Source organism: Vicugna pacos, unplaced genomic scaffold (genome assembly GCF_048564905.1).
Source record: "Vicugna pacos unplaced genomic scaffold, VicPac4 scaffold_20, whole genome shotgun sequence".
Taxonomy (NCBI): domain Eukaryota; kingdom Metazoa; phylum Chordata; class Mammalia; order Artiodactyla; family Camelidae; genus Vicugna; species Vicugna pacos.
The window spans coordinates 11,911,333-11,983,421 of NW_027328741.1; the positions used below are offsets into that span (position 1 = coordinate 11,911,333).

The window sequence follows — 72,089 nt, forward strand, 5'->3', positions numbered from 1 at the left end:
ATGTTATTATAAAGTATACTTTAATAATTGTGATAAAGGAGAATTACATGGTGTTAAGGAATTATGTTAATGTAATGGGCTTTATGAATTCACAAATTAGCTGAGCAATGAGAGTGATTGGAATTAGATAGGCAAATCCCTTGAGGGGAGTAGGGGATTGATCTGTAAATGATTATTTCTAAGAGTGAGAATAGCATGTGTATGACCCTGTAGCATGAGGGAACATAGTTAAGTACGAGGATTGTCAGAAGTATATCTATGGTAATGATCCTGAAGGTGAACAAGGAGTGATTTGAGGCTACTAACAAGGGTAAGGCCAAATATGTAACAGTCAACATATTATAGCAGGCTGTCCGGCGAGCCGGCCCTCCGCCCGCGCCGCGGGGTGAGCAAGCGCCCCGCAGGGGTCTCGGGCTCCCAGCCCACTGCCCGGCCTCCCTGCCACATGCTATGCGTCATCCGGGGACGCCCCTCGCCGAGAGAGACCCTCAATCACAAGTCACCCGCCCTCCCCACCCTCCTCGCCGTGCCTTGCAACCCCGCCCCCGAACCGCCCTCCCGATCCCCGTGTAGTACCCCCGTCCCTCGCCGGGAAGAACGGCAGTAACTCCAGCAGCCGTGGCGGCTCTTTGAGCCCAAGGGGCGAGCGAGGCAGCCATTGGCGGAGGCCGCTGCCTCCCGCTGTCAATCCCGCGGCCCGGCCCCGCCCCACCGGCCGAGCGTGGCAGGACGCAGGGCCGCGGGGACTGTCGGGACGGCTCCAAGATGGCCGCGCGCTTGGGGTCCGCACCGGCTGGTGGCCCCGAGCTTCGTTCACTGCCACCGCTGCTGACCGGAGCCGCTGGTCGGGCCGGCGACTCCGGGGGCTGTACACGCGGGGCGGGAGGCCGCCATGGCGACCCTGGAAAACCAGGCGAAAGCCTTCGAGTCCCACAAGTCTTTCCAGCAGCCGCTGCCGCCGCCTCGGCCCCCTCAGCCGGAACAGCCGCCTCAGCCGGCACCGCAGCCGCCGCCGCTTCAGCCGGTACCGGCGCCGATGCCGCCTCACCCCTTCAGCCGGCACCGCAGCCTCTACCGCCACCGCCGCCCGCCCAGCCCCCTCAGCCGGCACCGCAGCCGCCGCCGCCTCGGCCCCCTCAGCCGGTACCTCCACTGCTGCCTCCTCAGCCCCTTCAGCCGGCACCGCCACCTCAACCGCCACCGCCGCCCGCCCAGCTGTGGGTCAGGAGCCGCTGCACAGACGGTGAGTCCCTGCGGGCCCCTCCCCAGCCCTGCGCGTGTCTCCGTCCCTCCCTCGGCCTCCCACGAAGGCCCCGAAGCGGTCCGGGCCCCACGCCTCTGCTTTCCCGGCTGCGAAACTTGGGAAGGAAAGGGGCTGTGTTGTGATCTGAGGCCGCGCGTCCTGTTCGGCTTCCTCTGAGCCACTCCCCACCCCTCTCCTCCTCTGGGCCAGGTGTAACATTTTGTCTTCCCTTTTCAACTGACGGTTTAAAACAGTGTTTCAGATAACTGTCAAAACACTGTACATGCAAAATATTAGGTTAACTTAAGGGAAGGAGTAGGAGAGAAGGGGGAAAGGAGCGAAGTTCACTGGTCACTTCTGTGGGGGAGGGTTAAGTATTCACAGTGGTGAACGCGTAACTGCTACATGGCCCCGTGCGCTTACCATCATAGTCGTTACTGTTACTAACCCCAGACAGTTCTGGTATTAAGGAGGCATGACCACAGATCATGTGCTCATTGAGCTTAATTTTACACAAACAGTAAGTTTTCCACGGAATCAAGACAGGCAGTAAACGCCAGCTGCAGAGGACAGCTTGTGCAGGGCTGGGAAAGAGCATGGCATGATCAGAACTTTAGTTTGACTGGCTTGAAATGTAGAGGGAAAGGGAAACTTCACACTGATGAATCAGAGAGGAGATAGCTGTTTTTTATTAAACTAAAATGGTTGAATGAGCCTTGTTGATTAATGATTTGCCTTAGCAATTTGAATTTGGATTCTGCAAGTATTTTATAAGTTCTGTAAGAAGCTTGTTTTAAAATTTCAGAACTCTTAAGGTATTAGAAGTTCAGTTTTATTTTATAAGAATTTTTAAAAAGTGTTTATTTAACTCAATTAGAACAGAGTTCCTTTAACATAGGAGACTTTATTATCTCATGTATTAATACCCTCTAGAGGTACACAATGAAAAATGTGATTTATAAACAGATACATACAGACACAAGGAAAACAGAGCATGTAGCTTCAGTAACAGTTTAAGAGAAAAGTCAGAAACAGAAATCTTCCCTGGTCAAAATATCAAAAAAAAAGCAACTGGGGCTTATATCCCTTAATTGATTTGAGCTCTAAATGGACAAATACACATTTTTTTTTTAAAAAATTGGTAAGAACAAGATTCTTTTTCATGTTGAGTAATAATTTTGGAGTTTAAATAAATACCAACAATAGAGCTATGAGGGAGAAAAAATACAAAATACTGATTTTTTTATTTGATTTCACCGTAAGGTGCATTCTTAAATACATAGGAGACAACTGTCATGATTTGCACAACTCGCTTGCAAATAGTTCAACAGTATTAACAATGATTGAATTTAGGTGGTGGGCATATGGGAATTTATCATCCTATTAAACAGTTTTCTGTACTTCTGAGACTTATAATAAAACATTGGAAGGAACCTGTTAGACATAATGCTCTATGTGAAGTAATTTGTTCCCTTTGTGAAATTCTAGGAAGGTTAAAATGCATGTTCATAACTTCAAGAAAGTCACAAGCATTTATGATGTAATCAGAACTACCTGAGGATCTGTGAAACTTGGTGAGTTGGTGAATTTTTTAAAATGTCTTAAAACATTTTGTTTTTACAAAGATTACAGGAGTAAGAGAAGGTAAATCTTAATCAACTCTTAATATTTTTTTCCTGGTTGATGTGATATAATTAAATGTGGGGAAAAAAGGTAAATTCTAAAAGGAGACACTACCTTGATGGTTTTCTATGGAGGAAACTCAAGCAGGAGGAAGTTTAATTTAAAAACATAAATTACTGCTCTTTATAATACATTCTAAGTTGTCATTCTTTTGAATGCCTTCCTTTCCAGACAGATGTGTTATTCTGGGAGATCATCAGGACTTCTGGGTATTTGGAGGTATTGACCTAACCAGTGGAACTGCTGATTTATAAGAAGTTGTCCAGAATTTTGGAAAACTGATTAGTAGAGGTAAATAATGTTTCCATGGCAAGTGATGACAGAAAGTGACTTCAGTGAATTTTCCTTTGTTTATAGGCAGATGTACCTAACCATGTATGTTAACAATGATTACAAGCTGAAGACTGAGAAGAACTGCCATTTTTGCCAGCTGGGATGCAGAAAAATTTGGACTTCTGGGTTCCACAAATGGGCTGAGGTAACTAAGACAGTAAACATATCTTCTTGGTCAACATGTATCTCAGGGTAATCACAGATGTGTTCCATTACCTGATACTGTTTTAATTTGGATAAAAACAAGAAAATTTAAGAAATAGAGTTTGTTTTTGCTTTTACATCAGTTTGGCAAAACAGAACAACCTCTTAATTACTAAGCACAAACCAAATTTTTCATTATTTTTAAAATATTTTAGTTTCTATTTATATTGGTTTTGTGATAAGTAAGTAAAATCTGTAAGCTCAGAAAATAGTCAAACCTAGGAAGCTGCTTCTGACAAGTGAATTAGCCTATTGAAAATCTGATTTAGATCCTTGGCATTAATTTTCAAGTTTTTACAGTTTCCTTGGATTTCTTCTATCCAGGAAAACAACATGCTCTTTTTAGATGACTATACTCTGATTATAGTCTCTCCTTTATGGATTCAACACTAAATTGTAACCATAGGTATATTTTACCTTTTACAAAAGTGCCTGGTTGGGAAGTGTAATACAATGATTTTGTAAATTGAATTACTCTAAAATTTCAAGGATTTATTTTTAATTCAATTATGATTAATTTTCATTTGTCACTGGCTCTTAATGCTTTATTTTAAAGTGTCTCTCATAGACCCCCTTCTTTCATCTTCTTCCCTTAGTCTCTCTTTCCAGTAACTCTAAGTTCTTACATGTTCAAGGTAGGCTTGTGTATTTTTTTAAAGGCAGGCGCACCAAAAAGCACTTTCCTGTGACTATCCTCTGTTTTGTTCATCATTTATGAGTCCAAATTTTATAGAATTGATTTAAAGAATGTCATATCTTTCTTATTATTGTGAATGGTTTTTAAAATGCTTTCCTTCTGACTCATTTCTGCATACTTTAAAATAATAATATGAATCAAATAAGTATGGGAATAAAATCACAGTTACTTGTATCACATTTGATTCCATTTATATGGCAAAGTCTTATTATTATGTTGTTATGAACATGCATTTCATAATACACTTATTTAGATGAATCAGAGCTTATAAATTAAGGTCATTTACTTTTAGAAATATGTAATTTCTTGTGAACACATGTATATAGAAATACATGTGTCTTTTTATAATTTAAGCAGCTTAAAATACAGATAAAATAAATCCAAGATACAAGATAATATGCCTTGCATTAATTTAAATTCATGTGAGTTAAAAGACAATTTGAATATTGTTTCCCATTTTCTACTAGCTTCTTGATCATATTCAGCAGCACATTTACCTTTACATATAATTAAGGAATCTTTTTTATTTCTACTGTAGCTCTGTCATAATGGAAACTCTGCCGCAGAATCAGCTGTCATCTATCCCATGTGGTCAAGTGCAGAGGTGAAAATTCTCATTTGTGGGATGACCACTCACAGCTTTAAATGTTTTTACTGTAACTGCTTTTATAAGGTAGCAAGCTAGAGAGAGAGAGAGAAACAGAGAGAAGAAAAGAGTTCTCTCTGCATATTCCCATGTTGTGTGATGGCATTAGTTTTCTTCTGCTGTATTTTTCTAGAATGTGTGTGCGTGTGTGCATGTATGTGTGAGAAATGTCTTGTCTTTGTCCTAATAGCCACTCTTCTCTCCCTAGAGTTTTTTTCTCTATCCTCCCCTCCTATATTTTTCTTTTTCATCAATATCTTCTCTTTCAAAAAATTCTTGATAAATCAAATTTCCAACTTCCTCACTTTTAATATGGTAAAGTTACTTGGATCCCCAACATCAAGGGATCTCATACTTTAATGTCTGTAAGGATTTCCAGAGACACCTTTTAAAAATACAGTTTTCCAGGCCTTACTTTGAGCAGTCCTCTTCCAGTAGATCCAGGGTGAGGCTGAGCATCTCCGAGCCTTCCCCCTTCATATTATGGTGCAGGGGATCAGGGGCAGTTTTCCTCTGGGTCTCCCTGCTGTTGCTATGAACAGCGGCTACAGCATCACTAATATTTTTCTTTCTTGTTTTAATTGCATTAGTATTATCAACCAGTTAATAGCATTTTCTTAAAATTATGGTCAAAAGCATAGGTGTTTGATTTATAATGGTATCTGCAAACCACTCTTTTACTGAATTAATTTGTTTTGCTTGTATTTCCAAAATTGTAAATGCTGTGAGTTAAGTGACTGCTTTGCTTCAACTACAGGAGAATGTGAAAACACTCCAGGAGAGAGAGGTTGCATATATCAATGCAGACTCATACACAGAAGGTAAATTTTATTTCAGATTGTCATTAAATAGTATACCAGTATTTAAGTCTATCAACTCCAACTCATAAACTAGGATTATCCTCTTTCTATGAGATGCCTCAATAATACCTCCATTTCTCCATTTTACCAGAGAGAACATTATTATGATTCAAATGAATCAATATGATTCATAACTAAGCTATTGATCCTAATTTCTTTAGTATATTTACCATTTGCCTATCTTGGATTACTACTTAAAACTTTAGTACTTTTGACATTCTTCCTGTGGAGCTATTTTTAAAAGTTGGGCTAAAATATTTCATACAGAAATAGTTCCTGTATGTATTGGAACAACTCTGAAATAAGCACCCACTACAAACTTCCTTTTGACCCTGACATGTGGCATGTGCATCTGTAGGCTTTCATCGTATTATGGTTATTTCTAGGTAAGTGTCACAGGACACATGTTAGTTACTGACATGCTCTAGTCTAAAGTCTTCATATTGAATTGAATAAATGAATAAAAACATGAACATTATGGCCTTACCACTTCCTTTGCCAAAGACCCCTAGGTACTGCTGCCGTAATGAGCAATGACCCTTACTTTTACTGCAGGAGCTGCAGCCTTAGCAGCAGAGTCCACCTCTGCAGTCTCCTATCCTGAGTGTGTGCTGCAGCCTCTCTGGCTCCTGAAGAGTTATTTCCACCTTGTGTTTTAGTTTTAGCCAGACTGTCTGCCTGTCTATTTATCTCCCTACCTATCTGTCTATTCTAAAATTTTATTTATTTCTTTTTACTGAAGTACATTTGATTTGTAATATTAGTTTCACGTGTACAGCAAAGTTACTCAGTTATATACATATACATATACATACATATACATATACATATACATTGTTTTTAGATTCTTTTCCATTATAGGTTATTATAAGATACTGAATATAATTCCCTGTACTATACAGTAGGTCCTTGTTGGTTATCTGTTTCATATATAATAGTGTATATCTGTTAATCCTGAACTCCTAACATATCTCTTCCCTTCCCCCTTTCCCCTTGGGTAACCATAGTTTCATTTCTATGTCATGAGTCTATTTCTGGTTTGTAAATAAGTTCATTTGTATCTTTTTTTGTTTGTTTACATTCCACATATAAGTGATAGAATGTGATATTTACCTTTCTCTGTCTGACATACTTCACTGAATATAATAATCTGTAAGGTCCACCCTATTTTTAATTCTCCAGGAATGATGCCTTGAATTTGAAATCTGTTATATATTGTTTATAATTAGAAAATAAAGTTAGAATTAAATACAGGTTTGTAGTCCATTTGGAGGTATTAAAATTCTCTCTTATTTATTTTGCAGGCAATTATACTCTCAGAGTTGACTGTACACCCCTTCTTTTCCAGTTGGTATATAAACTGACAAAAGAGGTATGTAAATAGATCTGTTGTAATGATTTCTGATGAGTAGATAAATCAATAACTTTTGTTTTCTAAATTACTAATATTTAAACTGGTGACAGACATAGCTGATTTGTGTAAACAAGAAATCAGAACTAGCTTTAATACACTACTTATGTGACATAACTATGAGAACAGTAGTGCTAGTCTCTGTTCTAATAATAGTTGCTAATAATTGTATACATTTGTTAAAATGTGCAGGGTCTATTGTTTCATGGGGCAGAGTCTCTTTGATATAACAGAAAGAATACTGAGCTGGGTTGGGGAAGCCTTGGCTGTGAAGATTGCCTTGGCTATTCATTCATTCATTCATTTATTCATTCAGGAAGTATTTATTGTGTGGTTACTATGTATCAGGTCCTATGAAAGGAACTCTAGCAGCAAAAGTGATAAAAGGACAAGGTTACTGAATCCAAATACTTTGTAATCTAGAGAGGCCACAGACCTGTAAATGAGGACTCATACTTCACTTGAATATTGGATACTATATACAGTGGAGGACAGTTGCAGAAGAGAGAAGTTAGAATCCTAGGGTAGCTGGTGAGGTTGGAAAGCATTAGAAGGTGTTTAGAGAAGGATTAGTGGTTAGGCTGTAAAATGGAAGGATGTGAAAGCGGGGAGAATGTTTCTCCTCAGAGGACACAGGAACTAATAAAGATGTGGATGTGTGAAAGAACATTTCCTGACCTCTGGGTAATGCAATATAACCTAAATGTAAGGTGTTGGTGAAAAAGCTGGTAAGAAATGGGGCCTGACACATAGGCCTAAATGTTCATAAATCTGGTGATGGTGAAATTAAAGAATCTTTAACAAGGTTGTACATTATCATTTTTATTCATTAGAAAAATTACTCTGTATCAGTGCAGTGAATACGTTAAGCTGTAGTAAGTCTAAAAGCAAAATGGAAATAATTCCACATACTTGTTTAGCACACAGGAATTTATAAATACTAGTTATTGATGTAAAAACTACTCTGAAAATGCTACTGCACTCTGAATCTCTAAAAATTATGTGATCTACTCATTGAGTATATTTGTGCTTCATTTAAATAACCCCCCATTATAGAATTTAACTGTAGAAATGTTTCTTTCAAGTAGGTATCACTTAGATGACAGTGGGAAGTAGATGTCACATCTCTGTGGTCCTGTTTCCCAATCGCCCTTCATCTTGTCCTGTCCTTTTCACTGTTAGTGTCTTTAACATCTCATCCTCCCAAGTGAGCATCCTCCCATGCCCATCACAACTCCCACCATACTGGGAAGCTTAGGTCCTTGATTCTTTTATTGAAATGTCCCATAAAAACATCTAAAAGCATGCTGTAAAGACAGCCCTTGTTGGGGAATCCTTCTCAGGAGATACATTTACACTCTGTCCTACAGAGGAGGCTCCTGCCTTTATAGGAGGGGTAGTAAGAATTTTAGGGCCAAGGAGGAGAAGCTTAGGTCTATCCCCTTTGTACATTTATTTAATAAGTATTAAATGTGTAAGTGGTTACAATAGTGACAGGATAAATCAAACACAGTTTCTGCTATTAGTGTGTTACCTGTGTAGCCAGGAGAGACTATGATCAAGAATTTTCAAATCCAAGATACAGATTAAAATCACCAAAGGGTATACAGATAAAAGTGTGGGAAGCAAAAAATAAGTATCTTAGTTTATTATTTTACATGTTGGAATTAAACAGCCTGCTTAATGGGAAATTGCAAACTTTTTTCCCATTTTAAAGCCTCTTTTATGTTAATTTGAATTGAATTTTCATGCCACTTTAGATACAATATATTTGTCTTTCAGAGTTTTTGTTTTAGGTAGTTTTTTAACAGTTTAACTGGGAAATTAAAATGTATATTTAGAAGTTACATTATCAGGATGAACTACTTAATTGTCCAGAAGAGAAGAGTGAGATTTTATAATCTTGTTTGATTTGATTGTCAGTGGAAGAATCAGACATCATTCATCTGGAGAAATGCTATTGGTTGCTGAGGGCTCAATCCCGAACTGGATGATTTGATTTAGAAACATTTGGCCCATTGCCTTCACCACCAATTCGTCCATCTCTGAGTGAAGGTGGGAATCCTTCTATTTTCTACAAATGTTCTTTCTAAACACGTGAGCCTTGTTCCACCTTTGGAGCCTTGTGTAAGTCGGTTTACCTTTCTGCACCTGAATATTCTCATATATAAAATCAGTTTGAACAAGACAATCTTTATGAAACTGTGCTCCAGTGCGGTGCCTCAGCGTCTGGTGCAGGGTCAGGGTGGTGGACACTGAATAGGCAAAGCTCTAGCTTCCACACTTGACCCCACCTCTTCCTCAGCTGAGGAATGTCTGTTGTATTTCTTTTATATAGAAGAAGGTTCCACTGCTGTATCCTTCCCCCACCCTTAAAAAATTAAAAACCACTGGACTAGACCATCTCTAAGGTCCCCACTTAGCTCTAAACTTTTCACTACTATATATATTAAATGAGGTTTACAAGGAGCAGTTGTGGGTGATAATCACAAAAACTGTATTTGAAATCTGAAAGCTTGGTTTCTTCTTCTGATTCAGAACTTTTTAAAAAAATTTCTTACTTTTAGCAAGTCATTTAACTACTTCTTAGCTTCAATTTTCTGCTCTTTGAGGACACAGAATTAGATTCTTGAAATAGACAGTCTGTATTCTTCAGGTTTCTAATGTGTTTTAGAAATATTTGTTAGGGGAACTAGAACAGACAGGGCTTCTACTTCAGCAGTGCAGTTATGTTTTTACCTTTTTATAATTAGAGATTGAGAAATCATTTCATTTGAAAATAAAATGATTCCATTTATTTTTTAGGAAAAGTTTAAAAACCACAGGATTAGATTATAAATTGCCCTTTATTTCTGAAATTTAATATATTTAGTTATACAGATTAAGTGGTACAATGAAGACTGCAGTACAGAATTTCTGTCTCTTATAATATAGTGTGTTAGTTTTCTTTGCTTCATGAAGGAGCTGTATGTAGCTCATTAATAACAACACAGTATATCTTTGATAGAGTTCAACTTTTCTTCTTCTTTTTTCCTTTTTCTTCTTAGTCTTTCCAAATTAGGATAATTGTGGTCTCTGACTTTTTTCCAGTTAAATTTTTAAAATACATTTTTGTTTTTTACATTCTACAATCACTTTTGACTTTTGGAATTAATATAAGATAGAGACAGGTATGCAGACAAAACCAAACACTAAATGATAGTATTTTCTTCTAGGAAGTTAAATTTTGGTTATAATTATGCCGGGGGGGAAAAAAAAACAAACTTCCTAAGACAGTGGAAACTACTGATAACTTTTAAAAACTAAATCAGTTTATGTGAGTCATGCCTCCTTTCATAAGCATGTCAATATTAACAGGAAGTTTGTTGGCTGTGATTTATTCTGTGTTCCTATTTTACAGGTTTATTTAATGCTTTTGATGAAAATCATGACAGCCACATAGATTTTAAGGAGATATCCTGTGGGCTATCAGCTTGTTGCAGAGGACCTCCGGCTGAAAGACAGAAATGTAAGTGTGTTAAACATCACAAAATTTGGAAGCTATACAGAGAAAAAATTAGCATCCATTCATGTGAAAAATCATCTGATTAAGGCTTGAATTTTCATCCCTTTTGCAAATAGCAATCTCTTGCTGAGGTTTTACTGAGGTCAGTGTAAAAGTTCAATCATCTATTCTTTTTTACTGTGGAGTAATTTAAGATCTTTGTTATTAATAATGGTTGATTTTCCAGATAAATGTGCAATTCATGATAAATGAACTACATCAGTCATGATGTGTTTGAAAATGTTAAGCATATAGAAAATATTTTCTGGTAGTCTATATAGAAAATTTGTCTTGCTTAACTTGAATTGCAACTTATTTTCTATCACTGTGTATATTGATATTTTATTAGCAAAATTAAATTTATGATAAAACAATTTTATTAAATACTAAATTTATCTTTTAAGCCTAGCTAAAATATTATGGCATAATTTATAAGCATATTACATTCATAAACCTTAACCATATTTGTTTAGAAAAATGCAGCAGTTTACATTTAATTGGAACCTAATTCTTACATATTCACTAGGGTCATTATCTCTGCATCTTTCTAAAATACAGCTTCACAAATACTGCATATTTTGGGTATGATACTTAATAGTTCAATATTCTTTAGTAATGTTGTACTGTGATGCACTCAGTTAACTTAATAGCATAATTATTACATGGGTGTGTGAAGTAGATAATTATTTAATCTTAAAAATTTAGATTTCTTTTATCTTCCCTGATAGTATACCATTACTCTAACCTGGCTTTGTGATACATTATTTGTTCACATTAAAGTTCTGGTATTAAAGAGGCTGAAGTCTTTGTTTCTCAATTGAGGTTAATTGTTGTCTTAAATTTTTTTTAAATTTATTTTTTTGCCAGTGGACTAGTGGAAGTTAACCAACTAGACTAACTAGCAATTTTGCTGATATTGTTGTTAATTAGCAAAGTGCTGATTCTTTGGGTTTTTAGCTTGTTGTATATAAACTTCATTGAAGATTTGAAATTGTTCTTAGGCAAAAATATTGGGCGCACATTAATTACATTGGAGAGGCAAAATCTTTATACAGTCATGTCTCATTATCTGCTGAGGATTGGTTCTGAGACCCCCTCAGATACCAAATCCATGGATGCTCATGTCCTTATGTAAAATGGCATAGTATTTGCATATAAACTATGCACATCCTCCTGTATACTTTAAATCATCTCTAGGTTACTTGTAATACCTAATAAAATGTAATTATTTGTAAATACAATTTAAACGATATGTGAATAGTTGTCAGTGCATAGCAAATTCAAGTTTTGCTTTTGAGAACTTTCTGGGAAAATTTATATATATATATATTTTGATCTATTGTTTATACCTGTGAATGCAGAAACAATGGATACAGGGGGCTGACTGTAGCAGCTTTTTGTTGATTCTTAATGTAGATGGAATATTTTCTGCATTGTAAGAATCAACTCTGAAGTGATCAGTTATAAATATTAGAAATTAATTTAAAAGCTTGAATTACCTTCTCAAAATCTGAGATATTGTATAGTAACTTGGCCCTTCTTTTTCAGTTTGCAAGAAATTTAACTTTAGATTTAGGTGAAGGATAGAGTTCTCTAAGTTGGCTAATTATATAAGGAGAGAGACTTGTGAAGTGTACAGGAATTCCTACAAGTTCAAAGGACTTTAATGACACAATCTCCTCCAAATATGAACTTAATCCAGAATGTAGTTGTTTGAGGAAATAAGTAATTTCATTAGGGCAGCTTGTAATAAAATGTATTATACTTCAGAATATAAAAGTAATTTTCCTCCATAAGAGTTTCTTTTCTTTAGTTTGCTTCAAGGTATTTGATGTTGACGGTGATGGAGTTCTCTGTAGGGTTGAACTGAGAGACACGTGGTTGCACAGAGGTCTGGAAGGACAACTGCACCGATGATACCCTGGTAAAGTCTGATTGTATACATCTTGCATGTAAACTTCCAACAGGAACATAGAGTGAAGAATTTTTTAAAAGAGGTTGAGAAAAAGATTTCTTACTACTTCTAGGTTCTATATTATGCTACTCAAAATATTCATAGCCAAAGATGCAAAATTGGGAAGAGAATTTGCCTTAGAAAATTTAGTAAACTGTATGTATTATGTAAAATTAAAAAATGAAACCACTGGAAAATTGTCATAAATTTTTAAGGCAAACAAGCAATCTATTTCTGGAATTAAAAAAAAAAAAAACTTGACCGAAAATATTTTATACTTCAGCTACTGTCTAATAAAAATGATACCTTCTCTTTCCTAACTACTGATTTGGGTTTCTGGTTTTAAAGGAATTACTTGTGGATCTATCCAACATTGTAGAAGACACATAGAATGCACATGACACCACAAAGGTGAGTCTAGAAGAGACTAATTTATTCTCTTCTAAAAATACATTATATTCTGAATTGGTATACATACCTTACATATACATACTTGAATCTCTTCTACATCATCCCTGCTAAATGCTTATTTGGACCTGTGGTTACAATAACTCCAAGTTGTCCCTAAGGAAAGCCCATTTGACCTTTAAAAAACTCCATTAAGTGTTATTTACATAAAAACATATTTTATAAACTAGGCACTTTGTAAAAATTAAGTAGAGACAGCCCTTGCCATCTGTAGTTTATAATCTTTACTTCTCCCAGTTTAAAACATTATGGTAAGACAAAACTTATATTGAGCAAAAGAAGCCACAGAATAAAAGAACACATTGTACAATTTAATTTATATGAAGTTCTAGAAGAGAGACAGAACTAATTTTAATAAGTGTTACAATAGTGATTTTGGAGATGGGTGATTTAACTGGGAAGGACAATAGGATATCTGGGATGTTGGAAATTATTTTTTATCTCAATCTGTGTGGTGTATATAGTTTTTAAATTTTTTTTCAATAATATTGGTGATGGTCTGTCCTAAGTTCTTTAATAGCAGCCAGAATAAGTGTATAATAGTAGAAACAAGCATGTACTTTACAAAGAATAAATCCTTGAATTTTTTTAGTTTCACAACATTTATTAAAGATATTATAATAGGTTTGCCTTAATGTCTATGTATCCCTGTGAAACTGAAGATAATCCATATATGTGAGACACATATGAGTTAATTTGACCCTTTCTATTCAAATGTTGATGTGTACCAAGTTGCAGATGGTAGGATGTAGACCATAGTGGTCTTCCACAGGCTTAGAAAAATAAGTAACATTTTTTTCAATCACAAATCCAGAAGAAATCATCATAGTCTTATTAACTGACACTCAATAGAAATAAATAATAGAAATGAATTTTTCAGCGCTTGATCTTTGTTTGGCAATTCAGATAACCGTCTTCATTTACTTTTCTGCCCAAATCTAAGGTAGCCATTTCTATTTGATATATATGAAAACAGAAAAACAGGAAAGTTTCTATTAGGAAATACCTTATGTAGAGATACAATTTCCATCACCTTTCTTCTGGGTGTTTGATAAGTATGGAGGTTATCATTCTTGTCTATTTTTATATAACACCGAGTTTCTTCTTATGGCTGTACTTTTGAACATTAAAAAAAAAGATCATTTAGCTTCTCCATCTCCGTGTAACCATAATAATGAAATGGTAAAAATTTAGAATAGAATTTGGACCTTTCAACCAAACCTATTACCCATATTCACTGGTGACTAGATGGTGACAATATTACCCATTATTTTGTATCATTACATTGGTGTTAATATACTTCAATGGAAGTTGCATCATGAAAGCCAATAATTACCATCACAGTGCTTTAAAATCTTTTCTTGTAATAAATGGTAATATATATTGAATGAATACATGAATGTCATTAATAGTATATATTATTAAATATCTTTAAATAATAAATCATTAGATAATAAAAATATAATTAAGTTATAAACGCAAAGAACATTATTATTCATCTAGGATTGTTAAGGTGATTGTTCAAAACATGAAGTAAAAAGCATTTGGTTATATTTTTGCCTGCCAAGAAATATTGTCTACTGTATATAAATGTAATTTTTGGTACACTTTGACACCAAAAATAAAAGATACTGCTTTACTCAACTTGTGAAAGTAATGTTAAATTTTATTTTGAGGAAATGTTAATATAGATACTCATTTATTATATATATTTAATTCTTTTAAATCTCTTAAGAAGTCTAATAATATTGCCAGATGTTTTAAAGATCTTAGAAAATTGTTAGGGTCAAAGGGCATAATCCAAAGAGTTTGGAAAAATGCTTTCAAAGTTAGTAAATAGTCCTTTTTCTCTACCCAGAGCCTTTTGTGGGTTCTGTTAGTAAACTTCACCTTGAACCGGAAGATACTGTGAGTTATTTCCCAGGTCTTACTGGAGGAAGATTTTTGGTGATAAATTGCCCATGTTATGACTGACTACTTCAGAGTTTGGTTACTTTTGAACTTACTCTTGCTGGCCTACTTTCAGATGAATACACAGCATCTACATTAAATCATTAGTTTTCTTTCAGACAAATGACCATTGCAAGTTTAATAAAACAAATTTAATTCAAATAATATAAGAAAATGAAGATTTAAGGTATTCTTAAATATTGCTTCTCTTTCAGAATGGCCATCTTAACTCTAGAAGAATATCAGATCTGGAGTGTGAAAAATGTTCTTGCCAATGAGTTTTTGAATCTACTTTTCCAGGTATGTTTAAGGTAAATGACAGAGACTGAGGGCAGTGGTACCAGTAGTTCTACATCTTTTCCATTGTGTAGTAGTTAGACAACTAGACTACAAACCGTATATTGTCAAGAGAACTGCATTAACCTGTACACCACCTGCAGATGGTAAGTTAGAACGTGCGTGCTTCTCAGAGTCACAATGTGCATGATAGGAAAGTAGAGTATAGCTGATAATGTTTATCTTAATAACTCATGATAGAGCAGATTGTAGACACATAGAAAAGAATTTAAAATGTAAAAGCCATTATAATTTGCTATTTTTCTTTACTTTTTTTTAAGACCCTTCCTAACAAGTAAGGCAGTGTGGACAGAGACATAGATCATAAGTTGGCAGCTGTAAATTTTTCACAATGTATACCATCTTTCCAGTTAGGAGGTTATTTTAGATGCAGAACTGTTTCTTAATTTTCTTTCTTTCTTTTTTTCTTTTTTGTAATTTAATTCTTTAGAAGGTCCTATAAAGATTGAAGGAGAAAGGAGGAAAGAAAAGCTCTCAGGGGTGAACATGAAATCATAAAACTTGCCAGATTTTAAGTATTTTCCCAGTTAAAGTAGTTCTCTTTGCTCCAATTTAAAGAAACAACTTATAGTTTCCCATTTTTCATAGTTCTTCAAAAATATATGTTGATTTAGTAGTATTTTACAGGGGGGAGGGTTGTGAGTAGGGACAGACTGGAAGTTCAAGATTTGTAAATACTGACAAGTATATATAGAATAGATAAACAAGCTTATACTGTACAGCACAGGGAGATATATTCAAGATTTTGTAGTAGCTCATGGTGAAAAAATATGAAAATAAATATACGTATATTCATAAAGGACTGAAAAATTGTGCTGTACACCAGAAACTGACACATTGTAAATGGACTATAACTCATTAAAAAAATAAAAGATAAAACTGTTAGAACACTATAAAAAAAGTAGTATTTTAGATTTTCCTTATTTTATTCTCCTTTTCTTATAAAAGCACCCCTATGAAGATCAATAAGGCTTGATATCTTTATATCTATCGTGATCCTCCATTGTAAATAGAGTAACATGCCTGTGACACAGCTATGTTAGAATAAATGAAAATTGAACTCTTCCTGACAGCTAATAACTAATGTATATTTAAAGCATATGAAATCTGATAAGCCTATGATGCCCATTTAAATCAATCAGTTGCTCCACTGTCAGTTATCAGCCAGGATCTAATTTGATGTCTTTATAAAATATAAATACATATAAAAATAATATAAACCTACTATAAACAGAAATGACTTGGTTAGTAATATGAAAATTGAGCAGCTATTTTTATCTCATTTAAAATGATGCCCTCAATTACTTTAAATTATCATTAATTATATAGACATTTTGACCACTTAAGTTTGTGTCTGAGTCATCTTGCAGCTCTTACATAGCAAAGCATTTTGAACTTTATATTGCCTTTCCTATTTTCTCATGCTTATCAGGGACTTGCATAGGCACTATTTTTTCTATGACTCTATAAACAGATGTATGCCTGAAATTTTCTTTTGTGTCTCAGTGTTTCTAGCATTATATTACTGACAGATTTTTTGTTGGTTAGCAATCTAATTTTTTTCTTGGTATATATAGTCCTTTCAGTCCTTTCAAATATATATATATATATATGTAGTCAGTTTACAATGTTGTGTCAATTTCTGGTGTGCAGTACAATGCTTCAGTCATACATGAACATACATATATTCATTTTCATACTCTTTTTCACCATAAGTTACTACAAAACAGTATTGGATATAGTTTCCTGTGCTATACAGTATGAACTTGTTTATGACTTGGGAGTTTGAGATTTGCAGGTACTAAATATTAACATTACATTTTATGATGCTCACTTTATCCCATATTCAGACATGCTTTTAAAACTTTATGTTCACTTAATATATAATTAAGCAGACTTACTCTAAATTGTTTTATTTTCTGTCTGTTTCTAAAATAGAATTAGCTAATAAATTCAGTGATAAAAGCTTGAATTATACTTTTATTTTATTTGCCAAGATCCCACTCCTGGCTGACCATTTTGGGTATTTAAGTATAAAGTAAGTAAATGTCAGTAGAATTAGGAAACCATTCCTGTGGTAATATTATTTTCAGTCCTTTCAAATAAACTCAGTGCCCAATATTTTGCAGAGGAAGCATTCTAAACATGATCAGGATCTTCTGTCTTGTACGTTTGTCAGAAAGCGTGAAATGTTAAACAGTTTGATAAACAGAATAGTGCACCACACTGGCCCCTACCTATATCCATGTTCTAATCCTGAAATCTGTGAATATGTTATTTTACATGGCAAAGGGGATTTTGCAGATGTATCAGGTTAAGGACTCTGAGACAGGGAGATTAGCCTGGATTATCTACATGGGCCTAGTCTAACAACAGGAGTCCTTAAAAATTGAAAATCTTTCCCAGATGTGGTCAGAAAGATATGACTTTGGAAGAAGGATTAGAAAGCTGTAAAGCTGTTAGCTTTGAAGATAGAGGAAGGGCCATGGGTAAAGAAATGTGGGTGAACTCTAGAAGCCAGAGAAGAGAAAGAAATATATTCTTCCTTTGACTTACAGAAGGGCATACAGCCCTGCTGACATCTTGATTTTTAGCCAAGTGATACCTGTTCCTGACTTGACCTACAGAACCATAAAATAATGTTTGTGTTGCTTTAAGCTGCAAAATTTGTGATAATTTGTTACAGCAGTGATAAAAACAAGTATAGGGGAAGTAATCCAAATTTATGGATTGGAGGGCTCAACATTTTAAAGATGTCAGTTCCCCTTCAACTGATTCAAAGATTTATATGTGCACATCAAAATCCCCAAAACTTAATTGTTGTTACTGTTTTTTTGTAGAACTTGACAAGCTGATTCTAAATACATAGAGAAGCTTGAAGAGCCAACAATAGCCAAGCTGATATTAAAGAACAATGTTAAAGAACTTATTATAAAACAATATTAAGTCTATGTGATAACTACCTAAAGTTAGACATATAGACCAATGGAACAGTATTGAATTAAACCCTGTACCATACATGAACAGTAATTTTAGATAGATTATAAATCTAATAAATTTGAAACATAAAGCACAGCATCTGGGGGAGGGTAAAGCTCAGGTGGAATGTGTGCTTAGCATGCATAAGGTCTTGGGTTCAACTCCCAGTACCTCCATTAAAATAAATAACCTAATCCTCCACCAAAATAAAGCATCTAGAAAATAGTGTAGGAGATATTTTAATGTCTTTGAAATGGCAAAGAGTTCTTAAATAGGACACAGCACTAAACATAAAAGAAGAATTTTAAGTTGGACTTCAGTAAAATTCAGAATTATTTTTATCAACAGATACCATTAAGAAAGTGAAAAGCCACACGGTGGGAAAATATATTTTCTATACCTATATCCAACAAAAGACTTATATCTAGGGCAAATAGAGAACAAAAACCAGTGGGGCAAAAGGCAAAACCTCAATATTAAAATGTGCAAAAAAATTGAACAGGTGCTTCATAAAAAAAAAAAAAAATCCAAATAAGCTATGAAAAGGGGCTGACCTCTTTAGTAATAATAAAAATACATACTAAAACCACACTTGGAACACCATTAGACATCCACTAGAATAGTTAGTTGTTAAGTGATATGAAGCATTGGTGAGGGCAACATGCAATGGGGACTCTTACACATGGCCAGTGGGAATATAAATTCTTACAAATACTTTGAAAATAGGCTTTTTGAAAGTTATATATATATATATATATATATATATATATATATATATATATATGTATATATGTACACAAACACATATATACATACATACACACACACACACTCCCTGTGTACCCTTCAGAAGCTTCTACATCTGAGCACAAAAGGACATCCAGAAAATTCTCATAATCACTATTTGTTATAGCCCCAAATAGAAAATGACCCAAACACCTGTCAACAATAAATACATAACCATAAGTGGTGGCACATGCATACAAGTTGTATACTTTAAAGCAATAAAAATAAATATACTAGTTTACAGAAAACACTAGTGGATGAATCTTACATAATGTTAAGTGGAATGTACGGGACTAAAAATTTCAAAAGCAAAAAAACCAATCCATGGTGGCTGAATTTAGGATGGTGTATCCATCAAAGGGGTGCCATAGTATCTGGGAAGAAACCCAAAGTGGAACAGCAATATTCTGTTTCTTGACTGGATGAAGGTTACATAGATTTGTTTACTTTGTGAAAAATCACTGAGCTGTATACTTAAGATATGTGCACATTTAAGCATGTATATTATATTTGCATTTTTAAAAAAAAATGTTTGCTTGCAAAAAAAGATATCCAAAGCCTAAGTATTTATCAGTAGGAGAATGGATAAAACAAATGATAGTATATTCAAACAATGGAATACAATTCAACAATAAAAAAGAATCAACTACTGATACAAGGATGAACCTCAAAAGCCTAATTTATACATTTCATTGTCAGGTAAATTTTAACTCAGAAGGTAAACAAAACTATAAGCAGGCATGTGCCCTGGGGGGAGGGGTGCTGAAGCCTTTGTCTCCTCAGACCTGTGCCATTACTGGCACATCTCGCAAGAAGAGAGGCAGGGCTCAGCCACAGCTACCATCTCCTCCTGTGCATAGTGCCCGGGCGGGGGCAGGGCTGAGACCTGAATCTGCACGTGGGGGCCCCACAACCTTTTAGGCAGGACTGAGACTTGTTTATAGCCTGAGGCAGAGAGGATTTTTCTACCCTGACACCTCAGAGAACTTGTGCTGCCAAGGGAAACAAGGAGCTCAGATTTGGCACAGAGCGTAGGCGGGGCTGTTCCGTGGTCTTCCCTGAGCCCACCTACAGACCGCCTACCCGAGGCAGAGCAGGCTGCTGCACAGAGCAGCAGAGCGACCAGCACCAGGAGAGGGCAGGTGGGCAGCCACCCACCTTCCTGGCAGGAACACAGCACCTGACCACGGTGCTGGGGCAGGGTGTGATCTGCCCACCTGCTTCCCCCCAAGCACAGCATCTGACTGTGGCATCAGGAGGGGGAGTGACCTGCCCACCCACTGGATAAGAGCTCAGCTCCTGACCTAGTGTTAGGAGGGGGCACAATCTGCTGGCCAACAGCCACTGAGAGCAGCACAGATGAGGGTGCCAACAGAAGGCCTATGAAACAGCAAGCTGAGTTCATGAAGCAGGGCAAAGACACAAAGACCTCTCGATAAAATCATTAAGGGCACACCATCTCCAGGATAAGTAGGTAACTTCTACTCCTTAAGCCACGGTGCCAGAGAGATATGAGCAATGTGAAGAAGCAGAGAAACCACTCCCAATGAAAAGATCAAGAGAAATCCCCTGAAAGCATGAACAAAGAAATAGACATTGATGGTCTATTAGATCAAGATTTCAAGAAAGAGTGATCAAAGTACTGAAGGAACTAAAAGAAATAGTGTTTAGGTATATAAAATGTATCAAAAATTAAATAGAAACTATAAAGAAGAACTAGGTAGGGTTAGTAAACTCATTGGCTGAGATGAGAGCTGACCTAAAGGCTGTACAAAGCAGACAAGAAAATACAGAAGAATAAATAAGTGACCTAGAAGACAGGACAACAGAAAGCACCCAATCAGAACAGCTGAGAGAAAAACAAATGAAAAACAAAACAATATACGGGACCTATGGGTAATATAAACTGTGCCAATGTATGCATAATAGGAGTTCCAGAAGGGGAAAAAGAACAAAGCGGATTGAAAAGGTATGGGAAGGACTCATGACTGAAAATTTCCCAAACCTAAAGAAGGAATCATATCCAAGCACAGGAGGCTCAGAGGGTCCCAAGCAGGAAGAACTGAAACAGACCCACACCAAGGCATATCCTAATCAAGATAGCCAGATTCAAGGATAAAGAACTGATCCTAAAGGTAGCAAGAGAAAAACAAAGAGTGAGTTACAAGGGAACCCCCATAAGGTTTTCAGCTGATTTTTCTACACTATTTACAACAGCTAAGACATGGAAACAGCCTAAAATGTCCATCAAAAGATGACTGGATAAAGATGTGGGATATTTATATGATGGGATACTATTCAGCCACAAAAACTGACTACATAACGCCATTTGCAGAGATATGGATGCTCCTGAAGAATGTTATTCAAGGTGGAGTAGTTCAGAAAGAGAAAGAGGAATACCATGTGAGATCACTCATGTGTGGAATCTTAAATATATGCAAGATCTTGTGGTAACTCACAGCAAAAAAAAAAAAGTGACAATGAATATATGTAAGTTCATGTATAACTGAAAAATTGTGCTCTACACTGGAATTTGTCATAACATTGTAAAATGACTATTACTCAATAAAAAATGTTTAAAAATAAGTAAAATAAAATATAACCTTTAAAATACTGTATAATGAGAGGTGTGCTGTTCTAGTATCTGTTCTAAGTAGTACGTTAGAGACACATAAGAATAGCCAATGGTCAGAAAGATCACATATTATCAGCTACCACGCCATGCAAATTAATGGCATTTAGCAGATATTCATATATGTGTGTAAATATATAAAATAGGTATTAGTCTATATGTAAATCAAATCAAATATTATATTATAATCTAATGTAAAATTATATCAGCAAAAGCACTGTGCTGACATAAGTGTCTTGGTGTAAACAGATTACAATTTTTTATTGAGTTGTCATAATGGGATAATATTGTGAACCAAGTGGAAATTGTAAAAAAAAGTTATGCAAAAAAAAAAAAAATCCTGACTACATGACAAGATGCAGTTACTATAAGGCCTTTCCCATTATTTACTATCAGTGTCAGAAAGTCTTGGAATAAGTTAGGAGAATTAAAAACTCTAACAAGACACAAGAATGCACTCTCTGTTAAAGAAAATAAACGAAAAGAGAAAAACAAATGAATAGACAATTAAGGTCCTACAGATAAAAATACCAATTTTTATGGGAAATAGCCTTAAAATAAAAAATAAGGAGATTATATTCTAATTTCACCTTTTGAATTAAGATATACAAAATTTAGCTGAATACCTTCGTATTTTGCACTTATGAAGAAAAAAATGTATTTGCAATGAAAAAGCAGCCATTACCCTGCCTTTTGAGTATTCTAAAGTTTTAGGTTTGAATATATTTCATCTTAAATGATCTTAAGCACTATGCACTGGTTGGTGTTTTAAAAATACCACTGTGTGTGGAACTTCTAAAAGTGCTTCAAAAATTTTATATTTTTGTAATAATTTAGCAATGGCCTGGATATTATTTTTAACAAGACAACTCACCATGGAATACTGCAAGATTATTTCAATGAGTTTATATTCACACATGTTTAAGATTGTCACTGTATTATGAGAAAATGTCAACCGTGGCAGTATTTTGACTTGAAAATGAGATAAGCTGAGAAGCATATTTTAAGTATAAACTAAATGATTGCATTCCTTTAAAGACAAGAAAGTAAAAGCATGATATACTCTGACTTTGACACACTTAAAATATAAAAATTAACATAATGTAATTTTACACACTTCTCTTTAACTCTCAGTACTTTCTCAGCCCCTTTCCCATTACACCCGCGTCCCCGCACCTGACCCTTGGTGTACACACCTCCGTTCACACGGGGGAAGGGGGGACCCGGGCGGTGAGGACCAGGGGCGCAGACACCCCAGCGGCCCCGATGGACACAGACACTCACCCGCTCCCGGCGAGCGAGGAGAACAGTCGAAGCGGGACCGCCAGCGCACCCGTCTCCTCCTGCCCTGTTTGCCGGGGCCCCAGCTCGGTCAGGTCCACACACACCCCGGCAGGAAGCGGGCTCAGGCCGTGGGAAACCGGCATAACTTCAGAGAGCGGGGAGCATCCTCTGGCAGACACGCAGGCAGCGGTGTCCCGGAGCCTCCTTGGCGCCGCCCTCTCAGCCCTGAGGAAAGCAAGCTCCGCCCCCAGGGAAGACGCTAGATGCTGACGCGGACTGCGCATGCGCACCGCCACCTAAGGCACGCTGGCTTCGTGCGCCCCCTGCAGGTCCTCGAGGGCGGTGCAGAATACTCGGAACTCACTGTAGAACACATGACCCCTCCCAGCCGTGATGCTAAATCACTGGAAATCTCAGTGCACTGGCCTCTTTTTTAATGGCACTGGTGATGCTCTCATCCAGCCATGCCTGCTCTCTTGCCTGGCACATGCCTCAGTCCTTGGAATCCCGCCTGAATCAGATTCTGTTCTGGAGGAAGGACAGGTGCAGAAGAATCTCAAAATTCCAGACTTAGAAGATGACCAGGAACCCAAACTCAACTCTGTCAACTCCCTGGGGTCCCCTGAGGAGTGTGGTTTTCTCAGAACCATCTTCCCTGTGTCAGGAGCAGACCAAGCCTCAGGTAGCTTAGAGAGGCTATCATGCAGCACATGCTTTGGATGGTTCTCAGTTCAGACCTGCATGATCTTGAGACCCTTTTGTAACTCCTAACACTCTGTTTTCTCATACCTATAGTGATGGTTATTGATGACTGAGTTAAACCTCTTACAATGCTGAGGTGCTATTGTTCCTTGGATAACAGAATATTTTGAAGGGATCAACTGTTTATCACTTCCCCCTAATGAAGTATGTTTTTAAAACTAGAAATGTTTCAGGGGGCACTCAGGTCCTCCTCTTGCACCAGTTCCTGAGGTGTTGGCAGTTTCTGCTCTGAGCTCCAGATCCTGATCCTGCCGGTGGTCTATGGTGATGCCAGTGTGTACATGCTCTTCCTTTTGCACCGGTGTGGAAAGGAGACAGCCCTTCCCCTACATGAGGCTGCAACATGCTGACACTCAAAGCAGGCACAATGAAGAACCAGCTAGAGTCCCCGGTACCAGCTGTCCCAGGTAGAAACGTCACCTTCACCACAGTGTTCCTGTGCTCCTATCAGGCCTTCACTACTCCCAGCAGGCCATGCATGAGCAGTGTGACAGTGTGACACCTGCACAGCATGGTGGTGATGATCCCACCTTATCTGTTTCTTTTTGGAATGTCCCCACACCTCTCTGAGCTTCACTTTGCTCTTCTCACAGGCAGAGTTGTACAGGCATGAACCTCACAGGGTTATGGTAGGTAGTCACGGTAGCTGCTCACCCAGTGGCAGGCTCTGCCGAGAGGGCTGCTGGGAGTGCTGTGTGTCTTCACACTTGTCCTTCACTCTCCCCAGTGAAAACACTCTTGGCCTTATCCTTCCCTGGCCTGCGGCCTTTCTGTGCTTGCAAAAGAGCATGGAAACAATCTGCAAAGAAGTTTTGAGGTTCTGTCCATCTGGTCCAGGAAACGCTGACTCTCCGTGATGTGCTGTTGGGTGGGCTCTCATGGGAGGGGCTTGGGCAGGACTTCCCTTTGCAATAAGCTGCCCCACCCAGCCCTTTCCATGATCCAGACTCCTGGGACCAGGGTGCAAATCCCCAGCTCCCCACTTGTCAACCATGTGACCTGGGCAACTTTCTCAAACCCAAGCTTTGTCCACCCAAGGTCAGCAGAGATGGGGGATAACAGGATGTCCCGCAAGAGTGTCTGTGCAGATTAAGTGAGGTAGAACAGACAGAACAGTGGTGGGGCCTGGCCCATTGGTTGGCAGAAGGGAGCTTAACATGTGCAGCAAGTTCCACGGGTCACCCAGCAATCTGCCCAGAGGCTTAGCCACTCCATCGCTATCATGCATCTGAAGTCCACTTAACCACATGGGAGAGAAACAAACACATTTTCTGAGTGTAGCTACCACAGGGAAAATTGCATCTGAGCGGGGAGTAATACCAGAGGGTGATCAGAATGTCGGAAGATGCCCCCTGGGTTTGAGCAGACTGGAGCTGCCCTCCAGAGCCTGGGGTTAGTGAGGATGGGCTTGTAGAAATGCCCCTCTCCTTTACCCATCAATGCTGGGTGCTGCGGGTACTGAGTCCCACAATCGGTGTGCTGCTAGGTCCCTCAGCACAGAGAAAAACCCAGGGGTTCCCACAAGGCTTCGGCCACATCCTCTGCTTCCTGAACTCCCACTCTGGTGACCCCACCTGGGATGCAGAGATGAGGTGAGGCAGGGACCTGTGCTGTCAACATCACTGCTCTACCCTGGGAATCTGGCACACAGTAGGTGCTTGGTAAGACATTGTTGAATGAACAGCAATACTGGGCCAAGTTTCTGTGGGTGTCTGTGCCCCAAGATCAGGGACCCCTCAGGGCCCACCTCACAAGTGACATGAAAATAATGATCCCACCAGGAGCAATAACAGTTCCTCAGAATAAATGGGCTTTTCCAAGCACTCTCCACCTGTTGCAAAGGCCTCCCAGCAGGGAAGTGGGCTGTCAGGGGCAGCACTGCACTCTCCACTGTAACAAGGAGAAAGCCAAGGGCCACAGAGAGGAGTGCCTTTCCAGTGTCACTGCTCACTTTCCCACCTTTTGGGAGACCAGGAGGCTTTTCTACTACATTCTGGCTCTGAAGCCCCAATACTGTGTGGACATGCGTCCCTCCCTGGAGCAAGGAACCACTAAGTGACCTGTCACTTGTCACCAAGCAGACAGGCTCATTCCAGCTCATTGTGCCACCAGCAGGTTGTGCTAGAAGCAGAATCCTCTGGGAGACATCACACTCTCCCAAGCTGGAAACAGGTGAACAGCTCACAGGTTTCCTGAAGAGGATGGTCACATGGCCTTGATCTGGCCGATCAGCATTTTCCATCCTCCCTGGCCACTGTGATTGGCTCAAGGCTGGGCACCAGCCCAATCAGGCTCCACGGAGGTCAGGCCTAGTTGCTGGAATCCTGGGAGCAGAGAAGTTCTATTTCAGTTGGGAGTTGAGGGGTGGTGATGTCAGCCTGTGGCAGTTGGTGACTATCTTGCTTTCATAAAGGCAGAGCCATGTGAAGATGACACCAGTGGCAGAGCCCAGAGGTGGGGAAGGATGACTTTTGTTGATGTCACTGAGCACCAGGTACAGACCTGCCTGAAGCTATCTCCCTGTGGACGTCTCAGTTAGGTAAGTCATTCTCTCCTGCCCTGTTTGCTTCTTAAAGCCACTTTGGTTTTCTGACACTGGTTTTAAGAAAAAGTTTGACTATTCTTTCAAGCTGGCTAAATGGAGACCCTGGAACTGCAACAGTGAGGTGACAGGCAACAATGTGGCAAATAGACTCCAGAGCCCTCTGTTCAAACAGGGGATTATAAATGACAAGGGAGAGTACACATGGCCTCAGTGAACAGATTTGCTACTGGTAGCTCCCAGTTCCTGGATATTAGAGTGCATTCACTCAGCCAAGTCTCAACTCTGCTGTCACACCTGCTAACCCACACCACTCCTCTCCCACCTGCCGGGCCTAGGGGGGCTGGACACCCCCGGGCACCTGAAACAGCCCAGGGCTTTGTGTTGTAATTTACACAGGCTGCCCCTAGTTCTGAGGGTGAGGGTGACTGGGTTCCAGTTTACAGAGAAAACAGACTAGACGTTCTCACTGGTGAGATGTGGGGGTGGGACCCCAATCTACCATCTGACCTATGACTTCGGAGTGGACAGCCTCCCCACCCTCAGCCAGGATGCTTGCTAAGCCTAGGGGCTCAGGAGTCCTGTTCCCTCCATCACCCCTCCTGGAGGTGAGAGTGGGGGGCTCTTCTCTATACAACATTCACCCCTGCAGGGGCACACGTGTGACCTCACAGTCTGTCATCCCTTCCTTATGACCTGGACCTCCTTGATGTGTGAGCACTGCAGATCATGGGTGCACACGTGGGCAGGTGCACCATGACTGAGAGGACAGCACTCCAATTTAAGCCCCCTCCATGCTCAGATGATTACATCCTGGAATTGAGGGGTTCCCAGGGGTCAGGTGGCCAATTCTGGCCTTAGGGGCAAATTCTTATCACCCAGGGGGCTAATGTTTAAATTAAATTACACATTTACAATTCAATAGTCAAGCCTCTTTCTAGGCAGCCTTGTAGCCTCTCAGCTTTTACCCCTCGCTGTGACCATGTTCTAAGCTTCAAATTGAGTGCCATTATGGACATGAACATGTCCCTGTCATGTGTCACCTTCACAGTAAGCAGCCACCCCAAACTCCCCTCCTTTCCCCTTGTCGATATCTCCACACAGGGAGTAGGGCCCTTTTGATGCAGTTGTGCAAATGTGTGAGCTAAGGGTTTAGAATGTCCAGGCTAGGAGGGGTCTGCTCCACATGGCAGGGCAGGTGGGCTGGCAGGGGGTGATGGTTCACTTGTAAAACCTCAGCTGGTTTCAGGCAGTGACAACAGACTGGCAGCCAAGGGCTCAGCTGGTGCAGAGTAAGCGGATTAAATGTGTTCACCCAGACGCCTTGGGGGTGGCAGCCCTGGAGTACGACTACAAGTGAGGAAGGTGGAGGGTCCCCAGTGCCTGGACCTCCACCTTCTAAAAATCAGGACTGAGATGTGGCTTTGAAATCAGAACACTGGAGTTCAAAGCTTCTCCCACCACTTTGTCAATAATTCAAAGCAAATGAGCCTCAGTTTTCTCATGTGTAAAATGAGAACTTTGAAGCCTCTCCCTCTGAGGGTGTGGAGGGAAGTAAATGCGGTGACAGCAGAGCACAGGAGCTGTCTGGGCTGAGCCTGCATACAGGCAGGCCTTTGTTGCTGCCATGACCACTGTCTTCCAGGGCAGGGTCTGCACTCTCTACCTGTGAAGGTCCAGAGAGTAAACATTCCAGGCTTTGAGGGACCTACAGTCTCTGTCACAACTACCACCCTCTGCTGTTGGAGGGCAAAGGCAGCTCCTGCAGTAGGTAGTCCAGGCTCGCACCCCCGCTTCCTGACATAAGTATTCCTGAGATACAATTTTCACAAAACTTTGTTGGCTTTAGGTGTGCAGCAAAATGACTTGTTACATGTGCATATTGTGAAATGATCAGTTCATTAACTTTACTTGACCTCTGTCATCACCCATAGTGACACACTATTTTCCTTGTGATGAGAAATTTTAAGAGGTACTCTCTTAACTAACAAATGCACAACGCAGTGCTGTTAACTACAGTCACCTTGCAGTACATTATGTCCCCAGGACTTGTTTATCTTCTAACTGGAAGTTTGTACATTTTGATTATCTTCCCGAATTTCAATCACCCCCTGACTCACCTCTGGCAACCACCAACCTGATCTCTGTTTCTATGTGTTTCGGTTTATTTTGTAGATTCCACATATAAATGAGATCATAGGTATTTGTCTTTCTGTCTTATTTATTTCACTTAGCATAATACCCTGAAGGTCCACCCAAGTTGTCACAAATGGCAGTATTTCACTTTTTTAATGTCTGAATAAGATTCCATTTTATATACATATATATGCATCACGTTTTCTGTACCCATTCATCTGCTGATGGACACTTAGGTTGTTTACATATCTTGGTTATTGTAAATAATGATACAGTGAACATGAGGGTGCAGTTGTCTCATTGACATAGTGATTTCATTTCCTTTGGATATATTTCCTGCAGTGGACTTGCTGGATCATATGGAAGTTCTAATTTTAAATTTTGGGGGAGACTTCTTACTCTTTTCCCGAGTGATAGCACCAATTTACATTCCCACCAACATTGCACAAGTTTCCCTTTACTTCACACCACCACCATCACTTGTTATCTCTTGTATTTTGATGACACCCACCCTGACAGGTGAGAGGGGGTATCTCATTGTGGTTTTGATTTGCATTTCCCTGATGGTGAGTGATGTTGAGCACCTTTTCATGTACCTGATAGACATCTGTGTGCCTTCTTTGGAAAAATGTCTATTCAGTTCCTCTGCCCACTTTTTAAATCAGATTGCTTGTTTTTTGCTGTTGAATTGTAAGAGTTTTTTATATGTTTTGGGTGTTAACCCCTTATCAGATATATAGTCTGAAAGTACTTTCTCCCCTTCTGTCTGTTATCCTACCCTCTGCTTTCTGGATGACAGGGGTCCAGGCACTTGGGAATCTCTGCTTCTCACGTGTTTCCAATGGTGGGTGGGTGAGGGCTGTGTTCTGATAAAAGTGTGCACAACCGTGGGTCACTACCCCTTAGTTTAGAAGGTGGGCTCTGAAGAGTGCAGTGTGGGCAGGGATGTTTCCCTGAAGTCATCATTTGGATGGTCATGTGCTCTGGAACTCACATCATCTAGCCCGGGTGTGATGGGGCAATTTGCAAAGGGAGGACCTTGTAGCTAAGACACTGACCAGGTGATCTTGTGTCTTGTTGGAAGGACCTGGAAACAAAGTTGTGTGGAACAGGGACTCCTCCAGGTCACAAGGCTCAGTTCAGACTTCTGGGATGCAGAGACCTGCTCAGAGCCACTGTCACTGAGGAGGGAAGGGCCTCAGGCAGGAGGGAGGAGTTGCTGGATTTCACTTGCCCTGTTTGTCAAGTTTCAGCTCTGGTGATGTGTGGAACATGGGCTTAGCTTTGGGAATGTAAGAGGAGAGGTTCCTGGGGAAGGGCTGGCTTTTTCCTCTGATTGAGGTCCTACTGTGTGCCAATCACAGCAGTCCTCTGAGTCAGGGCTGGAAAGCCAGGCACAGAGAGGTCAGGGAGTTTCCAAGTCACACAACATTAGGGGCATCATTAGGGTCTGATGCAGACCTGACGCCCAGCCCACATTCTCTCTCCTTTCTCAGGACCATCATGATCCCACATGTCAGAATCACCCAGAGAGGCCCAGGTATGGGCACTGGGACCTTTCCTGCCTAACATGCCAGGAGCCTTAAGAGGGACGACAAGACACTTCCTGAGTCCATGATTCCCAGAGGCTGCTCTTAGCAAGAGGCTCAGCACACACTCCTGGATGAATCCTAGCTCTGTCCTGAGTCACTCTGTCCTCCCTGCCTCAGTTCTTCTGCCCACATGGGGCTGCAAACAGCAGCCACTTCACAAGGGTCTATGGAACCTCCAGGATCCTGGAAGCAGCGCCCTCACACAGGGAGCACGGTCTCCTTAACTTTTCCTCACCTCTTTGCTGGATGTAGAGTCCCAGAGGGGCACTGGCTTGTCCCAATTCTCACCCCAGATCAGGGTCCAGCAGGGGGTGGTGTCCAGGCTGGACTCTGTCCTCTGCCCCTTTTGGGGACCCTCATTCATTGCCCCTTGGCTGCCTGGACACTGTCTTCCAGGGGCCACTCTGTGCCTCCCACACCTACCTAGCATCCACCCACCCTGGGTTACTCCAGCGCCCTCTGGCCCTTGGCCACACACCTACTCCGTGTTGAGTGGAAATGAGGTGACCGACATGCTGGGCCTCCTGGACAGTCTGGAGGAGCCCGATATCCCCAACCTGCCCACCACACCAGGTGCCCAAGATGGGGAGAGGGTGTGCCTCCATTCATACTCTGATTTGCTCAGATTCTCAGCACCTACTTTGCTGGGTGGATATGGGGGCAGAGGTATGATGTAAAAGCAGGAGACATGGACAGCAGACCATGAGAAGGGGGCTAGCCCAGGCTGGTCTCATAACCCCCTTAGATTTGACTTTATCATCTTTAAAGTGGGACAGACTCTTGTGAGGTGAGCAGGATCCTGACCCATAGCCAGGCACTGTCCTACACACCTTAGAGAAGCTTACTGACTCCTCATGAAAATCTGTGGGGCAGGGACAGGCATTATCACCCATTTCTGCAGAAGTAACTGAGGCGCAGAGAGAACAGCTGAGGTGACCACCCCAGATTACAGAGCCCAGGTCATCTGGTTCCAGTGTCCAGGCTCATGGTAAGTGCCCATTCTGGGTTTTCCTCCTCCCTTCATCCTCCACTGGGACCCATGGCCGCAGCCTCATCTCAGTGTGATTGTTCATGGGGAGCAGGGTGGTTGCACTGAGGGCCCGTTTCTCTGAGGACTGCTTTCCCAGAAGGCTCAAGGGGTTGACTGTATTCACTACTGGACACCCAGGCCTGGGCCCAGGCCAGCCACACTGCAAAGCCTGAATCAGTGATTGTTGAGTGAATACCTGAACCTCTGCGTGTATCTGCATGTTGCCCCCATTTCCTCATCTCCACAGCTGGCTACCCAGCCAAAACGTTGTGTAATCAGGCCTGGGCCAGGGACAGTCAAGGGGACCAGAGCTGCTCAGCTGGGGACAGGAAGCCTCAGGGGCCCTGTGGCTGTCCCAAGCACCTCCTGGGGCAATTCACAGGGAAACCCAGACAGCTTCCAGGAACAGCAATCAGGTCCCAATCCCAGGGGTATAGGGTAGGTCTTGAGGGGTGTTCCTGAGACTGACTTTGTGTATGAAGGGGGCCTGGGGGTCAGGCTGCTTTCAACGTCCATTCCAGGCCCACACCCCTGCTGGCAGCATGGAGCTAGTCATAAAGGACACAGGTCGTGGGGCCAAGGCTATAGCAGGGCTCTGCTCCCTCTCTGTGGCTCAGTGTCCTCATCTGTAACAGAGAACTAGTAACAGGGCCATGGGAGGGCTCACTGAGACCCTCCTCTGTGGCTTTGGTTGGACACTGCCCTCTCTCTGCTCAGTGCCCTTCTCTGTAATAGAGAACTAGTAACATTTTTCTTAGCCCGTTTTGGCCCCATTTTTCTGAGTCTCTTTCTACATTGGGCCCAGGGCTTTCACAGAGATCACAGACTTGGGATGTAATCAGAGTGTGGTCACAGCCCTAGTGGTCTCAATTGAGGCCAGAGGAGCTTCAGGGGGGGTGGGAATCCAGAACTGCTTCATGGAGGAGGTAAGATCTGAGCTGTGTCCCCAAGGATGAGCTGTCATCTAGCTGAGGCCTGGCATTGAGCAGGACCCATGTACATGGTTAATGAGGGTGTGAATGAATGGATGGGCACCCCTCTATCAGAGAGTGAGGGAGGGAGTCCCCTAGGCCAAAGCAGGAAACACAGGGCACCCTGGGGGAGCAGAGGGCGGGGCTGCAGTGTGATGCCTGCCTCACCCTTTATGGGTGTCTTGCCACCACTTTAGCGTGTGTTCTGGTGGATTTAGAGCCCTTTCCTCTCCTCTGCTAAAGTATCCTGCTCTTCATTCCCAGCAACATCCGCCTGTGTCACCTCAGTGTCCCCAAGTGGACCTGGACCTGTCTTGTGGGAGATTGTGAAGAGGGATTTGGTGTGCATCCCAAGAATGAAGTGGGAGGGAGAGGATAATAGGGACCTCCATAGGGGATCATGGGCTGGGAGACATCGGAGGGGTGGGGAAGGCAGAGCCTCAGAGCTGTAGGATCCTGCTAGTGGTGGCTCCTTCACGAGGGGCTTCACAGGAAGGAAGCAAACATGGGGTAAAGGCAGAGCTCAGTTTGGGGCTTGCTGACATGGAACAGCTCATCACAGAGATGTCCAGAGGAGCTGGATGTAGGGAACGAAGATGCCACTGATGTCAGGGTCAAAGCCTGAGACCCAGATGTGGTGGGGCGGTGGTGCAGGGGAAGGGGCTTGAGGATATCAAGATGTTCATTCATTGGGGTCCTCAGGGTGGGGACCTTCATGTTCATTTCATAGCCACCTGGTGCCTGACAGAGTTAGGCTTAGGGAGGTCAGAGTAGACACGTGCCGATAACCTAGATTCTCCTCTTTCCACATAAAGTCCCTGGTGTGAAGCCAGCAGGCACTCTTCAGAGTCATACACCCTCACCCATGGGCTCTCTGTGTGCCTAGAGCCCAGTGGCCCCTTACCTCCCACTCCCCACTGCAGGACCCTTTGCACACCTGCATTTCCACAAGCTATAAAACATCTTCTCTTGCTGTGTGTTTACCCTATGAAACCTCATTGCCCCAGGAAGAGAGAACTCACATCCTTCCCTTATTAAATTGGTAAAGCCTTTTGTTCAGAGAAGCCCCTGACAGATCTCACAACCAACAAGGTACCTGTGCATGAATTGATCATGCAGCCCCCTCCTCCTTGTGTGCACAGCACCCCCCCAATAACAGACCCCACACACTCAACATTGGCTCTCGTGTAGGCACCTCTTGCCTGTGTGGCCTGATGTTGCCTATAGCAGTGTCCCTATTGAACTTTCCTAAACCCTTCTCAGACGCTGGTAATTCTTTACCAACCCAAGTAATTAGCCTGCCATTGTGCCCACAACACCTGAAACAGAGTTGACTAAATTATGCAGACTGATGATGCAGGTTAATTTGCTATAAAGGTGAAATCAAGGTTTACAAATGAAAGCAACATACATACTCAAGGCAGGACTAAGAACTCACACGGATAACTAAGACCCTCCACATACATCCCACTTTGCCCTTAGGGCCTTTGGGATGGCTGCTCTTTCAGCCAGGCTCTCTCTCCCCCTGCTTCTTAAACACCTCCAGGAATCTGCTCAAATGTCCTCCCTGACCTTATTTTTCTCCATGGAACATATCACCTCCGGACATTGTGTATATTTTACTTAATTTTCTCTGTGTCCCCCACCAGGCTGTCTGCTGCATGAGGATGGAGACCTGACTGCTTCACTACCTGCTGTGCCCGGTATCTGGAACCCACCCAACACAGTAGGACCTCAGAGATTGTGTGACGGGTGTGTGATCACTGTAGGCCACAGACAAAAGCCTTCCCAGCAGTCATGGTAAGAGTCATTCATACTCTACTTACTGAGCCCTACTGTGTGCTGGTTACTGACCTGGGTGGGAGGCATGCAGTGGATTAGACACAGTGAGCACACACAGCATGTTAGGAGGGACCTGTGCTCTGGAGAGCACATAAGGCTGGGGGAAGTCAGGAGTGCAGGAGTGGAGGAGAAGAGGGCCAGGTGGAGACAGTGGTGCCAGAGGAGACAGAGAGGTGGGGCCCAGGTCGTGTAGGGCTTTATGGCTCCTGTGAGGGCTTTTCCTCAGGGCAGCGGAACCATGGCTGGGTACGGAGCAGGGGCCCGTGTCCTGAATGCTATGCAGGAAATGGAGCAGGTGTCTGCTGGGGAGATGTGCTTGGAGGAGGCTGTCCCTGTAGACTGTGCAGGCAGAGAAGGCTCCTCTGAGGAGGTGACATCTGAGCTGAGCCCTTGTATGGACCGTGTTTCCACCTTCTGTAGACTGGATGCTTTCATCTGCCCTGCAGCCCTGTGCAGGACACACCCTGTTCTCAGTCACCTGGACTTGGCCTCCTGCCTCCCTTGTGGGCCCTCCCACCCCAGAAGGAGTCCTTCTAGATCTAACTCACTACCTCCTCCACTGGACTTGGACTCACACTGAGCCACTGTCCACCTGCCCAACTCACCCAGAGTCAAGTCCAGAAACTTGGGGGAGCCCCTCCACCACAGAGCCCATGAACTTACTCAAATGGCCAGTCCTCAGCCTGCTCACATGCCTCACACTCCCCTCCTGCAGAAACCCTGTGACAGATCATGTCCACAGCACCCTGCTCCTCCGATCCTGACCCCAGGCTTTCCCATGGGGTGTGACCCCGCATGGGTTGCAGTCCCCTCCTCCAGTCTGGTGAGTAGAAACTACCTTTTCTTTTTTCTTTTGTTAATATATTTATTTTTTTAATTTTTATTTTATTGAGTTATAGTCAGTTTGCTTTGTTGTGTCAATTTCCAGCATAGAACATAATTTTGTCAATTGTGTTTACTCTTTCAAGAAACCATCTCTTGGCTTGATTTTTTCAAATGTTCCTTATATCTCTATTTTATTTATTTCCTCCCTGATCTTTATTATTTCCTTCCTTCTGCTTACTTTTGTTATTTTTGCTCTTCTTTTTCTAATTCTTTTAGGTGGTAAGTTTGATTGTTTATTGCAGTTGTTCCTCGTTTTTGAGGTAGACCTGATTCTCTCGCTATAAACTTCCCTCTAAGCACTGCCTTTTCTGGATCCCATAGGTTCTGTATGGTTGTGTTTTCATCATCATTTGTCTGAATGTGTTTTTTATTTCTTCTTTGATTTCATCATCCACCCATTTTTTTTTAAAGTAGTATGTTGTTTAACCTCCATACTGTCATTTATTTCTCCTTTATTTTTCTGTAGTTCATTTCTAGTTTCATGGTATTGTGGTCAGAAAAAGTTGCTTCAAATATTTTCTATCTTCTTCAAATTGTTAATACTTCTTTTGTGACAAAGTATATGATCTATCCTAGAAAATGTGGTATGTGCACTTGAGAAGAATGTATGTTCTATTTTAGGGAAATATAATGTTCTGAAAATATTACCCAAGACAAATTGTTCTATTGTATCATTTAATTTCTATGTTGTCTTATTAATTTTATGTATGGAATATCTGTCCAGTGATGTTAATGGATTGTTAAAGTCTTCTACTGTGATTGTGTTCCGATCAAATTTTCCCTTTTTATCTGTTAGTATTTTCTTGTTATCTGTTATGTATTTAGGTGCTCCTATGTTGTGTTCATATATGTTAATGAGTGAAATATCTTCATCTATGACTCCTGTAATCATTATAAAATATCCTTCTTAATCTTTCTTTATAATCTTTGTTTTAAAGTCTATTTTATTTGAAATCACTGTTGATATTCCTGCTTTCTGGTCATTTCCATTTGTGTGGAATATCTTTTTCAATCCTCTCACTTTCAATCTATGTGTGTCCTTCTCCCTAACGTGGGTCTCTTCTATACAGCATATTGTAGATACTTGCTTTATTATCCACTCTGCACTCTATGTCCTTTGATTAAAGCGTTTAGTCCACTGACATTTATATTAATTATTGATAGAAATGTGTTTATTACACTTTGAACTTTGTTTTGCAGTTCATTTTGTATTTCCTCTTTGTTCCTTACTTTTTCTTTTTGTGGTTTGATAATTTTCCTTTTTATTATCTTGGTGTCTTTTTAGTTTTGTGACTCTATTGTAACTTTTTGGCTTGTGGTTAACCTACTTTGTACATATATTAACCCATTACTATATCTGTTTGTTTTAAACAGATAGTAATATAAGCTCAAACCCATCCTACCAAGAACAAAAAAGAGAGAGAGACAGAGAGAAAGAGAGAGAGAGAGAAACCTGTATATTTTCTTGCTCGCCTCTCCCACCCTTAATGATTTAGATGCCCTCTTTTATGATTTCATGGTTATTCTGTTGTAATTCATTGTAGCAATCACCTTTCCAATTATGGTTTTCTCCTTTTTGTAGCATCCTGCTTCTTTTCTATTTAGAGTAGGTCTTTCAATATTTCCTTTAGCATAGGTTTAGTGTTGCTAACTTCTTTTATTTTTTGCTTGTCTGTGAAGTTCTTTATCTCTCCTTCTATTCTAAAGGATACCCTTGCTGGATAAAGTATCCTAGGCTGCATCATTTTTTCATTCAGGACTTTGAATATACCTTGCTTCTCCCTTCTGGCCTTTACTGTTTTTGTAGAGAAATCAGCTGAAAGTCTTATGGGGGTTCCCTTGTATCTCATTCTTTGTTTTTCTCTTGCTGCCTTTAGAATCATTTCCCATTCTCAACCCTGGTCATCCTGATTGTAATATGTCTTGGTGTGGGTCTGTTTGGGTCCTCCTTGTTTGGGACGCTCTGTGTTTCCTGTACTTGGATATCTGATTCCTTCTTTAGGTTTGGGAAGTTTTCAGTCATGATTCCTTCAAATATCTTTTCAATCTCCTTTGTTCTTTCTTCTCCTTCTGAGACCCCCATTATGAGTAGGTTGGCATGCTTTATGTTATTCCATAGGTCCCTTATATTGCTTTCATTGGTTTTTATTTGTTGTCTCTCAGCTGTTTGGTTGTCCTGTCTTCTAAGTCACATATTCATTCCTCTCAATTATCCAGCCTACATTTTACATCCTTTACCTCAACTCTCATCTCAGCAAATGAGTTTTCCAATTTTCACTGGCTCCTCTTTAGAGTTTCAATTTCGTTATTTGACATATTCTCTGTCTCTATACACAATCTCTTTTAGTTTCTTCAGTACTTTGATCACTCCTTTTTTGAAATCATCTAGTAGACTATCAATGTCTATTTCATTGATTGTTCTTTCAGGGGGTTTATCTTGTTCTTTTAATTGAGACAGGTTGCTCTGCTTTTTATCTTGCTTATATCTCTCTGGCACTATGGCTTATGGAGTATCAATTATCTACTGTGGTCTTTTAAGAGTTTACTTATTTATATAAAATGGATGCAGAAATAAAACTAAGCACAAAGAAATTAGTTTTAAAAGCAGTATAATCAATAACAGAAGAACATATTGAAACAAGATAACAATTGAGTTGGGATGAATTTTTAAAATATTAAAGGAAGAAAAAATATTTGACAACAGAGTATAATCACAACAGAAGAAAAAAACAAGGATAAAAATGAAATTAGACAAATTGAAAGATAATAATAAAAGTATTTTAAAAGAAAATTTTAAAAGGGATTAAAAATAGAAATATAAAAATTATTTAAGAAGTAACATTTAAAAAGTAAAAGAAAATGGAACAGAAAAAGAAAAGAGTATGTTCCCGTGGAGATTGTGTGCCCTTAGTAATTTTATCAAGAGGTCCTTCTTAAATATGTGTGGTTACCAAGTCTTACTTCTGTGCCTTTTGTCTGTTATCCCTTTGGTTAATGATGTGGCCATTAACCTGTTAACCAGAGCCTACCCTGGCTATTGAATGGGGACTCCTCTTTGTTTTGTGGTTGTCACAGCTCCTGCCCTTGCCTTGCTTCATGAACTCAGCTCGTTGTTTCCAGAGACCCTCTGGTCACACCCTTGGTCTGTGCTGCTCCCAGTGCCTGTAGGTAGACATGTCACATCTCCTCCCAGTGCTGCATCTTGGTGCTGCACTCCTGCATGGTAGGTGGGCAGGTTGTGCCCCTTCCCAATGCCGTGTCCAGGTGCAGCAGTCCTCCACAATAGTTGGGTTGGTTGCTCCCATATTCAGTGCAACTCCCCACTCCACATCTGTTCCACACTCTGTGGGTGGGCTTGAGGCAAATGGCCACACCAGCCCTAGTCCCTGCTCTTTGCCAGAACTTTGCTCCTTGTTCATTTGTCTTAGAGGTGTGAGTTCGTAGAGGCACCAGGACAGAAACGTCCTATATGTCTGGGGATGTAAACAAGTCTCAGTCCCACCTATGAGGTTGCAGAACTGCCAGGTACATATTCAGGTTTCAACCCCATGTCTGCCTGGGTGGGTATGATGGCTGTGGCTGAGCCTCATCTCTCTTATTCTGAGAAATCACCAGTTATGTTGCCATGAGTCAGCAGAAACAAAGGACGAAACACCCCTTCCCCCAGGCAAGCCAGCAATATTGCTTTGCTTTATTTTTTTTCTTATTTTATGGGAGGCCCAGGCTGTTCTGACCTGTATACAATCCAAGCAGATGTCCACAGCACACTGCAGTCCCCCAGGGTTACCTATGTACAGTCATCCAGAGTCTGCCTGGATCCAGCAGCCTGTCCCTTCCCATCCCTGATTCACTTCTAGGTTTGGGGGTTGTTGTCACACTTTGTGCCCATTTAACTTAATTCTGTCAGTCAAGGGTGGTTCTGTACACATCTGGGCCTCAGAGGTTCCCTGTCCATCCTGCTGACCTCTCCGTTGGAAAGAGGGAGACCCAGTCAACCAGCACTATCCCTACTTTGCTGCTCCCTCTTCAAAGGACCAACCCCAAGCCATTTTGCATTTTCTTCCTTCTTTTTTCCTTTTCTCCTACCAGATTGGTGGCACATTTTGTCTTTTGAAGATGGCAATGTTTTATCAAAGTTCAGCAGATGTCCTGAGTGGATGGGTGTGTCTGTGAATGTCAGTCTTGGTGAATTTATTGGAGAGGATAAGATACAAGCATCCTTCTACTCCACTATCTTGGCCTTTCTGCAAGAATATACACTCTTAATAATTTTGTCATAAGGTTATTTTTAACTATGGGTGGTTGCCAAGTCTTCCTTCCACGCCTTTTGCCTGTTATCCCCTTTGTTGGTGGTGTGGCTGGTGTTCTGGTGGCCTGAATCTGCCCTGGCTATTGAGCAGGAGCTCCTTTTTTTCCTGTGGTTGTCACACTCCTGCCCATATCCTGCTGTGAAAACTCCACTTGCTGGTTCCAGAGGCCATCTAGTCGTGCCCCTGGTCTGTGTCCCAGCATCAGTAAATGGGTGGTCTGCACCCCCCACCAGATGCCTGGTCCCAGGACCACACTTGTGCAAGGTAGTTGGCAGGTAGCTCCCCTGCCGCATTAGGTCCATGCTTTGTAGGTGGACTCAGAGGAAACAGCTGCACTAGCCCTCACCCCTGCTCTGTTCCAGAACACTGCTTCTTGTGCATTTGTCTTAGAAGAGCCAACTCAGAGAGGCATCGGTGTGTAATGGTCCCTTCTTCTTGGGACTGTAAACAAATCTCAGTCCCACCTATGAGGTTGTGGAGCCCCTAGGTAGGGATTTGGGTTTTGACCCCTCCTCTACCTGGGAACCATGCACCAGAAAATATGGTGGCTATGGCTGAGCCTTGACTCTCTTCTCCCAAGAAGTCTCCAATAATGGCACTGTGGGTCTGCGGACACAAAGGCTACGGCTACCCTTCCCCCCAGGGCACACCAGCAGTGTTTTCTGCCTTTTTTTTATTTTGTATTTAATGGGGGACCCAGGCTGTTCTGTATATTCCCCCAGCCATGGCACACAGAACATTGCAGTCCCCCAAGGTTTCCTCTGTAGAGTCAGCCCAAGTCCTCTGCTCAACTCAGACAGCCTGTCCCATCCCACACCTGCTGGTTCGCATCTAGGGCTGGGGATCGTTGGGACCCTTTGTGCCCCATTAACTTATTTCTGTCAGTCAAAGTCTATTCTATACAGATCTGAGCCTGTGAGGTTCCATCTCCATCCTGCTGAACTGGCCATTGGAGTTGGAGAGACCCAGTGTATTAATGCTATTCCTCCTTTGCAGCTCCCTCCCCATTGGAATGGTCCAGAACTATTTTCCTTTTTCTTCTTTTCTCCTGTTCTCCCACCAGATTTGTGGAAAATTTTATCTTTTGAAGAAGTCAATATTCTGTCAAAGTTCAGCAGGTGTTCTGGGTGATGGGTGTGTCTGTTGATGTCACTCTTGGTGAATTTGTGGGAGAGGGTGAGCTCTGAGCATCCTTTTAACTCCACCATCTTTCCTCCTCCTTCACTCTTTTTCTTTTGATTGGAACATTTAGTCCATTGACATTTATAGTAGCTATTTTATAGATGTGGGTTTATTGCCATTTTGAAATTTGTTTTCCAGTTGATTTTGGTAATTATTTGTTTCTTTCTTTTAATTATTTTTATTTTTGTGGTTTGATAAATTCCTTTTCTATTAGCTTGGTTTCTTTTTGGAATGTGACTGGGTTTCTGTTTCCTGCAGGGGCAGGCTCAGAGTCTCCTTGCAGTGTTGCTGGAATGGCACATGGTTCTGAGTTTCCTGCAACAGCAGGCTTATGTCCTTCCTGCATGGCTAGTTGAATATGACTCAGACCTTGGTCACTTGCAGGAGCAGGCTAGTTTTCTCACTGCTGGGATGGTGGAATCAGACCCTGTCCTGAGTCTTCTGCAGAAGCAGCTCCAGGTCTTCCTGCAGGGCTGTTGGAACATGACCCATCACTGGTTCTGCTTCAGGAGTAGGCACAGAGTCTCCTTGCAAGGATAGTGTAATTGGTCCCAGCTCAGGGATCACTACAGGGCTGATTAAATGTGTCCTGGCTCTGTGGTTCCTGCAAGTGTAGATTCTGTGTCTCCCTTCAGGGTTGGTTTAGTGGGACCCATTCCTGAGTCTCCTGTAGTAGTAGGCTCAGAGTCTCCCTGCAGGGCTGGTGGAATGGGACCCTTCTCTAGGTCACCTGCCAGAACAGATTTGGACTCTGCCTTCAGGCTGGTGGAATTGGGCCTGTTCTTGCATCTCCTGCAGGAGCAGGCCTTGGTTCTTCCTGGAAGAATACTGTAATATGACCCATCTCTGGTTCTCTTGCAGGAGAAGCTCATGGTCTCCCTAGAAGGTTAGCAGAATTTGTCCCATTCCTTGGTCCAAGGCTCAGGGTATCCCTGCAAGGTTGGTGGGATGGGACATAGTCCTGTGTCTCCTGCAGTAGCAGGTTCTGTTCTCTTTGCAGGGCTGGTGGAATGTGACTCCACCCTGTGGTTCTTTTGCAGATGCAGGCTCAGGGACCCCACCAGAACTGATGGCTCTTAGTCTCCTATGGGAGCAGGTGAGGGATTCCCTGGAGAGCTGTTGGAATTGGTCCCAGTCCTAGGTCTCTTACAACTGCAGGCTCAGTGTCTCCCTGCAGGGTTTGTGGAATATGACTTGGCTGTGGGTATGCTGCAGGAGCAAGCTCAGTGTTTCCATGCAGGGTTGGTGGAATGGGATCTAGTTCTGGCTCTCCTGCAGGAGGAGGCTGGGGTTCTCCTTGGAGAGGCTGATGGAATTGGACTGGGATGTCTGTCTCCTGCAGGAGCAAGCCTATGGATTACCTGCAGAGCTGGTAGAATGTCACACAACTCTTGTTCTTCTGCAGGAGCTGGCTCATATTCTCTGTGAATGGCTTGGTCTCCCCCAGGAGCAGGTTTGTAGTCTCACTACAGGGCTGGTGTTATGTGACCCGCACTGTGTTTTCTGCAGATACAGTCTTAGTGTTTGACTGCAGGTTTGGTGGAATGGGACTAAGTTCTGGGTTTCCTGGGGTAGCAGGCTCACGGTCTCCCTTCTGGGGTATTGGAATGTGACCTAGTCATGTGTTTCCTGCCGAAGTGGCCTCAGGATATCCCTGCAGGGCTGTTGGAATTGTACCTCACTGTGTATCACCTGCAGGATAAGGTTTGTGCTCTCCCAGCAAGGCTGGCGTATTTGGACCTATTCCTGGGTCTCCTGCAGAAGCAGGCTTTCAGTCTTCCTGCAGGGCTTCTGGAATATGACATATCTCTAATTTTCCTGCAGGATCAGGCTTGTGGGTCACCCAGCAAGGCTAGTGGAATTGGACCCACTTCAAGGTCTTAGTGCATGATTGATGGAATGGGACCCAGTCCTGGGTCTCCTGCAGGAATTGGCTCAGAGTCTTCCTGCAGGACTGGTGAAATTGGACCAATTCCTGAGTCTCCTGCAGGAGGAGGCCCTGCATCTTCCTGGAGGGATGGTGGAAAATGACAGAGATCTGTTTCTCCTGCAGAAACAGGCTCAAGGTCTCCCTACAAGGCTAGTGTAATTGGACACATTCCTGGATCCATTGCAAGTGAAGGCATGATGGTCTTCCTATGCAGCTGGTGGAATGTGATTCGGCTCTCAGTCTCCTGCAGGAGTAGGCTTAGGGTCTCCTTGAAAGATTGGTGAAATGGGACACAGTGCTGTGTCTCCTGCAGTAGCAGGCTCAGGTTCTCCCTACAGTATTGGTAAAATTGGACCTGGATCTAATTCTCCTGCAGTAGCAGACTGAGGGTATACCTGCATGGCTGGTTTAGTGTGAAGGAACAGCAAGTCTTAATACATTGGCCCACTCCTGGGAAAAGGATAAACAGGGCTTGGTGCATGGTCTCTTGTATTGTCTGAAAAAGCCCCTTGAGATGTGTTGATTCTGATGACCTCTTCCAAGAACTTGAACACTTTTAGAATCTGCCCATTCATCTTGTTTAGACTGAAGGAATCTGCCTTTCCTCAGTTCTTGGAATAGAGATCAACACAAAAGGAAAGAGGGAAGAAAAAAATACCAATCTATCTGTTGAGAAATCAGCTGAAGACATTAAAAAGTTCTCTTGCAATACACTTGTTTCTATTTTGGTGCAATTAGAATCATTTCCTTATTATCAATTTTTGCCATTTAAATTAGAATATATATTGTTGTAGGCCTACTGGGGTTCGTTATGCTTGGACGCTCTGTGCTTGTTATGTTGAGATAGCCGGTTCTATATTTGGTTTAAGAAAATTTCAGTCTGATTTCTTCAAATACCTTTTCAAACCATTTGTCTTTATTCTTTTCCATGTGGGATCCCTATGAGTCATACACTGGTATGTTTTCTCTTATCCCAGATTTCATTTGCATTGCTTGCATTGGTTTTCACTAGCTTTTCTATGTCGTGTTCTGACTGAGTGATTGCGGTTATCCTGTTTTCTAAGTCATTTATTTGTTCCTGTGCATTATCTAGTCCGATTTGGACTGTCTTTAGCTTAGCTATTCTCACCATTGAGTTTTCTGATTATATTTGGCTCATCTAAAGTGTTTCTCTTTCCATTTATACTAGCCTGCATTTGTATTCATAGACTCAAGATTTCCTTCAATGTTTTTATGTCCTCCCTTTTCAAGTCATGTTCTATTAAATTTTGGGGGTCTAATACATTGGATGTTCTTTCAGGAGACTCCTGTTTTTTGAAAATTTGGAATAGTTCTTTTAACTTTATTATATCTCTCTATCACAATGGGTTAAGGATTATCAGTTATCTATTATAGACTTGAACAGCTTTTGAAAGTGAAATCATTTCTGTGCACATTTAGTTTTAATGCTGTGAGGATTGTTTTTGGTATGTAATGATGCCATGCATTCCTTCTGTGTCTGTTGCCTGTTATATCTATGATTGCTACTGCGGTTTTTGTTGTGGTGAATATAACCTATTCTAGTAAAGTTAGCAGAGTGTCATTTTGGTTAAATGTTTATCATAGCTCTGACAGTGCTGGGACTACTAATTTTTGCTGGAATAGAGGTTTCCAAATGGTTTCTGGGCTGCAGGCTGGATATGTGGAGAGGGAATTGTTCCAATACACACTCATGAAAGTGCATTCGTCCTCACTGTTGCCACGGAAAAGTCAAAATTTTATAGTGGGTTCCCTCAGGTTCTCTGCAAACAAAAATAAAAGTGGAAACAAATCTAATGATGTCACGCATTAGAACCTGCTGAAACAATCCTGCAGTGCCACAATTGGGTCCTTAGTGTAGTACTGGGTCAGCACCACAACTATAGTTGCATTAGCATGTGGTAGGCAAGGTTGATGGAAAGGCTTCAAATTCTCCTATTTTTCATCAGATCTCTGCTCCAAGAACTTTTGTCAATAAGGCATGGGAACTCAAAGGCAAGCATGGAGCATTTCAAAAACCTCTGCTTTGGACAATAAGAAATTTCAATCCTGCCTATGAAAGTTGCAGATCTTTTGGCTATAGAATCTTATTTCAACACTAAATTGCCCTGGATTCTAGAAACCAGATAAAGATGGCTCTGATTGAGACCATTTCTCCTTTATGGAGAAAATGAGCAATTATACTGTGGATGTGAAAAGACTGTGACAAAGTCCCTGGGTTACTAAGCTAATCCACAACACATATGCCAGCAGATTTAATATTAAGAGAGGACCCAGGCAGATCTGTTCTCTAGATAGTACCAACCACAGCCCAAAACAATCTCCAAACCCCTGGGAATAAATTTGTGACATCAGCCACACCCCTAACACACAGATTCCACAGGCACTCCTAACTCAAAATTGGCAGATGGAGTATTGGTCTGGGAATCAATTGCAGAGAAATTTTGTGATTATTGCTTTCAGTTATGTCAATCAAACGTCCACTATGCACTCTTTTAACCCTCTGCGCATCGTCTTCCATCTTAAATGACCTGTCCACTTTAGAGTGTGCATCCCAGTAAAACACAGTTTCCCCTTTACTGCTCCTTCACCAAAGGTCAGGACCTGTACTGATTTCCATTCTCTACTTTGCCTTCTACTCTTTCCAGGTTATGTGAGAATTCTTTCTGACTTTTGAAGTAAGAGATGTTTGGCCATTATTCAGCAGGGATCCTGAGCCAAGGGCCGGGAGATTGGATGTTTATCTTGCTGTATATATGGGAGAGAGTGAGCGAAGTTTGCACTGGTACTCTGCCAGTTTGGCATAGATAAATTAACGCAATTTAGACATAACTCACAGACACTTGATCCTTGTTTAGATATTTTTCTCTATATCAATTGTGGAAGGATGTTTTCGAAGATTCCATGTCTGACAATGTGTACATACCTCCATTGCAGACTTTCAAATAGTTAACAGAATTGAATTACATACTATGGGAAGTGTATCAAAATAAAGATAATTTTAGAAATATACTAAATCTAACTACAAGACAGAGTTGCCATATTTAGGTATCAGCTTGAAATACCCAAATAAGAAAAATACACAGAAAATATAAATTAGCAGCCAAAAGTCATGAAGGAGGCAGGTCAACACTTTTCTCTTGGTGCTTCCAACACTAAGAAAAAAAATGAAATAATTCTTAGAATCATTAACAACCACAACCATGGGTTTCCATTGTTCATGTGGTGCCCTTTCCTAATAATGGCACATACTGGTCAATGTTGGCGATTCAAGGGGCAACATTACTATTTAGGAAAGCACAAAGAAATCCAAACAATGTATTTTTATATAGGCTTGGTTTCAATAGCACTTAGAGACATTATAGATACGAGAACACTGCAAAAGTTTTGTTAGGCTATTGAGAATCATGTGCTCTTCTATGAAAGATGAGAATGTTTAATCATCCAATTATGTTGAGAAACACAATTAAACCTGACAAATATGGCAACCACATATTTGTACCAGGTACATGCCTGAAGGGAAAAATGGTCCACAAAAAATGTGTCACTACATATCTATGCCAACAATTACACTTCATTTCAATAACAGAATTATAATAGTTACAAATACTGTTTTGAAAAACTGAGGATAAATAAATATTCAAATTCAGGCAAAGAATACACTCACTTACAAAACACCGTTCACACCAAAGTAGATATAACCACAGCATGATCTGAATCTGGGGGAAGGTCATCATTTCACAGTGTGAGCTAAGAATTCAAACCAACCTATTTTAGTCCAGAGTATTTGACCATGGAGGAGTTCACTGTTGTGCACAGAATGTGAAGGTGGAGGAACTCTGAATCTAGGAGGGTCTTCCTGTGCTCCTACTGGCTTCAATGCAGTTCAAGGGCTGATTCTCTGAAATGTATAACTGAGTGAAGGGGAGGGAAAAGCAAGTGCTTGAGAGCAAGGAACAACCCTGGGAAAAGGCTTAGCAGGGCTTGGTGCTTGGTCGTCTGAGTGGTTTGTAAATGCCCCGTGGAACGTTTGGAATTTCAAGACATCTTCGAAGAACATGAGATCTTCTATAATTTCTATCTTCTCTTATGTTTTGGATGGAAGAAATCTTGGACACGTACTTGGAGCAGAGAATTAAGTACCTTCCTCAAGTGCACGTTCATATTCCACATGTTATTGACAGTATCAACGAGGCTCAATATGTCCATGAATGTCTTCCAAGCTTGGTATTCTCTACAGCTGTTTCCATGCCAGTATTATTCATTGTAGCAAAACAAATCTCATCAATGTGATCGCATCTCTCCTCAATCCGTGCAGATATCTTTTCTGCCAGATTCACTTCGTGTCTCCTATAAAGTCAAATTCTAAAGGATTGGGCAATTCTGAAAGGACCTCGGAGAATCACCAGTGAGCTGATGACAGGCATTTCTTCCACTGTCTGCTCTTAAAGTTTCTGAAACTGACCCGTAAACACAGGCCATAGGGCAGCAACAGTATCTCGAACTTACACAGCTTCCCGGACCAAAGACTTAAGCCAAGCTCCACAGAGGGAGGCAGACCCTCCATCACACTGATCCACCCACAGAACTCTGCCCGGTTACCTAGGATCCACCAGCCACAACAAGCCTCGCGGTACACAACAATATTCCACCTGGAATCCAACAGATAACTGCCATCCCCAATGGCTGCTGCATCTTGTCAGTGTTGGGGGAGGGGCTGCATCCGACGAGAGGTTCCTAATGTAAATGTGATTCTACCCACTAGCATACCATGGGCCTTTCTTCTTCCCTCTTTCTTTGGTCCAGATCTGTATGCACAGTACCAACTGAGGGAAGTGTGTCCATTTTCAGTTAATGGTTTCACACGTCTTTTAACTTTCTAACAGTTCACAGCACACAGAGACCCAATAAAGGAAACTTATGTTCCTATAATATCCGTACACCCGGAACACATATCCGTCGGTTGATTTCTGCTGAAACACCCGCACTCTCAGGACATGGATCCATTTGTTTCATGGGGGCTGAAATTCCTAGAAATGAAACCAACCACAATGTGCACTTTACTGTCTGACTTTTTTGCCCTTAGTACACTATTGCAAAGCTAATTGTTTTTGTTATAGGCTTATGCCGTTTCTTCTCTACGTAGGGAAAAACATGGCATTCATTCATCCTGTTGGAAGACTTGCAAGTCTATATCACGGATTAGGACTCTATTTTCTTCCAAATCGGCATTTGGGTTAGGTCACGATATGCTCTTAAGAATCAATATTTACGAATATGAATGCACGCCTCTGATTTCCAAATACAAGTGTGTTGAGTACATGCAAGCCGCTATACTGGGTCGATGCGTGCTGAATGATCCTTGACATCACCTTGAGTATTTTCTTTTGAATAATCATGGTTCCTTAGCTATATGTCAGCCAACCATACACAGTTGGTGCTTGTTTGTTTGTTTGTTTGAATCTTTGTTGGACTGCATACCGTTAGTTTTGCAAAAACATCAGGCCATGAATTTCTCGGTTCGCTTCAGAGAGTCATATAAGCTGATTCACTTAAGATAGTGCTTCCAATCACCAATGATTTCCTGCTTCCCTCTCCCAACTTAAGGGTTTTGATGTCCTCCTTACATTCTTCTTGTTTCTTCTTTGCTACTCATGCTCTTCTTGCATTTCCAATAAAGGTCTCTTCTTTCAACTTCACCTTGCTGATTTTTTATTCAGGGTAGATTTCTCAACCATATTTGTAGGATAAGATTTGAACTGCTGAATTCTTTTAAGATTTGCCGGTCTGTGGAAATCTCTAGTTTTGCCGTTATTAGAAATGGCGGTCATGTGTCATAGGCTACCCGAGATGGCAGCATTTTCTCATTCAGGATGTGAATTATGTCCTGGCACTCCTCCCTGTCCTGCAATATTGCTGCCGAGATATCAGCTGAATCCTCTCTGGAGGTTCAATTGTGAATATGTTGTTTCCTCCAGGTGCATTTTAAATCAATGGGATATTCGTGAACTTTGTTGATTTGAATCATACCGCTGCTGGTAGGTCTATAGGGATTCCACATCCTTTGGACGCTGTGTACTACCTGAATTTGCATAGATGACACTTTCTTGGCTTTCAGCAAGTTTCAGTCTGATATTCCAACAGATAAGTTCTCAGATATTTTTTGTTTCTTTATCTCTTGCTTTTCCATCTGGGACTCTAATGAATTCTAGTCTTTCATGCCTTGTCTTAACCCAGGATTCAACATCAATGTTTTCATTGGTTTGCACTTGCTTTCCTATGTCTGCTTCTGACCGAGGTTTTTCTCTTCCCCTGTCTTCAACAGTCATTCACGCGTCCCTCTGCATTATCTAGTCTGCTAAGGACTGAATTTTAGCCCTGATATTATCACAACCATTGAGTTTCCTGATATTTTTGGCTCGTGTTGAGACTTTCTCTTCCCCTTTTCTGGTATTCTGCCTTTTGTGATTCTGAGACACTGGTGTTCTTCAGTGTTTTCCTGACCTTCATTTTCAACACTTGTTCTGGATAGCGTTTTGCAGACTAGTTGTTTGAAAGCTTATCTTTTGCGCCTTCAATATCTTTGGAACTGAAAATGGTACTTCCTGTTTCTTTTACTGTTCTTCTTCATCTCTACTGGTCAGGTAATATCAGGTATCTAATGTAGACTTCTAGGGCTTTGTTAATTGAAAATTTTAGACTCTTGTCTCTACGCAATTCCATGGGATTTCTGTGAGGACAATTTCTCCTAGACATTGATGCCATAACCTGTACCTGTGTGTGTTGTTTGGTATATCTCCAATTGCTGGTGTTGCATTAGTTGTGATGAACAACCCATACTACTTCGATTAGCATAACTTCGTTTCGATTATACTTATCTCACACTTCTGAAAGTGCACAGGACACTTCCTCTTGTGGAAATGAAGCTTCTAAAAGTTCTCAGCTCTGCATTCTTCTCTATGTCATTTTGGAGTGTTTCCAAAACAGCAAACTGAGAGTGCTCTTCTGCTTTTTATTGCCACGGGAATGTCCCAATGAAATCAGTTCTTTCCAGAGCTTCTCTGTCTACAGAAACACCAGTGGAAGCATATCTATGGATGTCACATATCAGGGCCTGCTGGAATGATCCCGCAGACCTTCCTTGTTGTCCTAGGTGCCGTACCGTGCCGGTGCCATCCAAAATGTAGCATCCGCCTTTGGGAGATAGTGCTGAAGGGAATGCTTCCTCTTCTCACGCTGTGGACTTGGACCACTCTCCCTTGTCCTCTCATCCTTGTGGCACGGGTGCACGAAGGCAACCACAGAGTTGTTGCGCATCCTGTGACTCAAACCAAACCATAATCCCAGCCCAGGTTATGAATGTAGCATATCCTAAGGCTTTTCATTCTGATTTCAAATTCAAGGCCCCCTGGATCCCTCAGACCAGATGCACGATATCTCTGATTCAGCCCCACACGTGCTCTATTGGCAAAATTCCCAATTGGTCCCTGGTCCTGCAGATGTACTGGGTGTGGCCATGGGACATATCGGTAATCGCAACCGCGCGACCAGTGTGGTTGATTTATTATTGGTACACAGTTCGGTTTGCTCTCTTGATTCGACCCACCACATCCCACAGCGCACTCCAGATCCCTGAGTCTCAGTGTGTGCCATCATCCGTAGCTCTATGCCTCACTGACCATTGCCTCTGCTACCTCAAATTTGGCAGCTGGGATCTTAGTCTCAGAATTAACTGTGGGGATATTTTGCGCTGGTTTCTTTGAGTTCTCTCAGCCAAGCATCTGCTGTGCACTCTTGTAAATCTCAGCACATCACCTTCAAACCCATGTCTCCTGTCCGCTTGAGAGTGTGCGTCCAAGTTAAACAGAGTTTCACCCTTGTTGCTCCATCACCAGGGGTCCGAACCTGCACTGGTTTCCATTCCCTGCTTTGCATTCTCCTGCTTCCAGGTGTCCTGAGGCCTCATCCTGTCTTTGGGAGTAACAGACCTCTCTTCGGCCAGTGTCCTATGCTAAGGGCTGGGTGAGTGGATGTTTCCATTGCTCTGTACATGGGAGCGAGTGAGTGCAGGTTGCACTTCTTCTCTGCCAACTGGGCATCGATGAATCAACACTATCCAGATACATTTCACAGAAATGTGATATTTGCTTAGCTCTTTGTTTCTATACAGCCGTGGTGGGAGGGATTGTCCGAAGACAACTATTTTGACATTGTGTTGATATCCCATTTGCAGTCTTTAAGAAGTTTAACAGAACTCATTTACATGTTTTGGGAGTTATACGAAAATGGAGTTATTTTTTGAAACACACTAAATCGACCTAGAAGCCAGACTTGTCAATTTTGGTAACATTGTGTCAGCTCTACGGAAAAGCTAGACAGATAGAATGCAAACTAGCAGTCCAAACTGTTCAAGGGGTCATGTCAGCTCTTTAAGGTTGAAGCCTCCGAAACCAACAGGAACCATGAAATAACTTTCGGAAACATGGAATAACCCCCAACCTTGGATACACTTGTGCATGTGGTGCCCTTTATCCCAATGACACCTACTGGCCAATGTTGGCATTTCAAGGGGTAACATCCCTCTCTAGGAAAATACAAGAGGAAACAAACCAAATATATACATTTAGGTTTGAATCCAAAAGCACCTAGAGGCATTCTAGCTAGGAGAATCCTGCTGCAGTTATGCTAGTCTATTGAGAACCAGGTGTTTTTCTATCAGTGTTGAGAACGCTTAATCATCCGACCCTGTAGTTTAAAGCCATTTAACGCAACCAAGTCTGCACCCCCATGATATAGTGCCCCCGGGGGCTTGACTCAAGTGAAAGACGATCCACATAAGCTGTGTCTTTAATGTCATTGGCGACTTTTACAGTTCAGTTCACTTTCTGACTTGTACTATTTACCTTCACTGTCTTGAAAAACTGAAGCCTAATACAGATTCATGTTCAGTCAAAGATTCCCCTCACTTACCACAGTCCCTTCACCCCAGGGAAGACATAAACACAACACTTGCTGAATCTAGCGGAAGGACATCGTTTCTAGGTGTGAGCTAAGTATTCAAGTTTATCTATTTCAGCCGAGACTATTTGACCTTTAAGGTGTTCACTGTTGTTCACAGAGAGTGAAGCTGGACGAACTCTGATTCTAGGAGGGGCTTGCTCTTCTCGTAATGGCTTCATTGCAGCTCAGGTACTGATCCTTCAAAATGGATGCCTGAGTGGAGGGGAGGGAAGGGCAAGTGCTCACTAGCTAGGCCCAAACCTGGGAAAAGGCTTACCTGGGCTTGTTGAATTTTGGTCTGAATGGCTTGGGAATGCCCCTTGGGGCGTGTGGATTCTCACGACCTCTTCCAAGAACAGGAGCGTTTTGATCATCTCTGCCATTTCTTCTCCTTCAGACGTCAGGGACCTTGGACCCGTTATTGGAGAAGAGAATTGAGGAACTTCCTCAAGTCCACGTTGGCACTCCGTATGTTTCTGCCTGTATCAGTGAGGTTCAATATGTCTCATGAATGTCTTTTGAGCCTGGTATCCTCTACAGCTGTCTCCACGCCAGTATTCTCCATTGTAGCAGAACATCTCTCATCCATGTGTTCGCATCTCTCCTCAATCCGTGCAGCCAGCTTATCGGCCAGCTTCTCTTCGTGTCTCCCCTAAAGTCGACTTCACCAGGACTGGGCAAGTCTGAAAGTACCTCGGAGCCTGACCAGTAAGCTGATGACAGGCAGATCTTCCACTGTCTGCCCTTTCAGGTTCTGGAAACTGACCTGTGACCTCAGGTCTTTGGGCAGCAGCAGTATCTCGAACTTACACAGCTTCCCGGACCAAACACCTAAGCCAAGCTCCACAGAGGGCGGCAGCCCCTCCATCACACTGATCCACCCACAGAACTCTGCCCGGTTACCTAGGATCCAACAGCCACAACAAGCCTCGCGGTAAACACCAACATTCCACCTGGAATCCAACCGCTAACTGCCATCCCCAATGGCTGCTGCATCTTGTCAGTGTTGGGGGAGGGGCTGCATCCGACGAGAGGTTCCTAAGGTAAATGTGATTCTACCCACTAGCGTCCCATGGGCCTTTCTTCTTCCCTCTTTCCTTTTGTTCAGAGCTCTATGCACCGTACCAATGGAGGGAAGTGTGTCCCTTTTCAGTTGATGGTTTCACACGTCTTTAAACTTTCTAACAGTTCACAGTACACAGGGACCCACTAAAGGAGACTTATGTTCCTATAATATCCGTACACCCGGAATACATATGCGTCGCCTGAGTTCTGCTGAAACACCCACACTCTCAGGACATGGATCCATTGGATTCATGGGGGCTGAAATTCCAAGAAATGAAACCAACCCCAATGTGCACTTTGCTGTCGGTCTCTTTTGCACTTAGTACACTTTGGCAGAGCTACTTGCCTTTGTTATAGGCTTCTTACATTTCTTCTCTACGTAGCCTAGAATATGGCATTCCTTCATCCTGTTGGAAGACATACAAGTCTACATCACGGACTAGGAAACCATTTGATTCCAAATCGGCATTAGTGTTAGGTCACGATATGCTCTTATGAATCAAAATTTACGAATATGAATGCACGCTTCTGATTTCCGAATACAAGTGTGCTGAGTACATGCAAGCCACGATACTGGGTCGATGCGTTCTGAATGACCCTTGACCTCACCTTGAGTATTTTCTTTTGAATACTCATGGTTCCCTTTGTATATGTCAGCCAACCATACCATTTTGGTGCTTGTTTGTTGGTTTGATTCTTTGTTGGTCTTCTTCTCGCTTGTTTTGCAAACACGTCAGGCCATGCATCTCTCCTTTCGCTTCAAACAGAGTCAAATAAGCTGATTCACTTAAGAGAGTGCTTCCAATCACCTATGATTTCCTGCTTCCCTCTCCCATCTTTAGGGTTTTGATGTCCTCCTTAAGTTCTTCTTTCTTCTCTAGCACACATGCTCTTCTTGCATTTCCAATAATGGTTTCTTCTTTCCATTCCATCTTGCTGCTTTTCTATTCAGGGGAGTTTTCTCAACCTTTCTTTTAGAAAAACTTTTGAACTGCTGAATTCTTTTAAGATTTGCCGGTCTGTAGAATTCTCTAGCTCTGCCGTTATTTGAAATGGTGTTCATGTGGCATAGGCTACCCTAGGTGGCAGCATTTGGCCATTCAGGATATGGTCTGTGTCCTGGCACTCCTCCCTGTCCTGCAATATTGCTGCCGAGATATCAGCTGAAACCCCTCTGGAGGTTTCCTTGTGACTATGTTGTTTCCTCCAGGTGCATTTTAAATCACTCGGATATTCGTGAACTTTGTTGATTTGAATCATACAGCTGCTGGTAGGTCTATTGGGATTCCACCTCCTTCGGATGCTGTGTAATTCCTGAATTCGCATAGATGATTCTTTCTTGGCTTTCAGCAAGTTTCAGTCTGATTTTTCTACAGATAAATTTTCAGACACTTTTTGTTTCTTTATCTCTTGCTTTTCCATCTGGGACTCATGATTTCTATTCTTTCATGCCCTGTCTTAACCCAGGGTTCAACTGCAATGTTTTCATTTGTTTGCACTTGCTTTCCTATGTCTGCTTCTGACCGAGGTTTTTCTCTTCCCCTGTCTTCAACAGTCATTCACGCGTCCCTCTGCATTATCTAGTCTGCTAAGGACTGAATTTTAGCCCTGATATTATCACAACCATTGAGTTTCCTGATATTTTTGGCTCGTGTTGAGACTTTCTCTTCCCCTTTTCTGGTATTCTGCCTTTTGTGATTCTGAGACACTGGTGTTCTTCAGTGTTTTCCTGACCTTCATTTTCAACACTTGTTCTGGATAGCGTTTTGCAGACTAGTTGTTTGAAAGCTTATCTTTTGCGCCTTCAATATCTTTGGAACTGAAAATGGTACTTCCTGTTTCTTTTACTGTTCTTCTTCATCTCTACTGGTCAGGTAATATCAGGTATCTAATGTAGACTTCTAGGGCTTTGTTAATTGAAAATTTTAGACTCTTGTCTCTACGCAATTCCATGGGATTTCTGTGAGGACAATTTCTCCTAGACATTGATGCCATAACCTGTACCTGTGTGTGTTGTTTGGTATATCTCCAATTGCTGGTGTTGCATTAGTTGTGATGAACAACCCATACTACTTCGATTAGCATAACTTCGTTTCGATTATACTTATCTCACACTTCTGAAAGTGCACAGGACACTTCCTCTTGTGGAAATGAAGCTTCTAAAAGTTCTCAGCTCTGCATTCTTCTCTATGTCATTTTGGAGTGTTTCCAAAACAGCAAACTGAGAGTGCTCTTCTGCTTTTTATTGCCACGGGAATGTCCCAATGAAATCAGTTCTTTCCAGAGCTTCTCTGTCTACAGAAACACCAGTGGAAGCATATCTATGGATGTCACATATCAGGGCCTGCTGGAATGATCCCGCAGACCTTCCTTGTTGTCCTAGGTGCCGTACCGTGCCGGTGCCATCCAAAATGTAGCATCCGCCTTTGGGAGATAGTGCTGAAGGGAATGCTTCCTCTTCTCACGCTGTGGACTTGGACCACTCTCCCTTGTCCTCTCATCCTTGTGGCACGGGTGCACGAAGGCAACCACAGAGTTGTTGCGCATCCTGTGACTCAAACCAAACCATAATCCCAGCCCAGGTTATGAATGTAGCATATCCTAAGGCTTTTCATTCTGATTTCAAATTCAAGGCCCCCTGGATCCCTCAGACCAGATGCACGATATCTCTGATTCAGCCCCACACGTGCTCTATTGGCAAAATTCCCAATTGGTCCCTGGTCCTGCAGATGTACTGGGTGTGGCCATGGGACATATCGGTAATCGCAACCGCGCGACCAGTGTGGTTGATTTATTATTGGTACACAGTTCGGTTTGCTCTCTTGATTCGACCCACCACATCCCACAGCGCACTCCAGATCCCTGAGACTCGGCGTGTGCCATCATCCGTAGCTCTATGCCTCACTGACCATTGCCTCTGCTACCTCAAATTTGGCAGCTGGGATCTTGGTCTCAGAATTAACTGTGGGGATATTTTGCGCTGGTTTCTTTGAGTTCTCTCAGCCAAGCATCTGCTGTGCACTCTTGTAAATCTCAGCACATCACCTTCAAACCCATGTCTCCTGTCCGCTTGAGAGTGTACGTCCAAGTTAAACAGAGTTTCACCCTTGTTGCTCCATCACCAGGGGTCCGAACCTGCACTGGTTTCCATTCCCTGCTTTGCATTCTCCTGCTTCCTGGTGTCCTGAGGCCTCATCCTGTCTTTGGGAGTAACAGACCTCTCTTCGGCCAGTGTCCTATGCTAAGGGCTGGGTGAGTGGATGTTTCCATTGCTCTGTACATGGGAGCGAGTGAGTGCAGGTTGCACTTCTTCTCTGCCAACTGGGCATCGATGAATCAACACTATCCAGATACATTTCACAGAAATGTGATATTTGCTTAGCTCTTTGTTTCTATACAGCCGTGGTGGGAGGGATTGTCCGAAGACAACTATTTTGACATTGTGTTGATATCCCATTTGCAGTCTTTAAGAAGTTTAACAGAACTCATTTACATGTTTTGGGAGTTATACGAAAATGGAGTTATTTTTTGAAACACACTAAATCGACCTAGAAGCCAGACTTGTCAATTTTGGTAACATTGTGTCAGCTCTACGGAAAAGCTAGACAGATAGAATGCAAACTAGCAGTCCAAACTGTTCAAGGGGTCATGTCAGCTCTTTAAGGTTGAAGCCTCCGAAACCAACAGGAACCATGAAATAACTTTCGGAAACATGGAATAACCCCCAACCTTGGATACACTTGTGCATGTGGTGCCCTTTATCCCAATGACACCTACTGGCCAATGTTGGCATTTCAAGGGGTAACATCCCTCTCTAGGAAAATACAAGAGGAAACAAACCAAATATATACATTTAGGTTTGAATCCAAAAGCACCTAGAGGCATTCTAGCTAGGAGAATCCTGCTGCAGTTATGCTAGTCTATTGAGAACCAGGTGTTTTTCTATCAGTGTTGAGAACGCTTAATCATCCGACCCTGTAGTTTAAAGCCATTTAACGCAACCAAGTCTGCACCCCCATGATATAGTGCCCCCGGGGGCTTGACTCAAGTGAAAGACGATCCACATAAGCTGTGTCTTTAATGTCATTGGCGACTTTTACAGTTCAGTTCACTTTCTGACTTGTACTATTTACCTTCACTGTCTTGAAAAACTGAAGCCTAATACAGATTCATGTTCAGTCAAAGATTCCCCTCACTTACCACAGTCCCTTCACCCCAGGGAAGACATAAACACAACACTTGCTGAATCTAGCGGAAGGACATCGTTTCTAGGTGTGAGCTAAGTATTCAAGTTTATCTATTTCAGCCGAGACTATTTGACCTTTAAGGTGTTCACTGTTGTTCACAGAGAGTGAAGCTGGACGAACTCTGATTCTAGGAGGGGCTTGCTCTTCTCGTAATGGCTTCATTGCAGCTCAGGTACTGATCCTTCAAAATGGATGCCTGAGTGGAGGGGAGGGAAGGGCAAGTGCTCACTAGCTAGGCCCAAACCTGGGAAAAGGCTTACCTGGGCTTGTTGAATTTTGGTCTGAATGGCTTGGGAATGCCCCTTGGGGCGTGTGGATTCTCACGACCTCTTCCAAGAACAGGAGCGTTTTGATCATCTCTGCCATTTCTTCTCCTTCAGACGTCAGGGACCTTGGACCCGTTATTGGAGAAGAGAATTGAGGAACTTCCTCAAGTCCACGTTGGCACTCCGTATGTTTCTGCCTGTATCAGTGAGGTTCAATATGTCTCATGAATGTCTTTTGAGCCTGGTATCCTCTACAGCTGTCTCCACGCCAGTATTCTCCATTGTAGCAGAACATCTCTCATCCATGTGTTCGCATCTCTCCTCAATCCGTGCAGCCAGCTTATCGGCCAGCTTCTCTTCGTGTCTCCCCTAAAGTCGACTTCACCAGGACTGGGCAAGTCTGAAAGTACCTCGGAGCCTGACCAGTAAGCTGATGACAGGCAGATCTTCCACTGTCTGCCCTTTCAGGTTCTGGAAACTGACCTGTGACCTCAGGTCTTTGGGCAGCAGCAGTATCTCGAACTTACACAGCTTCCCGGACCAAACACATAAGCCAAGCTCCACAGAGGGCGGCAGCCCCTCCATCACACTGATCCACCCACAGAACTCTGCCCGGTTACCTAGGATCCAACAGCCACAACAAGCCTCGCGGTAAACACCAACATTCCACCTGGAATCCAACCGCTAACTGCCATCCCCAATGGCTGCTGCATCTTGTCAGTGTTGGGGGAGGGGCTGCATCTGACGAGAGGTTCCTAAGGTAAATGTGATTCTACCCACTAGCGTCCCATGGGCCTTTCTTCTTCCCTCTTTCCTTTTGTTCAGAGCTCTATGCACCGTACCAATGGAGGGAAGTGTGTCCCTTTTCAGTTGATGGTTTCACACGTCTTTAAACTTTCTAACAGTTCACAGTACACAGGGACCCACTAAAGGAGACTTATGTTCCTATAATATCCGTACACCCGGAATACATATGCGTCGCCTGATTTCTGCTGAAACACCCACACTCTCAGGACATGGATCCATTGGATTCATGGGGGCTGAAATTCCAAGAAATGAAACCAACCCCAATGTGCACTTTGCTGTCGGTCTCTTTTGCACTTAGTACACTTTGGCAGAGCTACTTGCCTTTGTTATAGGCTTCTTACATTTCTTCTCTACGTAGCCTAGAATATGGCATTCCTTCATCCTGTTGGAAGACATACAAGTCTACATCACGGACTAGGAAACCATTTGATTCCAAATCGGCATTAGTGTTAGGTCACGATATGCTCTTATGAATCAAAATTTACGAATATGAATGCACGCTTCTGATTTCCGAATACAAGTGTGCTGAGTACATGCAAGCCACGATACTGGGTCGATGCGTTCTGAATGACCCTTGACCTCACCTTGAGTATTTTCTTTTGAATAATCATGGTTCCCTTTGTATATGTCAGCCAACCATACCATTTTGGTGCTTGTTTGTTGGTTTGATTCTTTGTTGGTCTTCTTCTCGCTTGTTTTGCAAACACGTCAGGCCATGCATCTCTCCTTTCGCTTCAAACAGAGTCAAATAAGCTGATTCACTTAAGAGAGTGCTTCCAATCACCTATGATTTCCTGCTTCCCTCTCCCATCTTTAGGGTTTTGATGTCCTCCTTAAGTTCTTCTTCTTTCTTCTCTGCCACACATGCTCTTCTTGCATTTCCAATAATGGTTTCTTCTTTCCATTCCATCTTGCTGCTTTTCTATTCAGGGGAGTTTTCTCAACCTTTCTTTTAGAAAAACTTTTGAACTGCTGAATTCTTTTAAGATTTGCCGGTCTGTAGAATTCTCTAGCTCTGCCGTTATTTGAAATGGTGTTCATGTGGCATAGGCTACCCTAGGTGGCAGCATTTGGCCATTCAGGATATGGTCTGTGTCCTGGCACTCCTCCCTGTCCTGCAATATTGCTGCCGAGATATCAGCTGAAACCCCTCTGGAGGTTTCCTTGTGACTATGTTGTTTCCTCCAGGTGCATTTTAAATCACTCGGATATTCGTGAACTTTGTTGATTTGAATCATACAGCTGCTGGTAGGTCTATTGGGATTCCACCTCCTTCGGATGCTGTGTAATTCCTGAATTCGCATAGATGATTCTTTCTTGGCTTTCAGCAAGTTTCAGTCTGATTTTTCTACAGATAAATTTTCAGACACTTTTTGTTTCTTTATCTCTTGCTTTTCCATCTGGGACTCATGATTTCTATTCTTTCATGCCCTGTCTTAACCCAGGGTTCAACTGCAATGTTTTCATTTGTTTGCACTTGCTTTCCTATGTCTGCTTCTGACCGAGGTTTTTCTCTTCCCCTGTCTTCAACAGTCATTCACACGTCCCTCTGCATTATCTAGTCTGCTAAGGACTGAATTTTAGCCCTGATATTATCACAACCATTGAGTTTCCTGATATTTTTGGCTCGTGTTGAGACTTTCTCTTCCCCTTTTCTGGTATTCTGCCTTTTGTGATTCTGAGACACTGGTGTTCTTCAGTGTTTTCCTGACCTTCATTTTCAACACTTGTTCTGGATAGCGTTTTGCAGACTAGTTGTTTGAAAGCTTATCTTTTGCGCCTTCAATATCTTTGGAACTGAAAATGGTACTTCCTGTTTCTTTTACTGTTCTTCTTCATCTCTACTGGTCAGGTAATATCAGGTATCTAATGTAGACTTCTAGGGCTTTGTTAATTGAAAATTTTAGACTCTTGTCTCTACGCAATTCCATGGGATTTCTGTGAGGACAATTTCTCCTAGACATTGATGCCATAACCTGTACCTGTGTGTGTTGTTTGGTATATCTCCAATTGCTGGTGTTGCATTAGTTGTGATGAACAACCCATACTACTTCGATTAGCATAACTTCGTTTCGATTATACTTATCTCACACTTCTGAAAGTGCACAGGACACTTCCTCTTGTGGAAATGAAGCTTCTAAAAGTTCTCAGCTCTGCATTCTTCTCTATGTCATTTTGGAGTGTTTCCAAAACAGCAAACTGAGAGTGCTCTTCTGCTTTTTATTGCCACGGGAATGTCCCAATGAAATCAGTTCTTTCCAGAGCTTCTCTGTCTACAGAAACACCAGTGGAAGCATATCTATGGATGTCACATATCAGGGCCTGCTGGAATGATCCCGCAGACCTTCCTTGTTGTCCTAGGTGCCGTACCGTGCCGGTGCCATCCAAAATGTAGCATCCGCCTTTGGGAGATAGTGCTGAAGGGAATGCTTCCTCTTCTCACGCTGTGGACTTGGACCACTCTCCCTTGTCCTCTCATCCTTGTGGCACGGGTGCACGAAGGCAACCACAGAGTTGTTGCGCATCCTGTGACTCAAACCAAACCATAATCCCAGCCCAGGTTATGAATGTAGCATATCCTAAGGCTTTTCATTCTGATTTCAAATTCAAGGCCCCCTGGATCCCTCAGACCAGATGCACGATATCTCTGATTCAGCCCCACACGTGCTCTATTGGCAAAATTCCCAATTGGTCCCTGGTCCTGCAGATGTACTGGGTGTGGCCATGGGACATATCGGTAATCGCAACCGCGCGACCAGTGTGGTTGATTTATTATTGGTACACAGTTCGGTTTGCTCTCTTGATTCGACCCACCACATCCCACAGCACACTCCAGATCCCTGAGACGCGGCGTGTGCCATCATCCGTAGCTCTATGCCTCACTGACCATTGCCTCTGCTACCTCAAATTTGGCAGCTGGGATCTTGGTCTCAGAATTAACTGTGGGGATATTTTGCGCTGGTTTCTTTGAGTTCTCTCAGCCAAGCATCTGCTGTGCACTCTTGTAAATCTCAGCACATCACCTTCAAACCCATGTCTCCTGTCCGCTTGAGAGTGTACGTCCAAGTTAAACAGAGTTTCACCCTTGTTGCTCCATCACCAGGGGTCCGAACCTGCACTGGTTTCCATTCCCTGCTTTGCATTCTCCTGCTTCCTGGTGTCCTGAGGCCTCATCCTGTCTTTGGGAGTAACAGACCTCTCTTCGGCCAGTGTCCTATGCTAAGGGCTGGGTGAGTGGATGTTTCCATTGCTCTGTACATGGGAGCGAGTGAGTGCAGGTTGCACTTCTTCTCTGCCAACTGGGCATCGATGAATCAACACTATCCAGATACATTTCACAGAAATGTGATATTTGCTTAGCTCTTTGTTTCTATACAGCCGTGGTGGGAGAGATTGTCCGAAGACAACTATTTTGACATTGTGTTGATATCCCATTTGCAGTCTTTAAGAAGTTTAACAGAACTCATTTACATGTTTTGGGAGTTATACGAAAATGGAGTTATTTTTTGAAACACACTAAATCGACCTAGAAGCCAGACTTGTCAATTTTGGTAACATTGTGTCAGCTCTACGGAAAAGCTAGACAGATAGAATGCAAACTAGCAGTCCAAACTGTTCAAGGGGTCATGTCAGCTCTTTAAGGTTGAAGCCTCCGAAACCAACAGGAACCATGAAATAACTTTCGGAAACATGGAATAACCCCCAACCTTGGATACACTTGTGCATGTGGTGCCCTTTATCCCAATGACACCTACTGGCCAATGTTGGCATTTCAAGGGGTAACATCCCTCTCTAGGAAAATACAAGAGGAAACAAACCAAATATATACATTTAGGTTTGAATCCAAAAGCACCTAGAGGCATTCTAGCTAGGAGAATCCTGCTGCAGTTATGCTAGTCTATTGAGAACCAGGTGTTTTTCTATCAGTGTTGAGAACGCTTAATCATCCGACCCTGTAGTTTAAAGCCATTTAACGCAACCAAGTCTGCACCCCCATGATATAGTGCCCCCGGGGGCTTGACTCAAGTGAAAGACGATCCACATAAGCTGTGTCTTTAATGTCATTGGCGACTTTTACAGTTCAGTTCACTTTCTGACTTGTACTATTTACCTTCACTGTCTTGAAAAACTGAAGCCTAATACAGATTCATGTTCAGTCAAAGATTCCCCTCACTTACCACAGTCCCTTCACCCCAGGGAAGACATAAACACAACACTTGCTGAATCTAGCGGAAGGACATCGTTTCTAGGTGTGAGCTAAGTATTCAAGTTTATCTATTTCAGCCGAGACTATTTGACCTTTAAGGTGTTCACTGTTGTTCACAGAGAGTGAAGCTGGACGAACTCTGATTCTAGGAGGGGCTTGCTCTTCTCGTAATGGCTTCATTGCAGCTCAGGTACTGATCCTTCAAAATGGATGCCTGAGTGGAGGGGAGGGAAGGGCAAGTGCTCACTAGCTAGGCCCAAACCTGGGAAAAGGCTTACCTGGGCTTGTTGAATTTTGGTCTGAATGGCTTGGGAATGCCCCTTGGGGCGTGTGGATTCTCACGACCTCTTCCAAGAACAGGAGCGTTTTGATCATCTCTGCCATTTCTTCTCCTTCAGACGTCAGGGACCTTGGACCCGTTATTGGAGAAGAGAATTGAGGAACTTCCTCAAGTCCACGTTGGCACTCCGTATGTTTCTGCCTGTATCAGTGAGGTTCAATATGTCTCATGAATGTCTTTTGAGCCTGGTATCCTCTACAGCTGTCTCCACGCCAGTATTCTCCATTGTAGCAGAACATCTCTCATCCATGTGTTCGCATCTCTCCTCAATCCGTGCAGCCAGCTTATCGGCCAGCTTCTCTTCGTGTCTCCCCTAAAGTCGACTTCACCAGGACTGGGCAAGTCTGAAAGTACCTCGGAGCCTGACCAGTAAGCTGATGACAGGCAGATCTTCCACTGTCTGCCCTTTCAGGTTCTGGAAACTGACCTGTGACCTCAGGTCTTTGGGCAGCAGCAGTATCTCGAACTTACACAGCTTCCCGGACCAAACACCTAAGCCAAGCTCCACAGAGGGCGGCAGCCCCTCCATCACACTGATCCACCCACAGAACTCTGCCCGGTTACCTAGGATCCAACAGCCACAACAAGCCTCGCGGTAAACACCAACATTCCACCTGGAATCCAACCGCTAACTGCCATCCCCAATGGCTGCTGCATCTTGTCAGTGTTGGGGGAGGGGCTGCATCCGACGAGAGGTTCCTAAGGTAAATGTGATTCTACCCACTAGCGTCCCATGGGCCTTTCTTCTTCCCTCTTTCCTTTTGTTCAGAGCTCTATGCACCGTACCAATGGAGGGAAGTGTGTCCCTTTTCAGTTGATGGTTTCACACGTCTTTAAACTTTCTAACAGTTCACAGTACACAGGGACCCACTAAAGGAGACTTATGTTCCTATAATATCCGTACACCCGGAATACATATGCGTCGCCTGATTTCTGCTGAAACACCCACACTCTCAGGACATGGATCCATTGGATTCATGGGGGCTGAAATTCCAAGAAATGAAACCAACCCCAATGTGCACTTTGCTGTCGGTCTCTTTTGCACTTAGTACACTTTGGCAGAGCTACTTGCCTTTGTTATAGGCTTCTTACATTTCTTCTCTACGTAGCCTAGAATATGGCATTCCTTCATCCTGTTGGAAGACATACAAGTCTACATCACGGACTAGGAAACCATTTGATTCCAAATCGGCATTAGTGTTAGGTCACGATATGCTCTTATGAATCAAAATTTACGAATATGAATGCACGCTTCTGATTTCCGAATACAAGTGTGCTGAGTACATGCAAGCCACGATACTGGGTCGATGCGTTCTGAATGACCCTTGACCTCACCTTGAGTATTTTCTTTTGAATAATCATGGTTCCCTTTGTATATGTCAGCCAACCATACCATTTTGGTGCTTGTTTGTTGGTTTGATTCTTTGTTGGTCTTCTTCTCGCTTGTTTTGCAAACACGTCAGGCCATGCATCTCTCCTTTCGCTTCAAACAGAGTCAAATAAGCTGATTCACTTAAGAGAGTGCTTCCAATCACCTATGATTTCCTGCTTCCCTCTCCCATCTTTAGGGTTTTGATGTCCTCCTTAAGTTCTTCTTCTTTCTTCTCTGCCACACATGCTCTTCTTGCATTTCCAATAATGGTTTCTTCTTTCCATTCCATCTTGCTGCTTTTCTATTCAGGGGAGTTTTCTCAACCTTTCTTTTAGAAAAACTTTTGAACTGCTGAATTCTTTTAAGATTTGCCGGTCTGTAGAATTCTCTAGCTCTGCCGTTATTTGAAATGGTGTTCATGTGGCATAGGCTACCCTAGGTGGCAGCATTTGGCCATTCAGGATATGGTCTGTGTCCTGGCACTCCTCCCTGTCCTGCAATATTGCTGCCGAGATATCAGCTGAAACCCCTCTGGAGGTTTCCTTGTGACTATGTTGTTTCCTCCAGGTGCATTTTAAATCACTCGGATATTCGTGAACTTTGTTGATTTGAATCATACAGCTGCTGGTAGGTCTATTGGGATTCCACCTCCTTCGGATGCTGTGTAATTCCTGAATTCGCATAGATGATTCTTTCTTGGCTTTCAGCAAGTTTCAGTCTGATTTTTCTACAGATAAATTTTCAGACACTTTTTGTTTCTTTATCTCTTGCTTTTCCATCTGGGACTCATGATTTCTATTCTTTCATGCCCTGTCTTAACCCAGGGTTCAACTGCAATGTTTTCATTTGTTTGCACTTGCTTTCCTATGTCTGCTTCTGACCGAGGTTTTTCTCTTCCCCTGTCTTCAACAGTCATTCACGCATCCCTCTGCATTATCTAGTCTGCTAAGGACTGAATTTTAGCCCTGATATTATCACAACCATTGAGTTTCCTGATATTTTTGGCTCGTGTTGAGACTTTCTCTTCCCCTTTTCTGGTATTCTGCCTTTTGTGATTCTGAGACACTGGTGTTCTTCAGTGTTTTCCTGACCTTCATTTTCAACACTTGTTCTGGATAGCGTTTTGCAGACTAGTTGTTTGAAAGCTTATCTTTTGCGCCTTCAATATCTTTGGAACTGAAAATGGTACTTCCTGTTTCTTTTACTGTTCTTCTTCATCTCTACTGGTCAGGTAATATCAGGTATCTAATGTAGACTTCTAGGGCTTTGTTAATTGAAAATTTTAGACTCTTGTCTCTACGCAATTCCATGGGATTTCTGTGAGGACAATTTCTCCTAGACATTGATGCCATAACCTGTACCTGTGTGTGTTGTTTGGTATATCTCCAATTGCTGGTGTTGCATTAGTTGTGATGAACAACCCATACTACTTCGATTAGCATAACTTCGTTTTGATTATACTTATCTCACACTTCTGAAAGTGCACAGGACACTTCCTCTTGTGGAAATGAAGCTTCTAAAAGTTCTCAGCTCTGCATTCTTCTCTATGTCATTTTGGAGTGTTTCCAAAACAGCAAACTGAGAGTGCTCTTCTGCTTTTTATTGCCACGGGAATGTCCCAATGAAATCAGTTCTTTCCAGAGCTTCTCTGTCTACAGAAACACCAGTGGAAGCATATCTATGGATGTCACATATCAGGGCCTGCTGGAATGATCCCGCAGACCTTCCTTGTTGTCCTAGGTGCCGTACCGTGCCGGTGCCATCCAAAATGTAGCATCCGCCTTTGGGAGATAGTGCTGAAGGGAATGCTTCCTCTTCTCACGCTGTGGACTTGGACCACTCTCCCTTGTCCTCTCATCCTTGTGGCACGGGTGCACGAAGGCAACCACAGAGTTGTTGCGCATCCTGTGACTCAAACCAAACCATAATCCCAGCCCAGGTTATGAATGTAGCATATCCTAAGGCTTTTCATTCTGATTTCAAATTCAAGGCCCCCTGGATCCCTCAGACCAGATGCACGATATCTCTGATTCAGCCCCACACGTGCTCTATTGGCAAAATTCCCAATTGGTCCCTGGTCCTGCAGATGTACTGGGTGTGGCCATGGGACATATCGGTAATCGCAACCGCGCGACCAGTGTGGTTGATTTATTATTGGTACACAGTTCGGTTTGCTCTCTTGATTCGACCCACCACATCCCACAGCGCACTCCAGATCCCTGAGACTCGGCGTGTGCCATCATCCGTAGCTCTATGCCTCACTGACCATTGCCTCTGCTACCTCAAATTTGGCAGCTGGGATCTTGGTCTCAGAATTAACTGTGGGGATATTTTGCGCTGGTTTCTTTGAGTTCTCTCAGCCAAGCATCTGCTGTGCACTCTTGTAAATCTCAGCACATCACCTTCAAACCCATGTCTCCTGTCCGCTTGAGAGTGTACGTCCAAGTTAAACAGAGTTTCACCCTTGTTGCTCCATCACCAGGGGTCCGAACCTGCACTGGTTTCCATTCCCTGCTTTGCATTCTCCTGCTTCCTGGTGTCCTGAGGCCTCATCCTGTCTTTGGGAGTAACAGACCTCTCTTCGGCCAGTGTCCTATGCTAAGGGCTGGGTGAGTGGATGTTTCCATTGCTCTGTACATGGGAGCGAGTGAGTGCAGGTTGCACTTCTTCTCTGCCAACTGGGCATCGATGAATCAACACTATCCAGATACATTTCACAGAAATGTGATATTTGCTTAGCTCTTTGTTTCTATACAGCCGTGGTGGGAGGGATTGTCCGAAGACAACTATTTTGACATTGTGTTGATATCCCATTTGCAGTCTTTAAGAAGTTTAACAGAACTCATTTACATGTTTTGGGAGTTATACGAAAATGGAGTTATTTTTTGAAACACACTAAATCGACCTAGAAGCCAGACTTGTCAATTTTGGTAACATTGTGTCAGCTCTACGGAAAAGCTAGACAGATAGAATGCAAACTAGCAGTCCAAACTGTTCAAGGGGTCATGTCAGCTCTTTAAGGTTGAAGCCTCCGAAACCAACAGGAACCATGAAATAACTTTCGGAAACATGGAATAACCCCCAACCTTGGATACACTTGTGCATGTGGTGCCCTTTATCCCAATGACACCTACTGGCCAATGTTGGCATTTCAAGGGGTAACATCCCTCTCTAGGAAAATACAAGAGGAAACAAACCAAATATATACATTTAGGTTTGAATCCAAAAGCACCTAGAGGCATTCTAGCTAGGAGAATCCTGCTGCAGTTATGCTAGTCTATTGAGAACCAGGTGTTTTTCTATCAGTGTTGAGAACGCTTAATCATCCGACCCTGTAGTTTAAAGCCATTTAACGCAACCAAGTCTGCACCCCCATGATATAGTGCCCCCGGGGGCTTGACTCAAGTGAAAGACGATCCACATAAGCTGTGTCTTTAATGTCATTGGCGACTTTTACAGTTCAGTTCACTTTCTGACTTGTACTATTTACCTTCACTGTCTTGAAAAACTGAAGCCTAATACAGATTCATGTTCAGTCAAAGATTCCCCTCACTTACCACAGTCCCTTCACCCCAGGGAAGACATAAACACAACACTTGCTGAATCTAGCGGAAGGACATCGTTTCTAGGTGTGAGCTAAGTATTCAAGTTTATCTATTTCAGCCGAGACTATTTGACCTTTAAGGTGTTCACTGTTGTTCACAGAGAGTGAAGCTGGACGAACTCTGATTCTAGGAGGGGCTTGCTCTTCTCGTAATGGCTTCATTGCAGCTCAGGTACTGATCCTTCAAAATGGATGCCTGAGTGGAGGGGAGGGAAGGGCAAGTGCTCACTAGCTAGGCCCAAACCTGGGAAAAGGCTTACCTGGGCTTGTTGAATTTTGGTCTGAATGGCTTGGGAATGCCCCTTGGGACGTGTGGATTCTCACGACCTCTTCCAAGAACAGGAGCGTTTTGATCATCTCTGCCATTTCTTCTCCTTCAGACGTCAGGGACCTTGGACCCGTTATTGGAGAAGAGAATTGAGGAACTTCCTCAAGTCCACGTTGGCACTCCGTATGTTTCTGCCTGTATCAGTGAGGTTCAATATGTCTCATGAATGTCTTTTGAGCCTGGTATCCTCTACAGCTGTCTCCACGCCAGTATTCTCCATTGTAGCAGAACATCTCTCATCCATGTGTTCGCATCTCTCCTCAATCCGTGCAGCCAGCTTATCGGCCAGCTTCTCTTCGTGTCTCCCCTAAAGTCGACTTCACCAGGACTGGGCAAGTCTGAAAGTACCTCGGAGCCTGACCAGTAAGCTGATGACAGGCAGATCTTCCACTGTCTGCCCTTTCAGGTTCTGGAAACTGACCTGTGACCTCAGGTCTTTGGGCAGCAGCAGTATCTCGAACTTACACAGCTTCCCGGACCAAACACCTAAGCCAAGCTCCACAGAGGGCGGCAGCCCCTCCATCACACTGATCCACCCACAGAACTCTGCCCGGTTACCTAGGATCCAACAGCCACAACAAGCCTCGCGGTAAACACCAACATTCCACCTGGAATCCAACCGCTAACTGCCATCCCCAATGGCTGCTGCATCTTGTCAGTGTTGGGGGAGGGGCTGCATCCGACGAGAGGTTCCTAAGGTAAATGTGATTCTACCCACTAGCGTCCCATGGGCCTTTCTTCTTCCCTCTTTCCTTTTGTTCAGAGCTCTATGCACCGTACCAATGGAGGGAAGTGTGTCCCTTTTCAGTTGATGGTTTCACACGTCTTTAAACTTTCTAACAGTTCACAGTACACAGGGACCCACTAAAGGAGACTTATGTTCCTATAATATCCGTACACCCGGAATACATATGCGTCGCCTGATTTCTGCTGAAACACCCACACTCTCAGGACATGGATCCATTGGATTCATGGGGGCTGAAATTCCAAGAAATGAAACCAACCCCAATGTGCACTTTGCTGTCGGTCTCTTTTGCACTTAGTACACTTTGGCAGAGCTACTTGCCTTTGTTATAGGCTTCTTACATTTCTTCTCTACGTAGCCTAGAATATGGCATTCCTTCATCCTGTTGGAAGACATACAAGTCTACATCACGGACTAGGAAACCATTTGATTCCAAATCGGCATTAGTGTTAGGTCACGATATGCTCTTATGAATCAAAATTTACGAATATGAATGCACGCTTCTGATTTCCGAATACAAGTGTGCTGAGTACATGCAAGCCACGATACTGGGTCGATGCGTTCTGAATGACCCTTGACCTCACCTTGAGTATTTTCTTTTGAATAATCATGGTTCCCTTTGTATATGTCAGCCAACCATACCATTTTGGTGCTTGTTTGTTGGTTTGATTCTTTGTTGGTCTTCTTCTCGCTTGTTTTGCAAACACGTCAGGCCATGCATCTCTCCTTTCGCTTCAAACAGAGTCAAATAAGCTGATTCACTTAAGAGAGTGCTTCCAATCACCTATGATTTCCTGCTTCCCTCTCCCATCTTTAGGGTTTTGATGTCCTCCTTAAGTTCTTCTTCTTTCTTCTCTGCCACACATGCTCTTCTTGCATTTCCAATAATGGTTTCTTCTTTCCATTCCATCTTGCTGCTTTTCTATTCAGGGGAGTTTTCTCAACCTTTCTTTTAGAAAAACTTTTGAACTGCTGAATTCTTTTAAGATTTGCCGGTCTGTAGAATTCTCTAGCTCTGCCGTTATTTGAAATGGTGTTCATGTGGCATAGGCTACCCTAGGTGGCAGCATTTGGCCATTCAGGATATGGTCTGTGTCCTGGCACTCCTCCCTGTCCTGCAATATTGCTGCCGAGATATCAGCTGAAACCCCTCTGGAGGTTTCCTTGTGACTATGTTGTTTCCTCCAGGTGCATTTTAAATCACTCGGATATTCGTGAACTTTGTTGATTTGAATCATACAGCTGCTGGTAGGTCTATTGGGATTCCACCTCCTTCGGATGCTGTGTAATTCCTGAATTCGCATAGATGATTCTTTCTTGGCTTTCAGCAAGTTTCAGTCTGATTTTTCTACAGATAAATTTTCAGACACTTTTTGTTTCTTTATCTCTTGCTTTTCCATCTGGGACTCATGATTTCTATTCTTTCATGCCCTGTCTTAACCCAGGGTTCAACTGCAATGTTTTCATTTGTTTGCACTTGCTTTCCTATGTCTGCTTCTGACCGAGGTTTTTCTCTTCCCCTGTCTTCAACAGTCATTCACGCGTCCCTCTGCATTATCTAGTCTGCTAAGGACTGAATTTTAGCCCTGATATTATCACAACCATTGAGTTTCCTGATATTTTTGGCTCGTGTTGAGACTTTCTCTTCCCCTTTTCTGGTATTCTGCCTTTTGTGATTCTGAGACACTGGTGTTCTTCAGTGTTTTCCTGACCTTCATTTTCAACACTTGTTCTGGATAGCGTTTTGCAGACTAGTTGTTTGAAAGCTTATCTTTTGCGCCTTCAATATCTTTGGAACTGAAAATGGTACTTCCTGTTTCTTTTACTGTTCTTCTTCATCTCTACTGGTCAGGTAATATCAGGTATCTAATGTAGACTTCTAGGGCTTTGTTAATTGAAAATTTTAGACTCTTGTCTCTACGCAATTCCATGGGATTTCTGTGAGGACAATTTCTCCTAGACATTGATGCCATAACCTGTACCTGTGTGTGTTGTTTGGTATATCTCCAATTGCTGGTGTTGCATTAGTTGTGATGAACAACCCATACTACTTCGATTAGCATAACTTCGTTTTGATTATACTTATCTCACACTTCTGAAAGTGCACAGGACACTTCCTCTTGTGGAAATGAAGCTTCTAAAAGTTCTCAGCTCTGCATTCTTCTCTATGTCATTTTGGAGTGTTTCCAAAACAGCAAACTGAGAGTGCTCTTCTGCTTTTTATTGCCACGGGAATGTCCCAATGAAATCAGTTCTTTCCAGAGCTTCTCTGTCTACAGAAACACCAGTGGAAGCATATCTATGGATGTCACATATCAGGGCCTGCTGGAATGATCCCGCAGACCTTCCTTGTTGTCCTAGGTGCCGTACCGTGCCGGTGCCATCCAAAATGTAGCATCCGCCTTTGGGAGATAGTGCTGAAGGGAATGCTTCCTCTTCTCACGCTGTGGACTTGGACCACTCTCCCTTGTCCTCTCATCCTTGTGGCACGGGTGCACGAAGGCAACCACAGAGTTGTTGCGCATCCTGTGACTCAAACCAAACCATAATCCCAGCCCAGGTTATGAATGTAGCATATCCTAAGGCTTTTCATTCTGATTTCAAATTCAAGGCCCCCTGGATCCCTCAGACCAGATGCACGATATCTCTGATTCAGCCCCACACGTGCTCTATTGGCAAAATTCCCAATTGGTCCCTGGTCCTGCAGATGTACTGGGTGTGGCCATGGGACATATCGGTAATCGCAACCGCGCGACCAGTGTGGTTGATTTATTATTGGTACACAGTTCGGTTTGCTCTCTTGATTCGACCCACCACATCCCACAGCGCACTCCAGATCCCTGAGACTCGGCGTGTGCCATCATCCGTAGCTCTATGCCTCACTGACCATTGCCTCTGCTACCTCAAATTTGGCAGCTGGGATCTTGGTCTCAGAATTAACTGTGGGGATATTTTGCGCTGGTTTCTTTGAGTTCTCTCAGCCAAGCATCTGCTGTGCACTCTTGTAAATCTCAGCACATCACCTTCAAACCCATGTCTCCTGTCCGCTTGAGAGTGTACGTCCAAGTTAAACAGAGTTTCACCCTTGTTGCTCCATCACCAGGGGTCCGAACCTGCACTGGTTTCCATTCCCTGCTTTGCATTCTCCTGCTTCCAGGTGTCCTGAGGCCTCATCCTGTCTTTGGGAGTAACAGACCTCTCTTCGGCCAGTGTCCTATGCTAAGGGCTGGGTGAGTGGATGTTTCCATTGCTCTGTACATGGGAGCGAGTGAGTGCAGGTTGCACTTCTTCTCTGCCAACTGGGCATCGATGAATCAACACTATCCAGATACATTTCACAGAAATGTGATATTTGCTTAGCTCTTTGTTTCTATACAGCCGTGGTGGGAGGGATTGTCCGAAGACAACTATTTTGACATTGTGTTGATATCCCATTTGCAGTCTTTAAGAAGTTTAACAGAACTCATTTACATGTTTTGGGAGTTATACGAAAATGGAGTTATTTTTTGAAACACACTAAATCGACCTAGAAGCCAGACTTGTCAATTTTGGTAACATTGTGTCAGCTCTACGGAAAAGCTAGACAGATAGAATGCAAACTAGCAGTCCAAACTGTTCAAGGGGTCATGTCAGCTCTTTAAGGTTGAAGCCTCCGAAACCAACAGGAACCATGAAATAACTTTCGGAAACATGGAATAACCCCCAACCTTGGATACACTTGTGCATGTGGTGCCCTTTATCCCAATGACACCTACTGGCCAATGTTGGCATTTCAAGGGGTAACATCCCTCTCTAGGAAAATACAAGAGGAAACAAACCAAATATATACATTTAGGTTTGAATCCAAAAGCACCTAGAGGCATTCTAGCTAGGAGAA

General features: G+C 42.5%; 1 protein-coding gene and 1 long non-coding RNA gene across 2 annotated transcripts in view; both read left to right on the plus strand.

The window, feature by feature from the left end:
- Positions 1–5,622, plus strand: part of LOC140693654 (uncharacterized) — an 11,572-nt gene extending 5,950 nt beyond the window's left edge. The window contains exons 2-6 of the mRNA XM_072957371.1: positions 574–1,243; positions 2,732–2,817; positions 3,284–3,404; positions 4,699–4,764; positions 5,564–5,622. Coding sequence (XP_072813472.1) covers positions 574–1,243; positions 2,732–2,801 — 740 coding nt within the window. The 3' untranslated portion in view covers positions 2,802–2,817; positions 3,284–3,404; positions 4,699–4,764; positions 5,564–5,622. The remainder of the gene's footprint in view (positions 1–573; positions 1,244–2,731; positions 2,818–3,283; positions 3,405–4,698; positions 4,765–5,563) is intronic.
- A 20,443-nt stretch (positions 5,623–26,065) lies between these two features.
- On the plus strand, positions 26,066–38,115 carry LOC140694133 (uncharacterized). Its single transcript, XR_012069884.1, has 6 exons — positions 26,066–26,332; positions 29,968–30,011; positions 30,965–31,051; positions 33,714–33,864; positions 34,622–34,729; positions 37,867–38,115. It is a non-coding gene; the product is annotated as an uncharacterized lncRNA (long non-coding RNA).
- The last annotated feature ends 33,974 nt before the right edge of the window (positions 38,116–72,089 follow it).